The sequence below is a fragment of the Haliotis cracherodii genome, unplaced genomic scaffold (assembly GCF_022045235.1).
Source record: "Haliotis cracherodii isolate W230 unplaced genomic scaffold, xgHalCrac1.p SCAF_9, whole genome shotgun sequence".
NCBI classification, from domain to species: domain Eukaryota; kingdom Metazoa; phylum Mollusca; class Gastropoda; order Lepetellida; family Haliotidae; genus Haliotis; species Haliotis cracherodii.
The window spans coordinates 1,361,398-1,422,345 of record NW_027266343.1 but is presented as its reverse complement, the minus strand read 5'-3'; the positions used below and the strand labels follow the sequence as shown (position 1 = coordinate 1,422,345).

Sequence of the window (60,948 nt, the reverse complement as noted above, 5' to 3'; positions counted from 1 at the left end):
CCGTAATATAACTGGAATGATGTTAAACACAGCGTTAAACTCAACTCACTCACTCACCCATCTGTCTAGTAGCCCTAGGGGCCAGCTGTACATTGATCTGTGTAGTAGCCCTACTAAGCGGCTTGCTGATCTTCTTCTGACTAGTAGCCCTAGTGGACAGCCATACCTTCATCTGTGTAGTAGCCCTAGTGGACAACCATACCTTCTTCTGACTAGTAGCCCTAGTGGACAGCCATACCTTCTTCTGACTAGTAGCCCTAGTGGACAGCCATACCTTCTTCTGACTAGTAGCCCTAGTGGACAGCCATACCTTCATCTGTCTAGTAGCCCTAGTGGACAACCATACCTTCTTCTGACTAGTAGCCCTAGTGGACAGCCATACCTTCTTCTGACTAGTAGCCCTAGTGGACAGCCATACCTTCTTCTGACTAGTAGCCCTAGTGGACAGCCATACCTTCATCTGTCTAGTAGCCCTAGTGGACAGCCATACCTTCATCTGTATAGTAGCCCTAGTGGACAGCCATACCTTCATCTGTCTAGTAGCCCAAGTGGACAGCCATACCTTCATCTGTGTAGTAGCCCTAGTGGACAGCCATACCTTCTTCTGACTAGTAGCCCTATTGGACAGCCATACCTTCATCTGTGTAGAAGCCCTAGTGGACAGCCATACCTTCTTCTGACTAGTAGCCCTAGTGGACAACCATACCTTCTTCTGACTAGTAGCCCTAGTGGACAGCCATACCTTCATCTGTGTAGTAGCCCTAGTGGACAGCCATACCTTCATCTGTCTAGTAGCCCTAGTGGACAGCCATACCTTCATCTGTGTAGTAGCCCTAGTGGACAGCCATACCTTCATCTGTCTAGTAGCCCTAGTGGACAGCCATACCTTCATCTGTGTAGTAGCCCTAGTGGACAGCCATACCTTCATCTGTCTAGTAGCCCTTGTGGACAGTCATACCTTCATCTGTGTAGTAGCCCTAGTGGACAGCCATACCTTCATCTGTCTAGTAGCCCTGGTGGACAGCCATACCTTCATCTGTGTAGTAGCCCTAGTGGACAGCCATACCTTCATCTGTCTAGTAGCCCTTGTGGACAGTCATACCTTCATCTGTGTAGTAGCCCTAGTGGACAGCCATACCTTCTTCTGACTAGTAACCCTAGGTGCTACCTGCACCTTGATCTGTCTAGTAGCCCTACTAAGCAGCGTGCTGCCCTTGTCTAGTATTCCTAGGTACCAGCTGTACCTTCATCTGTCTAGTAGCCCTAGGAGCTAGCTGTACTTTCCATTGTGTCTAGTAGCCGCACTAAGGGGCTAGATGGACCTTCATCTGTCTAGTAGGGGCCAGCTGTGCCTTCATCTGTCTATTAGCTCAAGGGGCTAGTTATAGGTGTCTGTTGGTCAGTCCAAATTTTGGCATTTCAAGTCAAACAATCTCCAAGTAGCTTGTTAAAGTACTCATGGAAATGAAAAAAAAAACTGTTTTGCTGGATTTAATAATCGACACAAAGCATTAGATGTAAATACGAAATAACAAAACAACTGGAAAAGTACTAGTCTGGATTTGCTATTTTTATCTCAGTGCTCAATACAAAATGTACTTCACAGGAGGTAATTTGTAGGCACTTTCAACATTGAAAAATAAAACTAAGTCCAAATTGACATAACAGAAACAGGCTATAGGAATTATAAAAATTAGCCCGGAAAAAAAGTTATCAAAACAACAATAAAAATAACAGCTATGTTTATGTACATAATAATAATGACATGTAAGTTGTTGTTTGAGAAGGGAATATGTTACTTTTACGTTCTGATATTTTGACGATGATTCACTATCCCACAATGCCACTCACAAATCACTAACCACTGACAAATCACATGCACTTGGGTTTCAAGCACCTGTTTTCACCTGTCGTCAAGGTGTCATAGGTCATGGACATTCACCTTGATCTACTAACACCTGGTTATGCTCAGTTTCACAATAGTCTGTTTTGTTCATATTTTTACACACTTTTACGTGTAAAAAGACATAAAAACCTTTGATACACTGTATTTGTGCCAAGGCCCAATTATTACTAATTGAGTTGTTTGAATATTTATATATTTTGTATATCAACTGCATTTATTTAAAATCTGAGATCGAAAAAAGGTTTTTTTTTCATTTCCATGAGTACTTTAGTATGACCCATGAAGTTTGTGACCCCATTTCTTTTGACTTTTTGTAGTTATTTATGGCCAAAAAACCTGTCCAAGTGCAGGTCAGTATATTCTGAAACAGGCCAGCGACAGGTTTGACCAGCTTCTAATTTCCTTAGCAAGAGTATTCATATGTTTTGATAAATGTTTTTGTACATCTACATTCAGATAACAGTGGTAGAAGTCAGAAGAAATAGCCTATCGTCCAGCATTGCCAACTTGTTTAAGAAAGAACTAGCCTGTCACAAAATATAACTAATAAATATTGCCATATTATGAAATAATGCTATATGGCCATTTTATGTGTGAAATAGGTAATTAACTAGCCATCTGGGATAGTGACTTAATTACTGCAGACAGGAGAGCCACTTAAGTGACAAGTTTATTTGCATTTGAGGCCACATCGCCCATACTGCTGCACATACAAAAATGCAAAAAGTGTGCTGTTTCTTAACATATATATATCAATAAGGTGCTTATCTGGGTAGGTTTCTGTTTAGATATGAATATAAACTTTTAGTAACTGCAGGCTTCACTGATGAGAGAAACTGGGATAATGTATGAATGGAAGGATTAGTATAATAACAGGGAGGCACAATCATTTCTCCACTTGACTGAAAATAAGGTTGGTTGGTTGGTTTGTTGTTTAACACCACACTCATCAATATTCCATGATTAATATCATGAGCAATTGGGATCGATGACATGCATCAACCAAGTCAGCGAGCCTAACAACCCGAGTCCGTTAGTTGCCTTTTACGACAAGCATAGTCGCCTTTTAAGGCAAGCATGGGTTGCTGAAGACCTAGTCTACCACGGAATCTTCACAGGTCCGGAAAATAAAGACATTCCAAGAGAAAATGAAACTCATCATTAATAGTAGGTGCATAACAGTTTGTACTAAAACATTTGTGGATCATCATATGCTTTAAACTATTCATACTGCACTTTTAACTTATGTGATGCACAAAGAAATTTACAATATACTCTTAATAACTCCTTAAAGGAAATAATTCAATTGTATACTTTTCAAACATCTATCATAGGTTTGAAGCCACAATACAAATTTAAAAAAGAGGAACCTGATATCTTATCATGCCATTTCTGCAACTCTATATCTTTACATCTCTGTGGAAACATGCTCAAAAAAGCTTTAACATTACCACAATCCTGAGTGATCCAGACAAATGAGAAACCAGTTACAAATAAGAACTTACGAATGTGAGAGATCCAGTTTATTTTACAATTATCCTAAAAAATCTGAACCAATAACCATACATCTACTACAATAATTAACACACATATAACTTCCATCTACTTTATCTATTGAAGCACTGCTTGATGTGCGTCTTGAGACACCCAGACACCTCTTAAAGTAATTACTCTGTACCTTTTCTATTGACTCCCTAAACGTAAATCCCCACATTTCTGAACCATACCATAAGGTTCGTGCAATTTTAGCAACCAATATACTTTGGATGATATCAAATGACAGAGATGTAATAGTTCTCAATAATCTATGGACAGGAAAGCTAGCCTTATAGCCTTGTATAGTTTCACATGCTTTGGACCACACTAACCTTGAAGAAACAAATAATGCCCAGATATTTATATGGCTGTATAAAGTTTATATGTAAGTATCATGGCTGTGTAAGGTTTGTGTGTAAGTATCAGGACTATGTAAGGTTTATGTGTAAGTGTCATGGCTGTGTTGGGTTTATATGTCAGTATCATGGCTGTGTAGAGTTTATATGTCAGTGTCATGGCTGTGTCAGGTTTATATGTCAGTATCATGGCTATGTTAGGTTTATATGTAAGTATCGTGGTTGTGTAGGGTTTATATGTCAGTATCATGGCTGTGTAGGGTTAATATGTAAGTATCATGGTTGTGTAGGGTTTATATGTCAGTATCATGGCTGTGTAGGGTTTATATGTCAGTATCATGGCTGTGTAGGGTTTATATGTAAGTATCATGGCTGTGTAGGGTTTATATGTCAGTATCATGGCTGTGTAGGGTTTATATGTAAGTATCATGGCTGTGTAGGGTTTATATGTCAGTATCATGGCTGTGTAGGGTTTATATGTCAGTATCATGGCTGTGTAGGGTTTATATGTCAGTATCATGGCTGTGTAGGGTTTATATGTCAGTATCATGGCTGTGTAGGGTTTATATGTCAGTATCATGGCTGTGTAGGGTTTATATGTAAGTATCATGGCTGTGTAGGGTTTATATGTCAGTATCATGGCTGTGTAGGGTTTATATGTCAGTATCATGGCTGTGTAGGGTTTATATGTCAGTATCATGGCTGTGTAGGGTTTATATGTCAGTATCATGGCTGTGTAGGGTTTATATGTCAGTATCATGGCTGTGTAGGGTTTATATGTCAGTATCATGGCTGTGTAAGTATCATGGCTGTGTAAGTATCATGGCTATGTGCACATGTGAGGAGCATATTCTACACACTCAAAGTTTCTGCACCATTCACATGTGTACAGATTCTGTAGATGATGGAAACTATAAATAATGATAAAGTACACCAGTAATATCAAGGCCAGTGACACAAACACAGCTGCTACACGAGTCCTCTTGCTCCACAACCGGAGATTAATGTATGGAAGGAATGCAACTGCACTCAGATGTCCTGTAAGGAAGCCAGTGATAATTGCAAAGTTGCTTATCAGGGGCAAAGTTCCTGTGATCAATGCTAAAGCTAGGAGGCCATAGATCTTGACAAGTTCCAGCCATGGTCGCGTGAGAAGGGTCCAAGCCTCGATGAGCTCCATGTGTAATACACCTAGTGAACTCATTACGGCAGCTGTCGTGCAAACCTGGGGGCTGTAGGGGGAGACAACTGATGCACACTGAAAATGGAAATAAACATTTTGCATAAATTTGGATCCTTGGAATCAATTTTAGCAGAAACCATATATCCCGATATGTTATGTATCACCATATTTTGTTCATGATGTGGTATTATAATAATGACACCATTTTTGAGTAAATGTTTGAGTGAGTTATTATCTTGATATAGTCTTTGAAATTAAGCATGAAAGTCAAGGGTCCTTGTCATAACCCTAATGTCCATAGATTCAAATACCATTGGAGAAGGTCATGAACCCCCAGGACCTCCTTAATTTTGAACACTGTTGATATGAGGTAAGAAAACCCAATTTCGTTTTTATGTTCTTGGTACAAAATAATTTTTAAGATGAGAGTCCTCTGCATTAAATGTAAATAATGGCAACAGTAATACTTGCCATACCACCTGCGGCTCCACAGATGAAATATATAATGGCCACCCGCAAACACCCAGCTGACATCTCCACTTGCCGCAGAAGTAGCCACTCAGCCAGCAGCAGCAACAGCAAATGTACTACACCATGGGTGTACACCAGAGACAAGAGTGGGCGCCACCATTGGTAGGAACTGGGAAGCCAGGGTTTATGAATATTCGATGACATTCCACCCATTTGGCAGATTTCACTTGGACAATTTACCTAGTAGAGTGATTAAATGGTGTTAAAAATATAGGATGAATCAAACTTATAAAGTAGATGTAGGTTACTGTGTAGTCAAACTAGAGGTAATACTGTATAATAACTGTTAAGAGAACATTTTGGTGTAGATTTATGTGTACACATTTGTACATGCACAATTGACCCCAAAGTGACCTCAAAATGTTCACAAAAGCATGGAAGTCCACACTATTGCTGAGATCATGCAAGCAAAGTTTTCTAACCCAGATCTTTACAGGGCCTGAAACTTCTGTGAAGATGAACAGACATTGTCTCGCGACAGGATAAGGAATATGAGTGTTTTTACCTGAGAACAGTGTTCCTTTTCCTTTTCATGAAAGATTCCTCCGAGAAAACTGCAGTGTTCATGTGATAAGAGTAAGCAGGTGCCCCGCTCATCAGTACAGCAGGGCTTGAGGACATGCTCCACATAGTTCTCCCCAGGTTGTCTCTGGCCACAGGGTACCTCCTTCCATTGACCTACACCTGCAAGTATTAAAAACAATGTATACAACTGCGCAGTTCACAATAGAAATATTCAAAAGTTACGATAGAGTTGATGACTTGGAGTGGAGGTGCAGGAAGTCAACATTGTTGTCCAGAAGATATTGGGTTTGTCAATACTACGCAGGAATCTGGATTGATTACTCATCTTGGACTAGCAGACTTGCTGTATTGGCTGTATGGTTGTTCTGTTCTAATGTGCCCCCTGACCAAGAACAATCTGTAAGTAATCTCTATGACTGCACCCAAATTATACTGAAACTTTAAATGACAGTCTGTATATTCTTGTGTATATTACAGACCTAAAGAAAGCAGCAGTGTAAGAGTATATAATTGCCTGGGAACTATCGTCAAAAGTAAATTGTTTGAACTAAGTTTCTTCAGGACTGCTTGATCTCCAAAAGATTTAATGTGTTAATTTGGAATCCTGAATGGTGGTAAATTTGTATATCTAATTGAGTGGCTTGTCTAAAATTGATATTGTGGCATACCCACGAGTGAATTATCAATCCTAACCACACCACAAGATGAGAATAAGACTGTATCACAGAGAAGGAATATGCACCCAGATGACATCTGAATTGTCTTAATTTTAAGACAAAGTTTTGTAAAGAAGTTCCAAAGATTAAAGGGAGACCTGGACTAATTGTATGTACATCAAACAACATGCTGTTAATGGAAGAGTGGTTATCTTAATTCTCATTCCAAGGACACTAATAACAAGGATAAAACCTGGGCCTAGACAGGGGTACCAGGGCATGGATACAATACCTAGAGTAAGTGACTGGCACTCCTCCTGGGTGGTAGTTCCTGCAGTGTTTCTGGTCTTCACCTCACAACACCCCAGGGCGTTGTCTGCACTGAAGTTCTGTGCTATTCCCTGCATGTGCAGACTGTAGTCATCCCTCATGCACACACTCAACAACGCACCCATTCCTGCAGGCATATCAGACACTGATTATATTCCACATGTTTTAAAAATGTGTCTGTAAATCTTTTTGAGCCCTGAACGACTTCTTGATTAGAGAGACATTCACAGCAACATAAAATATGCTTACTTTGAACAGTGATCAAAGCAAAATGAAATTGGAAGCATTGGAGTGAAATATGGTCCATGGGTGTAAGCAACTTTCATCAATGGTATGGCTACTTTTGGGGACCTCAACAATTGTCTTAATGTGGGGAATAGAACCAAGATCTTTGTCTTGATAAGCTAATGCTTTGACCATCACCACCACCTTGAAGTGAACTGACAATTCCACACACCAGTAATAAGAACTGGATATGTACTATCGGGATTGCCTGTATGGAATCCAGTCAATGTACACATTTACTCCAGATTACTGATTACCTATGCTTATCAGCACATAAACACCTTAAACTAAACACATTTTTAACCAATGGAAAAAGTTCAAGTACGTCTTGTATCTCAATCTTCCCTTTTTAACCTTACCTATGAAGAAACTGGAAGAAGGCCCGGCCCACATGTTGACTTGCTGCCGGCTGTCCACAGTCTCGACACCCAGGAAGGTCCTGGTGTTACCCTGCAAGAGCAGCCCAGATGCAGCATCTACAGTGGCCATGCCATTGAGGGAGATCATCACAACGAGCGCCAGAACCTGAAGCTGGTGTAACAGGAGCCATGATCATGAAACAGCCCTAGCCCAATTTGTAAAATGAAATTGATTTTCTGATTGGTCCAGAGATATCAGGCACAACTGTCTTCCATAATATGATTTTTGTTCAAAGTTAACATCTTTCATAATCATAGGTTTTGAAACTAATCATATTTTTACAAGGGATAAACTACAGTAATCTAAGAAACTGTAAGTATAGGCCACATAAATTGTGTTTGCAGTGCTCAGCCTCTCCTGTACTATCTACTTCAATACCAACAAGAGTCAAATAAAATAAAATAAAATCGAAAATCAGTAATTTCAGCTTTTGCTCGAAAACGACTATTTGTTTAAGTCCAAAACACTAAATTAATATGAAACAGTCTAAAGTGCATTGGCCTACACATATCTAACCATTGTTTTATACATACCATCATAACAGCGTAAGTGAAGATTGGCATGTAATGAGTCAGGGTTGCCAACTTGGCTCTGGTGTCCGTGATACTGTGTTTGCTGTGCTGGGCAATTTCCCTCCTCAGCTCCTTCCATCTCCTCCTGCCACGCCCAGCAGGGTCATGATAGTAGGCTGAAATTGGCGCATAATCGGGTCATATATCCCCATCATCATACACCTTGTCAGCTAACTCTATTCGTCATGTAACCACTGGTATGACGATAATAAAATATACATTAAACTGTAAACGGAAACATTTCACTGGCGTTCCATACATTGAATGTTTTTTTTGTGGTACTGCTATTTGCCTTGTTTTTCTCTCACAAATGCCTCTATATCATCATTTAAACATGACACTGCACTTAATACAGGTTTCATGACTATGTTGATAGAGAGATACGCCGCATGTTTTGTGACCATGACAAAACCGTTACGTACGTGTTTTGGGGCCATGGCAAAATTCTGGCATGCATGCTTCCTGAATATATCCCCATCTGCATGCATGCTTAAAGCCCATTCATTTCAAAACATGTGAGTAGGATCCAGAATATTTAAGGAGGGGGTCAATAAGATAACAAATACTTTATACTTCATAGTTTTGGCAATAGTTAAAACCGTTATTTTGATATTTTGTCAATCGGAACAAAGACATGTGCATTTACATGTTTATGACACATGCATCCAATGAAAAAAACCCAATAACATTTTGGATGTTTTATAAATTTAAAAAACCCCAAACCTTTTGTAGTAGTTACTTGATTGTAAACTCAGGAACACATGATAATGTTAACTACATTTTGTCACGTCATGTATCATGACCATGGCAGTACACGTCCATGCATGTATCATGACCATGTCAAACAATTCCTTCTTTCGGGAAACAATGTTTACCTTTTGCTACCTCGCCGACTTCCTCAACTGTTCGTATTTTCCACTTGTATTCGGAGACCGTTTGCTTCTTCACTTGCTCAAGACGTTTCAGATCTGTCGCATATTCTATCTGTAGAATATTAGGAGTAGAACCCATATATCATTGTGATACATTTCAATGTTTACCATAGTTTAGGAATATCGAATCCTGATTTGTAGGAATGCATTCAAATTATGGTTCGTTCATCACTGTCAGGAATGAACGATTTGTAGTAACCCTAGGCTGATTTTCTTGTTGTTTCTTGTTTTTGCGAAAGATACTGCGAATCATCTTTCTTTTAATTTCTCTGAGCATTTAACCGAAAATGCAATTAGAGCTTTCACTTATCATAATTATACCTTGATACTAAGACAACCCCTGCTTTCTGGGGTGAAAACTACTGTGGAATTACAACAGCAAAGAAAAAGACTAACCAGATATGGCATATTAATACCTTCATGTGTTCTTATATTTATTTATCTCACCATTGCAAACATTTTGTAGTGTTTGTATCCCTCGACACCCATCAAGGGTGAATCATCTTTCATTACCTCGACGTTCAACTGCAATCACATTTCATGAGTTCTGAAAACTTATACATACATATTAAAAAATCACCTACTGCTTAAGGCATATGTAGTCATATTAATTATTATAGTATTATTGGTATTATTCTTATTCCGATTAATGATAGGCGACAAACACAACAAAACTTCCTTTCATGTTTCGATAGTGTTACACAATGTAGAAACATGTTTATGTAACCAATGGGTAAATGTCATTATCAATGGCTCTATACCTAAACTAAAGAAAATGTAATCGCTGGTTACCTTTTCTGCGCTGTTCGTTAAAACTCCCCTAATCAACCTCTTGGCTGACTCTGCAAAACCTACTGAAAGTCCCGACGTCTGGTACGCCATATTTGTCATTCCAAGTATTTTTTTCCCCCCTGAATTCTTTGAAGGACTATCAGCGGCGTTGTCATTTTGGTTTGATGGAATCGGACCGACTTTGTTTCCAAACCTACTATGCTTGTCACATCCAGAATTGTTAGTGTCCTGTTGGCTGTTCTCACCAACTTGCTCATCAGGCTGGGCAGTCATCACGTCGTTGGGTTGGTTCGAGGGATGCACTCGCCCCCACCACTTCTGTATGTCTTTTGCAAGATGTTCTGGTGAAACAAAACGAGGCATGTCATCAACAGTTTCCTCAATGCTAATCGGCTCAAAACCATCTTCTTTAACATCCGCGTGTGACAACCCTAGGTCCAACTCTTCCAGAAATGTGTCCATATCAGCCACTTGCATCTCCGACTTTACAAACTCTTCCAAACTCAGGGTGGAACGTTTTACGTCAGAAGATGTCTTTGGAGTCTCAAACGAATTCGTCCTGAGATCATGTAAGTGTTGACCAATAAGACCAACAGTGGAGCACCTGAACAGTTCCTCTGAACTTCCTTCTGGTTCAAGGACCGACATATGGGAAAGCACTGTATCCACTTGTTTCACAAGCTTGTCTCTCTGAAATGACGCGGGTGCCAAAATACTTGGCAGCACTGCCTGTAGCGTGATGCCAAAGTCACCGGTCTGAAATGGAGGTATTCCTACTTATCAGTGGTGTCATTATAAGTATCAAGAACGGAGAGGGATACTGAACACGAAGTCAAGGTGTACAAAAACATCTTGACACATGACATATGGATAAACGGAAAAATCAGCATACTTGGTATTAAGATTTTGTTAAAGGCTCATCCTGATTGATCCGAGTCAAACGTTTTACATTCAGCCTACTTCCTAAACAGAGAATGATAACCTGAAGTCAGTAAACTACGTTTATAACGAACACGCTTACAGCGAACTGACGGATATAACGAACTTATTTTTAGTCCCGACGATTTGTTGTTTATATGCTGTATATATGCTTATAACGAACTACGGTTATTACGAACTAAAATTAGTGGTCCCCTCGAGTTCGTTATAACCGTAGTCTACTTCAATCAATCTGTAATTCAATCTCATACCATGCACTCTTCAAACAAAATTTTTTTTTTTTAAAACAGCAGCCACCATCTATGGATAGTTATAAAGTATGCAGCAATCTGTAATTTCTCATTTCATACTAATCTACGCACGATGAATTCATTTTGTGATCATTGTTTAACACAATTACCTGAATTCTCCTCTCAAAATGTCTTTTCCAGGACTTATGCTCCCTATCATCTGCAGCCCAAAAGAATGGTCGAACAGGTTGAAGAAAAAAGGAACCAGCTGATTTTGATTTCTCCCCCATGATTGTTCAACCCTCCTGCTATACTGCTGAAGATAAAGAAAGAAAGAAGTTCAAGAAATTAGGTGCGCGTATGGTATATGTACAGAATATCTGCCGATACTGAAGCAGTAATTGAAAATGCATGGCGGAACTATTGCAGATTCTGTGGCATTGGTTAACGCAAACGTGTATCTAGCTGGGAAAGCCATTCATCGATGATGTCACTGACACCACTGCAGCTGTAAAATTTGATAATGTTGAAGTAAAAGTAGCCAACGTCGGGCCTTCCTGCTCGGATTCCGACAGCTCGTAAACGGTTACTGACAGTCTTTCCAGATGTGAGACGTACTGCTAGAACTTGTGTTGCAGTGTACGTTGCAGCGGGTGTCCTGTTTCGAAGGTGAAGGACTCGGATTTAGCGATCCTCGGTTAAGTTGTGGTGTTGCTGGGTCGCTGGATCTTGTACGATCGGTCACCAGTGGTGCCATGTTGCCAATGTAGTACCCAAAGTCGGGAAAGTGTACTCTTGGCAACGTTGAAATCCCTTACCACTGATGCTTGTGATAAACTAGCTTCGAGCTAACCCATAGCGTTATTTGTCGTACCAATATCGATACCAATGACGATTTTCAAAAATTAACTGAATGAAAACATGTGTCATAAACTTGCATAAGAAATCCGCTATACATTTTTGACTGAAAACGATGCATGTAAATACCATCATATTAACTCCATAAAAAAACCAATAAAACCGTTTTATGACACTTTATCAGCAACATGTAGAACATGTAGACTTCATTAGTGGTCAGCGACAGCGATTGCATGTCTATTTGCAAACACATTAGACCTGGCGGTGAAGGAATGTAGTATGAGGTGTGTGTGTGTGTGCGTGTGCGTGTGCGTGCGTGCGTGCGTGCGTGCCGCACTCAACACGAGTCAACAGTATTCTAGCTTTTAGACGGTGTCCTGCACATAATCGATTCTGGATCAGACAATGTAGTGACCGATATTATGAGCAACGACCCATGTCGTCGTGGTACGTTGACACCCCATCAACCAAGTCACAGAACCGAAGAACACGATCCATTGAGTCCCTCTTACGACCACAATAGGTTGCTAGGGAATTCCCACAGGTCCCCACTTAGTTACCTCTTACGACTAGCAGTGGCGTGCTTGGGATACATTTTAGCCCGTGTACCGGGGAATGAGTGAGTACTAGCGACCAGTTATCGCCGAGGACCAATTATCGCCAATTCCCAGTTATAGAGCGCACGTGATCGCATCTCATGTTACTTTTGCTCGTTTTCATTAGAAGAGGTAAATGTTATTCCAAAATAATGAATAAAACGGACTCTTGATAATATATATTAAAAATCAATCATAATCACTTTGCTCAAATACAACTTCAAAAAAGACACGCGGGCGGTGTGACGCTGGGCGGTGTTACACGATGATGCACTTTCAGTTCTGTCATTGCTTTCTATTTGCCCATCATTTCTTCCCCAAACTACCATTTCTGTAACACCTATTTGAGGTATAATTCAACATGCACAGCCTGTGTGTTAGTGTGTTAGTGTGTGTATTATTATTATATATATATATATATATCGCGAAATACATAGTACAGAGTGCAAGGATAAGCATGTGTCGATCGAATTGGGGGAATACTGGTATTTGTCAGTTTGCAGACGACAAATTTATAGTAGCATTTTATTTTGATCAATTATAAATTGAGTGCCATACCTGAGGTACTAAAAAAATGTATAACTGAGGCGGTGCATGTGATCAACGTGGCACGTGCTCTTAAAACCATGGCGATATTATTACTGGACAGAAAGTCAACGGGAAAATTCTATTTCCACTGTTTTGATTCAACTGAAACCAACTGAATCTTATTCCACGGACAGAAATTTGGGCATTTGCTCATATTTTCACAAAAAATAAAGTTATTGGTACAGTAAACTTTGTACACGGAATATATCAGCAATAAAATGAAAAATATAGCTAAAACAGGTCGGTGACAAGTATGATTTCTACCATGAATTTGGAATTTACTTGATTCTGATTGGTCAATCGGAGGCTATTAAATCACAATAAACCCCCCAAGATTGAAACAGCTGGTTTGACGGCCGCATCACCGCGGAAGCTAAAATTGATAAAGTAGTACTATTTTCGGTCATTGTCGGTAGGCACATTTAAATAATTATATCTACAATTACAGGTTACAAAATCACAGATGCGGTTACTACAATATTCAAAGGATGTGTGGAAATACATTTCGTGCAGAAAAATACGACAGAAATCAACAAAGGGAATGTATTTACGTTTTGGAGACAACAGAGAGCTTGGAATTTTGGCGCTTTTCTATATACGACTGTGACGTCATATCTTTTGCGTCACAATGAGCGATATGACGTCATAATGGTGACACGCGATAGTTAGCTTACCAAGTTGCCGTGATTATATACTTTCAATGCCTGTCATATGTTCGAGCGAAGTATTACGGTGTAAACAAACTGCTTGCGTATGTACAGCACCATATTTTGTTCGGTGATTCCGCAATTCAGATCGATAACCCACTCAAAACACTGAACTCAACCCATGCCGCTTCACTCAGTATATTTGCTAACACCAAAGGGTTCGCGTTTTATTTAGTCATGGTAGAATGGAGATAAACATACTGTGTTTTCAATGTAGAGCTAGGTTACCTGTAGATTTAACCGCGCTAAATTTAACATTTGAAACCTCACGCTGCGCGTTCGGTTCCAAATTCAATTTAGCGGGGTTAAATCCACAGGTAACCCAGCTCTACATTGAAAACACAGTATGTTTATCTCCTAATTATTCAAAATCAGTGTCTTCAAACGTTGATTTCACATTCAGTTCACATTTTCATAATATTCGAGAAGACGTGAGAGGTGAGTCCGAGACAAATTTATCTGTTTTTAGGATTTAACGACAATCATGGTATAATGACTTCAATGCCTTCTTGGGGATAGTTGTACAGTAACCTGTTGGTTAACCGACTTCAATTCGCGCGACAAAATGTTAGGTTTAAGTTGATGTTTTCATATAATCAAGCAGGTGAGATACGATCAAAGGTGATGACTGGCAGGACTCCCACCTGGGTCAAACTTCAACTGGTAGTCTTATTTAAATTCAGATTTGCACACATGCATACATAACAGATGCTATTGGCTAGAAACACATTCGAAATTATACATTATACGGCGGATATTAGGCCCCCTAGCAGTAGATCTATCAAGATCCAAATTCGTGTCAATTTTCAAACTGCAAATCAATGTTTAATGTTTAAAGTTTTATAGAATGTTAAATCAGCGGTAGAAAATAACAGTTTTCGTCCACTAGTCCTTATAATGATGACATATAGCAAAACCGATAAAAAGGGCAAATTTCTACTAGTTCTTATGATACCTTAACTTTTGGGCAGTTTGGCAAAGACTATAGAACTAGTGCCAATTTCTAACGCTGCAAATGCTAATCTATCAAGGGCATATGCGGTTAGAAAAGGGACCCAACTACCTGATTGTCGTACTAGGTGACAATCCAAATAAGTATCGGGTGGACAGACCCAGCGACTTTAATGATTGCGCGTCATCGTGTCCCATTATTTACAGGCCGCTGTCACGTACATAGCTAGAATATTGACGGATGCGATGCCAAACAGAAAACTAAATGTATTACAGTAAATCATAAATAAAGTTTTAAAAGTAAAACTTTCTCTCCAAGCAAGTAGTAGCAATGTTCTATGAGAGAGTTGGAAAATATAAGAGAGAATCTCACCCGAGCTCTCTGTCAGTTATTTCTCCATGGGTGTAGAAATGAGATCGAGAAGACCATTTTTCTTTACTGAAATAACACCGAAAGCAGTCGTAGTCAAACTGTGAAATGGGGCTATTTGAAGGCGAGGTGTTCAATTCAATTTACCAATGATTAAAACTCGTTCACCTTTTCTGTATGCAGGCATTTCAGACACTCTCTAAGTAACACTCCTGTTCGACGATGCATGCAGTCTTCTTTTGTGTAGCAGACGAACCATTCAACCGGAAGTGCACTTGCCTGGTAACTTCTAAAATACGACATCTCTAAAAAAACGGAAAATAGTAACATTGTGTACTAGTTATAAACGTTGTCTTTTTAAACTGCACACATTAAAAATGAAAATTCTTATATAAATAACAAACATAACCACTCAATATAATTCTTTTATTATTTTGTAAAAACAATACAAGAATTGAATATCAGAAATATATATAACAATTAACAAATCATAGAAATGCATGGAAGAAACATTGAGAAATGATATTCAAATGATTAAGTTATGACAATGTCCTAATGAATCTCAAACAAAACACAAAAAATGTTCATACCAGTTATGTAAGTCTCATTAATGATTTTGTGGAAAATGTTCCCAAGAAATATATATTGCCTCGTATGAAATGTTTTAAATGCAAAATAAATGTTACAGGTCGTTATCCAGTACAACATTTGGATTTAAGATAAAATATTCTTGGTTCCTAGGCACTGCCCCAGAGGACCACAGCTCTCACACTACCGTACTTGTTTTAGGGGGGAAATGAGAAATGTCTTTCTCACCAACACAAATAAGAGGGTGCCCACCCCCCCTTGCCTTGTATCCCGGGTACCATCACTCTGAACTGCGAATGTTTCTTAACACCAATCTCAAAGCATTGAGAAAAAGGTGCAATCTGATGTTAAATTACTGGAAAAAGATCAAAAAAGAAAAATATCTGAAGGAAACTTGTACACCATTATCACCATTATGTCCCCCCCCCCCCCCCCCCCCCCCCCCCCAACCCCCACCCCACCCGAATCCCGAAAATTCCAAATGTTTTTGATGTCTTCAGTTATCAAAAGTGAAATATTTCTAAGACTTATCGCACAAACAGAAAATAAAATTGATTAATTGGTCTTTAAAAACATCATAAAATTGATTAATTGACCTTTAAACACATTAACAGGTAAGTATATTGTGAAAGTATTTTTTTTTAATTCCAAGGGAACACGATGACCCCCTCTCCCCCAAAACATGCCAAATTTTTCAACAAACATAAGAGAGAAAACAATTCTATTCCACATCTGTTGTTTTTTCTAAAAGGGAGGTTATACAGAAAGGAGGTACGTTATTCTCATTCTACATCCAATATGGATGCAAGATTCCACGGAATGCAAACATGATAAATTCTCCAAAATCTGTGTCTGTTGATATAAGAAATATGAGAAACAAAATATTAATGTTTTACTTGTTTTGAATCCATTTTCAAATGAGAGGTTATTGACATCCAGACTGCCTAACCCAACATGGCATGCATGATCATATATTTCACTAACCTTTCATGTATCAGTAAAAACTTTGAAATGTCTTTTCTATTCCCTCAACCTACCAAAATTCTCCATCAACAAACTACAGACTAAGAAACGAAAAGTCGGGCCTATGGCATTGGGATGCAGTACAAGAAATGTTTTGTTTGTTTGTTTGTTGTTTAACGCCGCATTCAGCAATATTTCAGCGGTCTGTAACTAATAGAGTCTGGACCAGACAACCCAGTGATTGGCATTAATTCAAATAATATGATACGATGACAGGCATCAACCAAGTCACTAGCCTGACCATCCAATCAAGTTAGTCGGCTGATATGACAAGCATAGGGTGCTGGGAACTAGTATTCTTACCCAGAATTCCCACAGCTGTGTAGACATATATACAAATCTACATATCATGGCTCTAAGTCTGACTGCTTGGTGTTGTCATCTGACGGCTAAATATATGAAGAAAGTGACTTTTGTGTGATGCATTTTAGACAAGAGGTTGTCTATTAAAGGGTGTGTGAGTGCGCATCCTTGTACTAGTCCGGATTAATACACAGTGCTGATTTTATAGTGCTAGCCCTCTGAGATACCATTCCGCAGTTTTACATGGACACTCCGACCAGCCCTCATTTTAGCCCCTAAATCCGAGCACCAGCAGGGTAACAAGTACCATCTATTACCATCTTTTGGTATGACGCAGCCAGGGATCAAACCCCCTCTCAATGCGGACTCTCTACCACTAGACCACAGAGGCAGTTGTTTCTTAAAGGGAAAGTGTCTGACATGCACCAACATTTTCTGCAATGGCAGTCATTTTGAATGATCCATTTTCAAGATGAAAGCCATACGTATAACTGGAAGCCTACAGAATATGTTGAATGAAAAATTTTACTGATATGAGCAGTAGTTTTACAAGAAGATTCAGTGCTAACTCATGAAATGACACATGTTAGATGAAAACCTGTTACATAAACTCACATGGACAATGTCAACGTGAGGCATAGATCACCAACCAAATCACCTCAAGCAAATCCAAATATGTACATTTCATTTATCAACATTTGGTCGAACACTGAAGAGTGAGTGAGTATGGTTTTATGCCGATTTTAGCAATATTCCAGCAATATCACAGCGAGGAACACTAAAAATGGGCTTCACACACTGTACCCATGTTGGGAATCGAACCCGGGTCTTCGGCGTGGCGAGCGAACGTTTTAACCACTAGGCTACCCGACCGCCCCCTAACACTGAAGAAAGACACATATGATTACAGTCTTATGTGTGTAACAAGCATTGAGAACCATCCAATTCCTGACGACAGGAAGATATTGACATAACAGTGAAGCATGTTGCCTCATTGCAACTACACTGTATAATCAACAGACACGACCCACTGATACCGAAATATACTCAAAAGCAAAATTAACTGTTTTTATTCCTGATAGTGGGACTTTGTTCAGAAGACTTACTGGTTTATTTGCATTTAGTTTGTCATAAACCCATTTTTCTTTTAAATTTTAACTTAATAGAATTAAAATTAAAAATTTCAATTTTTTTAAATTTTAATTTTTAAAAATTTCAATTATAAATTTCAAATTCCACCTGACAAATTTGGGGGTGTTTTACAAGAGGTAAGGTGAGATGAATTAATTTCAATCCCTAATAGAAATGTACTGCTGAGAAATATGCATTCAAACAACATCCAACAACCATGATGAATGTTTCCAAGTGATTTGTTGCATGCACTCAAGAACTATCAGTCAGTGACGAAAAACAATTCACATCATCATAAATATTATTTTTTCAGATATCAATAAACATATCAGATCAGTTTATTTTGCCTTTGAGTTAACAGACTAAAAAAATCCTGTTGAGGACACCCAATGAAATTTACTAGCTGAGAGATTTATGGATGAGTGACCATTTTGTTTTGTGTGTTAGTGAGGTGAAAACAAACTCTGTACAAACAGCAAGTGTTTAGGATGTGTGCAAGGGAGTTAACTGATTCAGATTAGACAATAGGTGGGACATAGAAGGGACATAACTCATAATAGCCACTGGTAGCACTACGATCAAGCCCAGAAATTCTAGCCTTATTCGGCAAGGGTGGAAATTGGACTTTTACAGTCCTATAAACTCCCTTGCCTCGGGAAGATGAGATGTGTGCTGGTATGATTTTGTTATGACTGCACAACACAAACTGTGGAGAGTTCTAATGATATGATATAAGTAATCTTATAGCAAATGTGACTCAGGGCTAAAATTCATATTATCGATATGTTATTTATCAAGCTACAAAGAATTTTATTTCAATTTTACAAATCGCTTTTTGCTTATGCAGGGAAGCAAATAAGCACTAGCCTGCTAGCCCGGACCAGTTTTGGTAATGTTAAGGTATCCTAAGGGCTAGTAGAATTTCAATAATTTTGGGGGGTATTGCTATATGTTATCACTGTTCAGACTAGTGGTCTTTCTTGGTTAATTTCTATCCCTGTTATGGTAATTGTGTTTAAGAGTACTGCCACAACATTTTTTCAACTATGACATCATAGCACTGTATGATGTCATCAATGGAATATTGTTTCATGTTAGAAATTGAAAGAAATATGTAAACATGCACATTTTTCTATCCATTTTCTCAATAAGAATCACACTAACTTAGGAAAAGTTAAATATGTATATAAATGAATATAGACAGCCTTAATGCTCAGCAATGTAATGAAACATAATGTGTTTCCCTGACAACAAAATGGTCGCTCCAAGAAATACAAAGACACCTTAGATGCCGATTTATAGTGCTAGCCCATTGAGACACCATGCTGCAGTTTAACATGAATACCCCACTCACACACAGTTTACTGACTCCGAGCTGACCAGCCCCTTAATGTCGAGCACCAGGCAGTGTAACAACAAGTACCATCTATTAACGTCTTACTGTATGACGCTGCCATGGATTGAACCCTGGACATTTCGCTCTCCAGGCGGACACTCTACCACAAGACCAGAGAGGCAGGCTAGCACAATAAAATCGGCATTAGTCTGGACATGAACAAGCAGTCACACACCCACACCCACACCCACACCCACACCCACACCCACACCCACACATATGCATGCAATAAAAGTGCAATCCTCATTTCACCTCACCAACTCAAAGTGTTCGGCCCAAATAATATGAAGTAATATATACCGCAGGTTAAAAGCTTTGTGATGAAATACATGCCACTAATAACAGAAGAAATTCACTGAATCATTACCGGTATAATTACTCCCACTGATTAAAAGATTCAATTTCAAAGAGTACATATAAAGCACCTCTGTCTTTTTCCTCTCGTCTTCAAACAGGCAAAACTGACCCTTCTGTCTTGGAATCGCCATTTTGGGGTATGGAATCTGACAAAGTTAACAAGTTTGGTTTTAGTATGATAAGCATCCTTAGTTTTTGGCACAGCCCAATATCCATTTTTCATATGCTCACGTTACCTCTCTTTTTGAGGAACTATTTTATTCTGTGATACAGCTGATTGTTGTATGGCTGTCAGTGTAAACATGAAGTCACATACTAAATAAAACTGTGTATAGATCTAGGCCTACATAAAAATAGTGACATTAAAAAACTATAAGAACTGACTTTCACTTTGTGTGGGTTCTTTGGGGTATGAACCTTTGCAGAGTGGGGGCCAAACATTGTTCCAACGTTCTTACAGTTTGGCCCATACTGAAGGTTCCTACTCCAATGAACTCACAAAGTTAAAGACAATTCTTATAATTGTTTATATCGGTACTTTACACCTCGAGGGATGTCGTACACAATTTCAATTAGTATGTGTGACTTCATGTTTACACTGACAGCCATACAACAACCAGCTGTAATGTGGAATAAAATAGTTCCTCAAAAGGAGAGGTGATATGAGCATATGTATGTTCAACTTGCTCTGCAGGGAACATCTCTTGTAGTTTGGTTATAACAAATAGATCCAAACAATATCATTACATGATCCCTAAGAACCTCGTCAGTGAGTCACTGTAACAGCGCATCGTAATACATTTACCAGTACATCAAATACAAGATGTCAAAATGGCCGACATGATCAATGACGGGAGAGATTTTTGAAGTTGTTAATGAACCTGTGGAGATTAGAAGTGTTTGTCACCATTGATCAATTGGCCGATCATAGCAAGGTGACTGAAACAATGTGCCAAATAGATACTTAGGTAAATTTATAGATTGCTGTCGGCTTTCACTAGTCAGTGTAGACACAGATCGAGTCCACAGTTTGGATGCGCATTTATTCATTTCATTCACTATAATGGGTCGTAGCGAGGATATTCGTGAACGGACGTTCAGTCAAACTCTCTGACTTATCCCAGTGTATGCTAAAATGCTAAGTTCAATATTAAACTGAGTGAGTGAGTATGGTTTTACGCCGCTTTTAGCAATATTCCAGCAATATCACAGCAGGGGACACCAGAAATGGGCTTCACAAATTGTACCCATCAATATTAAAGGATGTATGAATAGAAATAATGCTTCTGTATGTATTTGTGCTGGGCATGTCCTAGGGGTTGCCCAAGGAATGTGGAAGTAGTCTGTTACTGGTTTGTCATTTCAAGAATACAGTCAAAATGTGTCGTTCATACACTTATGAACATCAGTTTCACTGTCATGTGACCGACCTCTCGTCCAATGGAAAAGCTGTATATCGTGTAAACTTCAAGTTGAACAATTATTAAGTGCTGACGTCACATGTGCTCCTTTTGGAATAAGCATAATAAGTAATCATGTTAAGTATACATTCAACAAACAAACATAAACGTGATCACAATAGTCATGACATTAGCGTGTGTCCCCACAGAGTAACAAGCTCATTGGCCACGGAATGTGAGTAAAGAAAATTGTTTTGTGACTCATGGCCAAGAACAATTATTCGGTGTCCCATGAATTCTAAACAATTGTTTTGAGGACCCATGACTTTGAAGCAATTGTTCTGGTGTCCTATGATTTCGGAACAACTGTTTTGCGTCCCATTACTTTGAAACAATTGTTTAGTTATCTCATGATTTCCAAAGTATTGTTTTGAGGACCCAAGACTTTGGAACAATTGTTTTGTGGTCCCGTGACTCTGGAACAATTGTTTTGTGGTCTCATGACTTCGGAACAATTGTTTAGGTATCCCATGATTTCCAAACTATTGTTTAAAGGACCCATGACTTTGGAACAATTGCTTTAGTGTCCCATGATTTCCAAACAATTGTTTTGAGGGCCCAAGACTTTGGAACAATTGTTTTTAGGACCCGAGACTTTGGAACAATTGTTTTGTGGTCCCATGACTTTGGAACAATTGCTTTAGTGTCCAAAGATTTCCAAACAATTGTTTTGAGGACCCAAGACCTTGGAAAAATTGCTTTGAGGACCCATGACTTTGGAACAAATATTTTGAGGACCTGTGACTTTGGAACAATTCTTTTGTGGTCCCATGACTAGAAACAATTATTCTGAGGTTTCCTTACTCAACTTAATGGTCCTCAATTATCCAGGGTATAATATTTCCATTCTATCATCTTAGCTTTGTTTTCGTCCTAATTCAAAAGGCAGGAAGCTAGAAGCTCTCCAGTCAAATAACTCTCACATGCACAAGACACTGTATGCAAAGTAAGAGAAGGGAGAGATGTCAAAGGTGACGTCACTTATAAAACCATAATATATTTTGCATTTGGTTCCAGGGTATTTATCAAAATAGAATGGAGATGTAATAGACATGACAATTGTGAATGATAGGGTATCTGGAAGTTTGAAATACAATGATTAAGTTCCCTCTAAAACTTAAATGTGTAGCATTAAGACATAAAAGTATGAAACGGTTCATGAAACTTTGACTAGATAATTCTCTCTAGTATATCCCTGTAACTCTCACTGTGCACACATTCAATCAGTCAGAATCTCCATTACTAAATGTTTACTTGACACCATGTTTATCATCCTTTGTCACACTTATATATAGTAATACAATACATAGCACCACTTAATATAGCAATATATAACATATCACTTTATACAGTAATATATAACATGTATTGTGATACTTATACACTTACTATAGAAATATGAAAGAATTAGGTGGTGCTTAACTCCTTTTGTGTAGTATATATCAAAGAGTCAGTGATTTCAGAAATTTGTTGGTATCTACTGTGTACATCACACTTTGGAATGTAGGTTAAAAGATCGAGGCAGGATGATGACCCGTTTTGGCCCCCTTTAAATGTGAATGTTAAACATCAAAGAAAACCTTGAAAAATTGGTGGAATGTAGACTGATTTGGACGCAATATTACTGACTGTGGCATGAAACAATTTGCTCACTGAACGTATTCTTCACAATCACAACACTTCTTATCCAAATAGAACTACCTCTGCTCTCACACTGAAGTCAATCTACCTGTGTCTGATAATGACATGGCATGCATATTAATTCATAAACTTCAATAATATATTAATGATGTTTAATGAATTTTTAAGCCTAAACAGAATACAAAAAAATACATAACGTGATGTCTAAATATTCATGGATAATAAATGTACAATGCATAAAACAAACAAATGAATTTTGACTTTACACGTTTATGAAGAACCTGTCATTTAAAAAAATATTACAACCAGCTCCTTGATTTTGAAATAAAAAAATAATGAAGAATGAATTAATTTGTCATGGCCTAATCATAATCAAACAACAGATTATCACAGCGTCATTGTTGACTACATGAAAAACGTTTCCGTGTGGACGGCAGTCATGGCACACATAGTCTAGTCGTTTGAACCTCCAGTTCAACACATGAACAAAGTGACTATATAATTCTACACTATTGCTACACAGTTTTCATGGCAGAGTCCATTTGGTGTGAAGGTAAGAGAGGTGCAGTAGGGGACCTGAGCGGACCTTGATAGTCGGTGTGCAGATCAAGCGTGGTGGGAATTTCTGTATACGGTAGATGACAGTTCTGTCTTGACAGCGGAGGGTAGTATTGTCTGTATACTAAATACGCTATACTGAGTCCCACCAGCGAACCCACAGTTACATCTGAAACACAAAAATATTTTTGAAAAAAATGAGCATGGTCAAGTAAGGGAGCCGAGACTTAACTCCCTTTGTCTTCAACTGATATCAGTTCTGTGCATAAGTTACCTTCTTTTCATAGTACGTTGCTGCGTTGTGTCATGGACTCCTATTAAATGGGCTTCACACATTGTACCAATGTGGGGAATCAAACTGGGTAACCACTAGCCTACCCCGCTGCCCCAAATGGTAGGTTAAAATATGTGAAAAACCTAAACGACAAAATGTGTGCGTGTTGAGATGTTGCCTCACCCTGCCAGTGGTGGTGATAGTCGGCCGTGCGGGACACGGCGATGAGTGCTGCCCACAGCAGGGGGAGCACCACACAGCACAGCTTCAGCCCACTCCCCCGCCCCTTGCTGCTGAACACGTGGAACTTCCCCGCCACATAGAAGGCGATGAAGGCAAGGCTGGAGAAGGCGACTGCAACATACAGACAGACATGGGGGTAGTGAGTGTTTGTTTGTTGTTTGTTTGTTGTTTAACGCCACACTCGGTAATATTCCAGCTATATGATGGCAGTCTGTCAATAAGCCGTCTGGACCAGACAATCGAGTGATTGACATCAGTAGCATCGATCCACGCAATTGGGATACGATGACATGCATCAACCAAGTCAGTGAGTCTGACCACCCGATCCCGTTAGTCGCGTCTTACGACAAGCGTAAATCTCTTTGTACTACATATATAACTCTGTACATTATTGAATTTGTTTTATGTTATCTTGTTCTGGTAAATCCCCAATTCCATTGAATATCAAATTGAGATCAGTTGGTGAATTTTCACCTATACTGATATGTATCTTAGTAAAAAGTCTCTTTCTTTATTAAACAAGTCACAATCAAAGAATAAACTATATTCATTTTCACATTTACCACTTAAACATTCTGCTGTGTCTTTAATATCATAATTTAACTCACTTACCTTATGTCTTAGCTTAGTGTGTATAATATTATGTCTATGTCCAAAGGAGAAGTTCGATGGGACCTTGGGCTTATTTTGTCTTATAAGAATCTAAAACTGTTCAAGTTCTTTATTTAATGATATGGTGTATCCTTTCCTCAACATTAATCAGGTGAGTCAAATTTTTATCGTACAAGATTAATGAAATATGTCCATAGCAAGCTGCTAAGAGAAAATGAAAACTTTATTGTTGATCATAATCATGGAAATTATTTCTAAATTGTATTAAATTAACTAGACAACAAACCAGACAGTGTTTGATATTTGCAAAACGCTAATTGCAGTAATGAAACGAAAGCATAACCAGATGTAACTCATCTTCTTGAGGCAAGAGCGTCCATTAGCCTTTATATCAAAGTCGTGTTTCCACCCAGGCCCACTTTCCTGTGCTAAATATGACTGGACTATCGCACATATTGATAGTCCAATCGGAGAACGTTCACAAAATCAACATCCACGACTGGTACACCTTTGTATGAAAGTGATTTACCGCTGTCTTTGTTGACACGAATATGTCTTTTTTATCTTTTAAACCCCCCAACGATTGTCTATGTTTTTGTGTCAAGGATGAAATCGCAAATGTTTTCGTTATCTGATCAACTAGGTACTCGCCATCTTTGTGAAGCCAGCCAAGATATAAACAATGATCTGATTGGATATCACTTTTTCATTACAAGGGGCACCACTCGTGATGTACGTGCACCAGGGTTGAGCCAAGAAAAATGGCGTTGATGTGGTGATGGTAGAAACTAGTCTTTAAAGGGCAAGTTCACATGGAAATGAACCTTTTTTTCTTGTACTTTTTCCACATTAAAAGTGTTAACATAGAAGTGTCATAGACAAAAATATAAAAACATCATATTTAATTAACATATTTTTTGCACTAAAACGATTTATATTTTTCACATTTTCCAAGTGTTCTATTTCCATAACAAAAACACCATGGCTTATGTCCCTTGCAATATGACGTCATTGGTGCCAATTGATAAACATTATGACGTCATCATGCTTTGTTAGAGCCGCTTCACGTGGTGTAGGTACAGTTTTGTGATTCTAGCATCTCAGATGCCAGCCAGAATTGTGTTATGCTGAGTCACCACTGCGCCGGAGTGTGTCGTAGACCATGTTTTTTTACCGCAAACTGGTCCTTGATATCTTTTGCGTTGAGAATAGACAGGGACCCAGTTGAATTGGCACCAATTACGTCATAATCTAAGGGGGATAACTCAGGCCTATTTCGCTCGTAAAACGAAGGCCTCATAACGGCATATGACTTTCACACTATTGTGAGCTTCCTATTTTCACTGTGAAAAAAATGAGTGTATATTTTCAAACACAGATACTAACTAATTCTAAAATTGCGTTTTGTTTAGAAAAAGAAAGAAAGTGATTTTTGCGTGTACACTTCCCCTTTAATATAGGCTAGTGGACATGCTGGCCTCGGGGAGAAGGATGCTACCATGTACACAGACTGATGATCTGCATGACATAGAGATGATTTCAAAGTTTAGATTCAACTTGACTGCATTTCATGTTTCTTCTCACTGACTAAAATAATGACTACTAACTGAAGCCCAAAATATTACTTACTTCTGACTATTCTGCCCAGATCCCCATCAAGTCTCCTCCGAACATTACAATTTTGACATGTGAGCTATGGACCTACATGACGAGTGACAGCTGACGACCTATTCTGCCCAGATCCCCATCAAGTCTCCTCTGAACATTATAATACTGACAGGTGAGCTGTGGACCTACATGACGAGTGACAGCTGACGACCTATTCTGCCCAGATCCCCATCAAGTCTCCTCTGAACATTACAATATTGACAGGTGAGCTATGGACCTACATGACGAGTGACAGCTGACGACCTATTCTGCCCAGATCCCCAACCAGTCTCCTCTGAACATTACAATATTGACAGGTGAGCTGTGGACCTACATGACGAGTGACAGCTGACGACCTATTCTGCCCAGATCCCCAACAAGTCTCCTCCAAACATTACAATATTGACAGGTGAGCTGTGGACCTACATGACGAGTGACAGCTGACGACCTATTCTGCCCAGATCCCCAACAAGTCTCCTCTGAACATTACAATATTGACACGGAGCTGTGGACCTACATGACGAGTGACAGCTGACGACCTATTCTGCCCAGATCCCCATCAAGTCTCCTCTGAACATTACAATATTGACAGGTGAGCTGTGGACCTACATGACGAGTGACAGCTGACGACCTATTCTGCCCAGATCCCCATCAAGTCTCCTCTGAACATTACAATATTGACAGGTGAGCTGTGGACCTACGTGACGAGTGACAGCTGACGACCTATTCTGCCCAGATCCCCATCAAGTCTCCTCCAAACATTACAATATTGACAGGTGAGCTGTGGACCTACATGACGAGTGACAGCTGACGACCTATTCTGCCCAGATCCCCATCAAGTCTCCTCTGAACATTACAATATTGACAGATGAGCTGTGGACCTACATGACAAGTGACCGCTGACGACCCATTCTGCCCAGATCCTCAACAAGTCTCCTCTGAACATTACAATATTGATAGGTGAGCTATGGACCTACATGACGAGTGACAGCTGACGACCTATTCTGCCAAGATCCCCATCAAGTCTCCTCTGAACATTACAATATTGACAGGTGAGCTGTGGACCTACATGACGAGTGACCGCTGGGGAAGCTCTTCCTGCCCTCAATGATGGTCTGCATGTTCCCGGTACACACCATGTCGGCACTGACCGCCCCCTCAGGGAAACACCGGTCAATGTAGTCAGGACGAGGCCTGGAAATTAGGTCCTTTATGTCATGACATAGGCAAAGTTAGTTTCATAAAGATCTGTCTCTTCGAAAAACACTCTACAAGGTCGAAACAAAATAAAAACATTTCTCTTACATCAATGTTTTTACATTTATTTGACATACCTTCCAACACCAAGTTTTATACAATTTGTAATGGATCCCGAGAGAAATATAGACAGGAACACAGCTGGAACACATCAGAAGACAGATTTGGTTAGATTAACACATCTTAAATACAGCAGCACATGAATGCAACATCATTATTATAAATACAACACTAAAAACTTGTTGTTAACATGCAATAAGGAAGAAAAGTCTTCAAGAATATTTATTGTTAAAGTTGATTTTCTATATAATCATATCTATATGTATGATACCGATTTTTCGCAACCCAAAATATTTTTTGTTACTTTTGTTTATATCTTTTAAGATTTTTCAAACATGAGACTACTTTTTTAGTCGCAAATACAATGGGTGGTGACCCGAATTTACATTTCAAGGTTTTACATTTGAAATGAAATAATTTTATTTTCCGGGTAGACAACTACACAAAAAGTATATAATAAACAGGATATTCCATGTGTCTCATGAAATATCCTGTTTCTCTCATCTCGTGATAGGGGAAAAGGAGATATCCTCTATATACTTTACCCAGGAGGCCTTGCACTAAGTCTTCAGCATTCCTCCTCACCAGATAAAATACACCCATCACGACCACAGGAGTTGCCAGCACAGTCCACTGAAGAGAGAAGCATAGGTGAGGTGAGGTGAGGTGAGGTGAGGTGAGGTGAGGTGAGGTGAGGTGAGGTGAGGTGAGGTGAGGTGAAATTGGGTTTGACATGCATGAATGCTGCTAGTACTTGACCGGACTGTTGCCGATTTAGAGTGCTAGCTCACTGACATAACATGCGCGAGTTTAGCATTAAAATCATGACTCAGACACAGTATACTGACTCCAGGCCGACCAGTCCTTGTTTAGCCCCTTTATGCCGAGTGCCAGACAGGGTAACAACAAGTTTGTTTGTTTGTTTGCTGTTTAATGCCACACTCAGCAGTATTGCAGCTATATGACGGGGGTCTGTAAATAATCGAGTCAGGACAATCCAGTGATTGACAACATGAACATCAATCAAAGCAATTTGGAAACGATGACATGCATCAACCAAGTCAGCGCCTGACTATCTGATCCCATTAGTCGCCTCTTACAACAAGCATAGTCGCCTTTTATGGCAATCATGGGTTGCTGAAGACCTATTCTACCCCAGATCTTCACGGGTCGGTAACAACAAGTACAAGCTTTTAACATCTGTTGGTAGGACGCGGCCTGGGATCAAATCGGACCCTGGACCTTCAGCACTCCGGGCTGACACTCTACCACTAGACCATGGAGGTGGTCTGCTCTCCGGGCGGACTCTCTACCACTTGACCATAGAGACAGTCCAACCTCCAAACCACCTGACCACCCAACCGCCTGACCACCTGGCCGCTTGACCACCTGACCACCTGACCACCTGACCAATATAGTTCCCAATATAACAGTAATATCACTAAAAAGTGTAAATATTTGTTGTGTTCATTGTAATTCCTGCATGATTAGCTGAATTGGTCACATACGCTTGCATTCATTTCCCAATGAACGTACAAAATTAAGCCACACCCACAGAAGCGCACAGTCAAGGGAATTCCCTTTTGGTTAGCGTGTATAGTCATGACATTTGGGAAAATTCATGCCTATTCATTGTCCAAACTACCCTTTGAAACCAAAGGCAGAGAAGGTATGAAATGCTCTCATAATAGTAGTTTTTTAAGAAATTAGAGCAAACAGGCACCACTAGTGTCAAACAGGCACTGCTAGTGTCAAACAAGCACCACTAGTGTCAAACAGGCACCGCTAGTGTCAAACAGAACTCTACCCATAACAAATATCCCGGGTAGTAGCTGGGAGTTTTGGGGAATCGATACAACCACATCTCCTCCGGCTGAATCTTCCTCTCAAAGGGAACAGCATCATCAGTGATCCTGGAAGTAAAGAAATGCTTCTGTAAACAGTCTCACCTGAGTGTCTTTTGATATGAAATATATCAACATATGTTGATAAAAGTGGAAAAACTCCAAGGCTTTTCCTCACCTGCAAACACCTGCCTCACCTGCACACACCTGCCTCACCTGCATACACCCACCTCACCTGCACACACCCACCTCACCTGCATACACCTGCATACACCCACCTCACCTGCACACACCCACCTCACCTGCATACACCCACCTCACCTGCACACACCTGCCTCACCTGCATACACCCACCTTACCTGCATACACCCGCCTCACCTGCATACACCCGCCTCACCTGCAGACACCCACCTCACATGAATGTATTGTCCCCAAGTACCTACAGATGAAGGAGGTTGCCATGTCCCCTTCTTTACCTGACGCAATACACCATTTACACAGGACTTCCTGTCAACAGTATGTAGATGCTAGGTCTTCGGGAACCCATGCTTGTCATCAGAGGCGACTAATGGTATCGGGTTGTCAGGCTCACTGACTTGGTTGATGCATGTCATCGGTACTTAATTCGTAGCTGCTATCAATCACTGGTTTGTCTGGTCCAGACTTGATCATTTACACACTGCAGTCATATAGCCGGAATATTGCTGAGTGCGACTTTAAACAAAAAACAACAACCAAAAACTGCACACAAATTGAAAATAGATGCGAATAATTTTCTTTGTGAATCTTGTGGGACACAGAACACATGGCTATTTGCATCATAACATTTAACTGTAGACTGGGTGTAGATATTTCTAGTCTGGTTAGAATACACACAAAGTTCAGGACGTCAATGGTTGATTTTCTAATTGAAATCCTCTTCTATAAAATATTTTTTTTATACTGTGATATTTGATTGGCTAACCAGAAAAATTTTAGGCCATGCCCACTAACTGACTGCTGTTTCCTGATTGGGTGAAAATAGCATGAGCGAGGCCTGTGTTGCACATTTCACTGACCTTGTATTATTGTCACAGTTTCTTGTGTTGATGATTAAATAAGCAGTCTAATAATTTATTAGTGTTGACATATTTTTTCAAAACAACTGACTTCATTATGTGTTTGTGTTCATGGAGTTAGAAACGTAAAAACGGTGTGCATTTTGTGTAAATCTGCCACATGAATTTCATTCTTTGCACCAAGGTTTTAATGTTAATATGTTCATAAACACAAAAAATACCGAAGTCAATTTTTAAATGACTTGTGATATAAGATTTATACAATAGTACTTTATAGGAATTCTAGCCTAGTTTGGCAAGTGTGGAAACTGGACTTTTAAAGTCAGTTAACTCCCTTGCCTCAGGGAGATTGGGCTAAATAGGCTAGAGGAATTGTGATGCGAGGATGGACGGGTGGGAATATAGTGTGTGAGATAGGATAAGTATAAAAAATATATAAATTATAGTAAAATTTACAAATATTTAAACTTATCCTATGTCACACTATGCATTTATCCCATGGTTGGAAGGTGGGCGCAACTCCCTGTTACATATTGTTACAGGACTCCTGATATACATCTATTCCAGTTGCCAGTGACCACCATGACATGCAGATGTCACTGCACATAATTGCCAGCTGCTGCTGCAGACATCACAAACACTCAACACAAACTATACTATGCAATTGAAACATAATTATTGCATATAATATAACTATCAGATAAAACTGTTGCATATGTTACAACTGTTAGATAACATGACAGTGTAACAGCCAATTACAAAAGATTCACTTACCGACAGTTACATTCAGGAAAGCTTGTGTGACAAACATACTGATAGATGCCAATTAAAAGCACAATGTGAATACCCTGTAAAAATTGTGGCTACCCAATCAAGATCAAACCCCTGGGTAAAATACCCAAAGAACCAAAAGCTGATCTTGAGCTCTGGTATTATGCATGTTACCAGAGTGAGTCATCTCCCACCTCAAATATTGAAACATCTATTTAATGTAAGACATTTCTTTCGGAATGTCAGGTGAGGTAAAATTGGGTTTAAAGTCGCGTCCAAGATTATTGCACTTATATAGCACGTGTGTGTGTGTGTGTGTGTGTGTGTGTGTGTGTGTGTGTGTGTGTGTGTGTGTCTGTGTGTGTGTGTGTGTGTGTGTGTGTGTGTGTGTGTGTGTGTGTGTGTGTGTGTGTGTGTGTGTGTGTGTGTGTGGCTGCTTGTACTAGTCCGGACTGATGCCGATTTAAAGTGCTAGCTCACTGAGATACCATGCCGCAGTTTAACATGAATACCTCACTCAGACACAGTATACTGACTCTGAGCTGACCAGTCCTTGTTTTAGCCCCTTAATGCTGAGCGCCAGACAGGGTAACAACAAGTACCATCTTTTAACGTCTTTTGGTATGACACGGCAGGGGTCGAACCCCAGACTTTCCACTCTCCGGGAGGACGCTGTACCACTACACCACAGAGGCGGTCTCGGAATGTCAGACTTACTGTACACATAACAGCATATTCAAAGTTTAAACATTGCACACAAAAAGACCCGTTAAAATATGTCACTATCGATGGACTATTTCACAATAATAATGTTGGACATTCAGAGATTCTTATCTGGTGAATTGACTAACATCATTAATCACACTGTTTTCTTTATGAAAATGTTTATATATACTGGGTTTATTTGGTCACATTGTTTGATAAAGTATCAAAGAATGTCATAAAAAAACACTAAAATCATTGTGGTTAATGACGTACATTAATTCACTACAAGATCATGCAGATTCTTGCCTATATGCATGTGAAAAGTACAAAACATTAACATGCTAATTGTTTCTGCACACAGAGGCATCGATTACCGGAACCATAAATATTTAACCATGTTTACTGTGAAATATCCTCAGGCACAAACCATTGATCACAAAGCCATGCATAATGCTAATGACATCCAGTGCACGTCAATGGTTAGTTTCAGGTTTCCACAGCTACACGGAAGAACATAACGAGATGTTTTAATTAGTAAATTTAACAGCTGACATTAGGCAAGAAAACTGATCTTCTGTTTGTTTGCTTGTTTGTTTGTTGTTAAACGCCGCACTCAGCAATATTCCAGCTATGACGGCGGTCTGTAAATATTCAAGTTTGGACCAGACAATATAGTGATTGACATCATGAGCATCGATCCAAGCAATTGGGATATGATGACATGCATCAACCAAGTCAGCGAGTCTGACCACCCAATCCCGTTAGTCGCCTCTCTGATTTACTGACAAGCTATTTATTTGATGTATGTGTACTAATGTTTTTTGGGGCGGTCGGGTAGCCTAGTGGTTAAAGCGTTCGCTCGTCACGCCGAAGACCCAGGTTCGAATCCCGACATGGGTACAATGTGTGAAGCCCATTTCTGGTGTCCCCCGCCGTGATATTGCTGGAATATTGCTAAAAGCAGCGTAAAACCAAACTCACTCACTCACTCACTCTGATGTTTTTACTGACATTGATTCACAAGAATATAATTCCTATTCCTAAGAGGGGTGGTAAAGTCTTAGAAGGATGACTACTGATTGGCTGAGTAAGTGATTGAGTGAGTTGGGTTTAACGCCTCTTTGATCAGTATTCCAGTTATATCACAGTGTAGTCAGCTTAATGTGGGAGGAAAGGTGGAAGTGATGCAGGTCTCAGACGTTTACCACTTCAGTGAAACACACAAGCGTTGGTATGGTGCTGGCAAACCTAGAAACATACAAACCTGGATTTGAACCCACCAACAAATGTTTCTGGCGTGCCCAAGGGATTCTGTACAGCGAATAAAAAAATGAAATGACTGCCACCCGTGCCCCGATTAGCTCAACAACCAACTCATCCTTCATTTAGATTGGGAGGTCAAAGTTCTTTCCATGTTCACCTGACAAGACCTCGGATCTTGAAGCATCAGAGTAAATTTTAATGAAGTTGTAACATCTACAGCCATGATTGAATTTACCTTGGTTTGGAATAATGATCCAATGACAGCCTGCTTCACCTGTCTGTGGGCCAATGGACTACAGGTGCGTATTATTTGTACTTGTATTGCATAGAATATAGTCTTGTAAAACCCTGAGATACTGTAAATCTGGAAATTAATGCATCACTAAATTCATGTGAATGTCTACCCCTGGCCTAAAACGCTTCAGCGAATATTTCAACTTTTGAACTACACCCACAAATCACCTTACAATAACACCACTTGGAATTCCATGATATAGTATGGGGTGATAGCAGTTCAATTGAATTATATCATTTGCTGTCAATATTCGAAAAAAAGCCTGCTCATAGGACCGTGGCAAGGAGATCTTGTGTTTGGCTCGTAGTTTTGGCCTGCAGTAAAGTAGGTGTTGATGTATTTGTCACAATAAGCTGCTGTTGTATAAATGAGTGCCCGGCAAGTGTAGTCAGGGCCTGCAGTAAAGTAGGTGTTGATGTATTTGTCACAATAAGCTGCTGTTGTATAAATGAGTGCCCGGCAAGTGTAGTCAGGGCCTGCAGTAAAGTAGGTGTTGATGTATTTGTCACAATAAGCTGCTGTTGTATAAATGAGTGCCCGGCAAGTGTAGTCAGGGCCTGCAGTAAAGTAGGTGTTGATGTATTTGTCACAATAAGCTGCTGTTGTATAAATGAGGGCCCGACAAGTGTAGTCAGGGCCTGCAGTAAAGTAGGTGTTGATGTATTTGTCACAATAAGCTGCTGTTGTATAAATGAGGGCCCGACAAGTGTAGTCAGGGCCTGCAGTAAAGTAGGTGTTGATGTATTTGTCACAATAAGCTGCTGTTGTATAAATGAGGGCCCGGCAAGTGTAGTCAGGGCCTGCAGTAAAGTAGGTGTTGATGTATTTGTCACAATAAGCTGCTGTTGTATAAATGAGGGCCCGGCAAGTGTAGTCAGGGCCTGTGGTTTCTAAAGTCGGTGGGTCCTGATGGCAGCCTGGGAATTTATTGCACTTCAAACACTGGTTGCTGTCTTCACAAAAGGACATGTTGTTTATTGTGAGCTTTTATACTAAGGTGGATCCAGCATTAAAAGGGTGGGGTCCAGAATATCAAAATCCTCTCTCAGATAATTTTACTGCAGTGTTCCCTGGCTATTGCGCCCTTCAAAATAGCGCTAACTCGGTTACAGGGCGCAGAAATGAAAGGCTCCCAAATTTACCTACAACAACATACTTTCAAATGGGGTTGTGGATCCAGAGCTCCAGATAAGCTTTTGGTGTTGAGGGTATTTTACCCATGCATTTTAAAATCATTGGATATCAGTAATTCTATCTGGGTATTCAAATTTCTGTTACCCACTAGTTTTTACACATGTGGGTATTTAAGTTAAATATTTAAAAACAATACCGCGATACTTCCACAAGAAAGTGTGATGGCAAATGATCATGATGTAACTGTTATCGTGGAGTTTGGCAGGGTTGATGGAATGCCCGTTTTTAATTTCAAAATAAGTTGCTGATTTGCTAATCGAATATGCAGGGTTACTCCACAATATTTTGATGATACGCACAAATTTAATTTTTGTAGTGTATCTGTAATGTTCGTTGCATATGTGACACGCTTGGATTTTATTTTACTGCATATTTCTGCATTTCTGATGCGTATTTTATGCAGATACACAGCTTATCTGGAGCTCTGGAATCCGTACCCCTCTGGCCCCTCCTGATCCGCCTACGTAAATGTCATTGTTTCCGCCCATGTGCAGTGATCCTGACATGACAATATACTCCAATATGTCAGACAAAATGCATCACTTTATCAATGCAAACAAATTTCCCATTATGTTCCTGATTACCACATTACAGAATGTGAAACTAGCTGTGTCATTGAATCCGGGGCAATTACTGCAGGTGTCACAATACTTCTGCTGATCCTGGAGTCAACAAAATTTAACCTAGAAACTTCTGTCAATAGCTGAACACGTGTTAAGTGTGCACAGTGCCAGGTTAATCACTAGTATTTATAACAATAGCAGCATCTGGTACACTGTGTTTGGATGATTGAACCAACTGCATCATAATGTACAACATTTCTCAGAAGATACTTCTAAATGAAGGGAAGTAATTATGTGAGCCTCAAAATGAAGTTAGGTTGCAAATGGGCTCACATTATTTATCATAATAATGGAGATTGTTTCTAGTGTGATGTCATTCCAATACACTGTTGAATCTGACCCTAAGGCCCATGTGGATGTGGAAGTGAGGTGAGGTGGTGAGGTGAGGTGAGGTGAGGTGAGGTGAGGTGAGGCGAGGCGAGGCGAGGCGATATATGATAATTACTCACAGTGTCATTGTATTACAAGTGTCATCATACTTGGTTTTCAAACAACGTGCGCATTTGTATGCAAGCAACTCAAAAATAATTGGGTTATGGTGGTTTTTTGGAAGTATTTTAAACAAATACACAGCTCTGTTGATAAAACTTGTTATAAATCTTAATCTATTTAAATAAAACCCTCTAAAATTCCAATGAGATTGGATTCTATGTGAGCATCTTCACTGTGAAAGCTTAATCATGTTAGGGAGCAGTTCAAAAGTTCAAAACATTAATATGTAAAGTTTTGAGATGTACCCCCATCATGCCCATCCAACCAATTGCGAAAATGCTGACATCCTCGATATGTTCAAAGCGACTCACTGTCAAGCAAATCCTAGAACTACAGGTAGTGAGGCAGAGCGTTCAAGTATGTCAGGTTGACTGCTTTTTTACTCAATTCTTTCGTACTGATGTATGGAGATGTCGATCATTAAAATGATAAGAGCTGTTGCTCTATAAGATTCAGTCATTGATGTGAACTGGAAACAGGTTTGAACTGCTTCCTCTCTGTCTGTAATCACATGTGACACAGGAACTAATGACACGTGGGCAAGGGGATGCAACTCTTCACAGTGCCTTCCTCGCCACTGGGTCATGACATTTTTGGACATCAAACACTGTATCAAATGCAAACTTCAGAACAATGTCAAGTTGCACATAAAACAATATATAAGACAGGATTTAACAGCAATTTTACATCACCCTCATCAAACTGATGAAAGATTTGTAATCTAAGTGAATATGTTCACCTACAAAAGACCACGAATACCATATATGTTGGTTAATACACGAAGAATTACTCATATTCAAGAGATATTAGATTGGTTTGAAGAATAAACAAACAGACTGATATGTTGTGTGAACCGACACTCATGAACGCATCATATGTGACGTCAATGATCCATGACTCGAGATGCATTATTTGTCTTATGCAGGATTAGTGTGAAAGTTTGGAAATCATGTGCAGCATATCGGGATAAGAATATAGACACTGTGGTAACACCTGACTGATTGTTAGTTTTGTCATTAATTGGTACACATTGGAAACATCTCTTCTTAAAGTACACAGAGCTGCAGTTAAGCTGTGTATCTGAATAAAATACCCATCAAATTATTCAAAACCCAGTTACTTTCAATTAACTTGCGTACAGAAACGCATGCATTGAATTGAAAATTGTTTGAAAACAGCACGTGTCAAGCCTATATCAGTTGTGTATATTTAGAATGTTATATAAATCTAAAATATTACTTCATTTTTTTTTAAATCTCAAAATGCTTACTCATTTTGAAAAAAACCCAATAGAGTGATGAATGGATGAGTGAAAAAATATTGGTTACCCAATGAAAAATGTAATAACCCAGGAGGTCTGGTACATACTTCTATATATGTTTACGGTTCGCGTCTCTTCTGGCAGTGAGTATATTATCAAGACACGTCCATGGGGACCTCCACTACCTGCCTGTCATGGCCAAGGAGGACTTCAAGATTCTTTGTTACACAGACACATCTCTTCATTGCAACATCTGACTAATGCTCCAATCATCTCCAAGGGATCAACTCGCCTATATAAAACCATCTTCCCGAGGCAAGTGAGTTAACTGATTATAAAAGTCCAGTTTCCACCCTTGCCAAACTAGGCTGGTATTATGGAGTTACATTTTGGCTGGACTAACGAGTCTATGCAGAGTCCAATCAAAATCGCACACTGAAATAGAAATCCGGTTCGTAATGTGTCTTGCAGATTTCGGTCGACTGCAGGATTTGCAAAGCATGTGCACCGCTAACTCGTTGTCAGCAGATATTTTCTAAATCTTTTCATGCTTTTAATCAAGGTTCTCACGTAATTTGATGCACTTCGCGATGTAAGACTTGTTTTATCACAATATAGATCTTGATTATCAATCAGATCATCTTGACTGGGCGCCCGTTTAGTTTGAAGCAAATGCAAGTGTTACAAGAGGTTGAATCTGATTGGTCAATAGGAGAAGCATAGAAAGGACATAACTCGTAATAGCCACTGGTGGCGCTACGATCGAGCCCAGGAATTCCAGCCTAGTTCGGCAAGGGTGGAAACTTGACTTTTAAAGTCAGTTAACTCTCTTGCCCCAGGAAGATGATATAAAACATGCACCAGTGCAACCTATTATTGCAAAATGCAACCTAATATTTATGTCTCCAAGCACGATGTGCATGAAAAACATTTTCAAAGATTGTGTCTAAGTTCCCCCTACTTGTCCACTAAAGTACCTCTAAAGTAAGCGGGGTAGAATAGGTCTTCAGCAACCCATGCTTGCAGTAATGGGTGACTATGCTTGTCGTAAAAGGCGACTAACGGGATCGGGTGGTCAGGCTCACTGACTTGGTTGATGCATGTCATGGATCCCAATTGCGTGGATTGATGCTCATGACATTAATCCCTGGATTGTCTGGTCCAGACTCGATTATTTACAGACCGCCGTCATATAGCTGGAATATGGCTGACCGCGGCGTTAAAAAACCAAATCAAACCAACCACATTCTTGCCATATGACACTGGTCTGTAAATCCTGACAATACAGTGAACAGGTGAATGATATCATGAACATTGATCTACGCAATTGGGATGCAATGACATGCATCTGTCAAGAAAGCAGGCCTGACAACCCGATCCTGTTAGTTGCCTCTTATGACAAGCACAGTCACCTCTTATGACAAGTATGGGTTGTGGAAAACCTATTCTAACCCGGCTCTTCAAGGGTCGGCATGACAAGCAAATACTTGAACCACAAGACGACACCACCACCCATTTTAATTGTAGAGGAGAAACACTTACCAGTATACAACAAATAAGGCCAACCTCACAGCAAGCTCTACTAGGAAAGACTGGTGTTTGTGTTTTAACATCTTCATTCTGAAAAAAATAAGGAAAAATGTAAGGCCATGTGATAATATATTAATTTCATATCTGCCTCAGTGCCTGTTTCACTACCAAACATTCCATGTCACATCATTTTATTGATCCTACATACAGATGAATAATATAGCTGTGTTCTCATGTTACTGTAGTTGATGAAATACTCCATTCTGTGGTAGTATAACATATATTATCATACCTCCTTGTCAGAAGGATGAGATCTGAGTGGTCCACGTGTCCTTGATAAAATACTGTGTAACCTTCCTTGGAGGGGAAAAAATTACTCATTGGGGGAATAAATCTCTTATACCCCGCCCTGAGCATATTCAGGCTGCATGTGGATTTATGAGACACAGAATAAATCCCTTATACCCCGCTTCAAAGCATAATGCTGTACGCTTCTCCTTAGTCAATGGAAACCAACCCGGACAGCTCAATAGAACAGCTGATTTTTATCAATTTTGAATTTGTTTGAATTCTTCTACAATGTCTTTTTTTAAACATGTTGGTAAGATAAATTCATTGTAGCAGGATCATGAGGGGTACATGGGATTTTATGCATCCCTCGTCAGGTTCCGCCTCTCACATCACTTGCATTTGCATCAAACAAAATGGCAGCTCCCAGTCAAGATGATCTAATCCATATTAAATCAAAATCTATACTGTGATAAAACGGATCTTACGTCAAGATATGCATCAAATCATTTGAGCACCTTGATTAAAAGCATGTCAATATTTGGAAAATATCTGTTGACACTGAGTTGGCATGACACAACAACAACAACAACAACAACAATCATAGAGCTACAGATAAGCATAGTATTTGCGCAAAATACCCCCAAAATATTCAAAACCAAATAACTTTCAAATAACTTATGTACAGAAACACATGCATTAAATGAAAAACTCAAATGTATAAAAACAGCACCTGTAAATACCCAATGAAGCTTTTCAGCATGCGAACAAAGGAGCTAATTTCCAATCACGAGCTCATTCACTTTCCCAGTCAAAGCTGTATATTTAGAACAATTATGTACATCTAAAACATTATTTCTTTTTTTTTAAATCATAAAATGTTCACTAATTTTGGAAAAAAACCAATAGAGTAATGAATAGATGAGTGAAAAATATTGCTTACCCAATGAAAATGTAATAACCCAATTAAAATAGAAACCCTAGAGTAAAAACTCAATTGCTCAAAAAGTTATCTGGAGCTCTGTAATAATAATGTCCATTATTCCAGCTCATATAGGTATTCTCTGGATGCATAATTAATGGCAATTAAGTGACTGAAGAATAGACATAAAGGTAACATAACCTTCTAAAATATGTGTTACACTGCGGCGTGACTGGGCACAGGTTCCCATGAATTGAATACCATGATACATGTATTCTTTTCATCTTTCATGCTTCATCTGAATATCCATCGACAGTTAGTGCTCACATCCTCTGAATAACTGGTTTTAAAAATATTTTTTAAAAATGCCTGCCTCCTCATATGTTTGTAAAATTTGAATGAAGATCTAATAATTAATCTAATTAATATATATATATACATCACATTGTTTGTTTGTAAATTTATTTGTCCTGTTTGTTGTTAAATGCTGCAGTAAGAAATATTCCAGCCTTATTATTGCAACCTGTATGAACGCAGTTAGAGAATTGATGTCATGACAGTCATTAATACTCCAGCAAATATCACTGAAGCCTGTAACTGATTGAGTGAGACAGATGAACAGGTGGTTCATACAATTAGCATCTTCCCATGCTGTCTGTGTACGACGCCATGCTCTCTTCCTGATCATCACTGCAGCTGTTACAGCATAAACATAATATTTAAATATGACCATTTATGATACACGTCATATGGTCAAGAACATCATAATAGATATATAGTGGAAAGAAAAATCAGCTAGTAACCAAAGTAAATTGGTTTGGATAATTTGACACACATCAGCATGATCAAACCTTGCTGCTTACATCCAGGAATACCACAACCACTTTTCCCATTACCATGCACATATTTTCTATGTTACTATCCAGTCACAATATGACAAATTGCACATCTAATCTCTGTTACTTATCTGAAATAGCGTAGTTCTGAAAATGGCGGCATGTTTTACTGTCTGCTAGTATAATGAACGGGCTGATGAAATAAAATTAATGAGCCTGAAAATTGACTTTGATCAGACACATTTCACACACATCATAAACAATCACTAAAGGGGGTTAGATCATTTGAAAGGGGGTTTAAACTTGTCCTTAGATCATTGGACTTAAATAGGGACATGTTTTGGATGACACAGCCGGGGATCAAACCACTGACGTTCTGCTGACCAGGCAGACACTCTATCCACTAGACCTAGACCCTGGAGCCAGTCTCAATCCGACCATGAAGGCCCTCAATGTTTGGAATATCTTCACTATGTAAAACAGTGGATTATTTCAGAGCTGAAGTATAGGATTGGAACCATACTGCTGCAAATCTTGCCTAGGATATAATCCTACACCAATAACGTGATACCTATACTAACTGATCTGTAAAATTATATGAAAAATGTATATTAAAAAAGTAGCATGCATTCATGTTTACAGAGTGACAAAAACGTACCCCAAGGAACGCAACCCCGAGACTGAACACATCTTCTTCTCAGATAGCCAAACTAAAATGCACGCGGCCTATAGTTTGAGCCCGCGATAAATGCAAGCATATGTTATTGTGCAGACAAATGAATTGATAACAAATGTCCTGTAACGAATTAAATTATCGGCTTACAAGAACAGCTGTTCTACCTATCGACATCCATGTAAGACTATGTAGTGACTGACCACTGTCACAATCAGCGATCGGGCCGTATAGTCACGCTAATAACATAACAGAATTTGAATTTTGTGACAAAATGGATTACTTTCTTGTTGAATACGGGGAAAATTGCACAAAAATAATTCTTACTTGTCGGCTAATCTTCAACGCCGAGTATGAATGAGAACTGCAACATAAAGTCTTTCCACGTTGATTGAGTCGGAAACCGGAAGAGGAAATAGCCGTCTGCTAGCATCACTCGGGACCACTCGGCTGTTTTAGCGAGCCGATTGCTTGTTCGGGGAAACAAATCGTGATATGATACATCTTGGCACATGCGTTGAAGTCTAGCAAAACAGACAATTATATACGTAAGCTTGACTTTCTTTGAATCTGAGGTCCTCATTACCAATGGTAGAGTGGTAAGTTATCGACTTGTAAATAATATCAGAGTGTGTTCATTCGGAACATCTGAAACGGTCATTACTTGACTTCAACGTAATCGTGTGTTCGTACTTTTTAACAGGTTCTTTTAAAGGTTAACTTAAAAAAAACAGTGTGTGTGTGGGTGTGTGTGTGTGTGTGTGTGTGTGTGGATGGGGGGAGGGGGAGGCTCAACGTGTTTTTTATTACATCAACTCTAATAAATTTGGAACACTATTCCTGCAGAAGGTTGAAATAGAACATCAGGACCTGATTCTAACAAAAATGGCTATATTGACACATGCTTTCACAACAAATTGAGTGAATAAATTGTAATTGATTTGGCATGATTATTGTCAGCTAAGTTAATTTATGTTTAGCAGCCAATTTGCACTAAATTAATTTATAAAATAAATGTGAAGAACAAAAAACATCAACATCAAATGTCATTAACATAACAGAGATACTTAATACCATATATAGGAAGAAATAGTTCTGAGATTAATTCTTACTAATTAAGGTATATTTTTATTAGTTAATTAGTTATAACTAATCTCAGAATTATTTCTACTGTAGGTTCCAGTCGGGTTATTTAAAGTTTGCTTAAATAGAACCTGACTACATACTCAGTAAATATTTTAAGGGCTCTCCGGGGTGAATGCATAACAAAATATTAACTGTACATGTTTCTAAAGTTGTTTTTATTTTATATAAAATGCATATAGAAATGTGCAAGGAACTTTGCAAGGAGAGAGAGAGAGAGTTGGTGTTTTCACGTGCGTTTTCCGACTTTAAGCGTAGTTCGTACAGGGCCCATCAGGCCATGTAGTGGTTTTACCGAGGAGGGTAAGTCCGAACAGGAAGGGCAACCTGGGGGACTTTAGGGTTGCTTATTTAATTTTGGGAAAATTTGGAATTTTGAAGAATGCGGTACTATAGGTGGGGGAACTAAGGGAGTTTGCGTGGTTGTGTGTTATTTTGGATTCATTATTATTTTTTTCATTATTTTTAAAAGTTTTTTATTGTATTTTTTAAGGGTCTGAGCATGGTATAGAATGATTTTGTAGTATATTAGATGCGGCCTAGTAGAACTGTTTTAATTAGGAAAATGCCCAATGCCTTGTAGTTTTGTAGGTGGTTTAGTAGTGTTGCCAGAGACATTTGTTTGTTACAGTTTATTGTGGGTTTGAGGGTTGTTCTGTGTTGGTGGTGTGTGTTATTGTGGGATTGAGGGTTGTTCTGTGTTGGCGGTGTGTGCAGAGTAATAGTGCGTGTTCAGGTGTTTCTATTGGTTACAGTGAGGGCATTGACCTGTTTGGTGTTATCTGATTCTGTGTAGGTGAGAGTTTAGTTTAGTGGGCCCTGTCTGTAATTTCATTATTGCCCTGTCGATTGTTTTGGATTTATGACGATTTTACTCTTAGTGATACTTTTAATTTCGTTTTTAGATATTGGTAGTTTGATGCTTATTTCTTCTAATTTTAGTGATTCTTTGGCTGCGTCGTTGGCGTGTTCGTTTCCAAACACTCCGACGTGAGCAGGGATCCATACGACTTCTATTTCTTTACCTAGATTGGGGAACTTGTTGGAGCTTTTGAGTATCTGTTGAAATAATTTAGGTTGATTTTTTTGTGTTTTTGTTTTTAATAGCTTGGAGTCCACTTAGTGAGTCAGTAAGGATTAGGTTCTTCTGGTGTTTTTTAATTGGGGGGTTTGTAGAGCTGTGGCCATCCCCAATAATTCGGCGGTGAAAATTGATTTATTATTTGGGAGCCTATAGCATTTAGTTTCTTATGCGGGTTGATATACATGGATGCCGAATCCTGTGTGTTTCGAGGCCTGGTCGGAGGACCCATCTGTATAGATGTGATACCAATTTGGCCATTGTTCGTGTATGTATGACAGTGTGATGGCTTTAGCGGTATTAGGGCCGATTTCCTTATTTAGTTTGGAGGAGAGCATTGTGTCGATATTGGGAATTTGTAGTTTGGGTGTGAATATATTGTTTGGTTTTGTGTTTAGTCTTAAATCGTTTAGGTTTTGTATGTTTAAGTTGTTGAATGTGCGTTGAGAAATTTGGTATTAATAATGGGGTTTTCCGTGCTAGTGTTTGGTGTCTTAGGTTTATATTGTTTTTAAGGATACGTTGGATTAGGGTGTTTTGTTGGGGTGAAGCCCAGACATTTATTGTTAACTGTTCTCGGCGTAAATCCAGGGGGATTTCGCCTGTGAGGGCCTGCCGCGAGGTAAGCGAGGTGCCCTGTTGTGTGCATGCTCTATGCATGGGAAAGCATTTGCCTGATTGGAATGAACTGTTATGCAAGCGTGGTGGAAGAACGGGTGGTAATAAATTACGTACGTATAGAATGTTTAAAGATGGGTATGGGTGTGAAAGTTATGTAAGTATGTATATGCCTCGTTCTTACCGCTCTGCCTTCCCCAAATTTAGATCAGGTGCTGCTCCTCTGAAGTTGGAAACAGGCAGACATACGAATATGAATGTGAATGAAAGAGTGTGTAACACCTGCTTTTTAATTCTCCAACGAAGGAAACATATTTTATATGGCTAGTGACGGGTAGTATATTTTATATACCCTTTTTACACTAACATATTTATGCTGTATATACTGTGATATATTTTATCTTCTGTCGTGTGTATCTATGTAAATATGTTTTTGTGAGGTGAGACTCAAATAAACTGTCTGTCTGCGAGTGATTATCTTAAATGCTTGGTATTTGATTGAGTTAAGTTTATGGTTGTGTTGTGTTTAAGGTATTGTATATTGGGTATCCATTGTCTCTTTTTGATCTAATTAATGATGAGTATAGTGAAAGTAGGGTCTCCTTGGAGGCCCCCCAGCTGGAACCTGTCAGACAGCGTAGTGTGTTTAGGTCTTTACTGCATCTGTTTTATTAGGTTTTCAATGTGAGCACCCCAGGTTAGATTTTCATCAAAGATTAGTCCTAGAAATTTTGTCTGTTTTTAAAAATTTATAGGATTATTGTTTAATTGTAGTTTTGGGGTGTTTGCGCGCGCATATTTTGGTTTAAAAACCATCCGTGTGGTTTTTTCTGCATTTTGAATTCAGTCAAATTGCAACTACTTATATTGTGGAGGGACGCATAGCAATCTCTGATTGGTTAAGTTTTGAAGAAATTACTTTAATTTATTGTCACCATTACCCGGTAGTTCCTTTGTTATTTCATGTGTTGTTCCTGGTTGATGCAATATTGCCATAGGTTACCTAACTTATGTCTACCTATTTAGGATAAAGGTAATTAAAAAAACAATCCTTGCGTTTAGCTGAGCCGGCAGCATTTAATTCAGACTGACCGCCGACTTGTATAGGGTGATGACCGTTATTGGTCAGCGCGTCAATCTCGAAATGACACGCAGTCGGGGACTGTAATGCAAGCAGGCATCCACAGTCGACAATTGGCAGGACTCTCATGATCACCTCCTCCAGAACTTTCTTGTCACGTGACCCCATTCAAATAGTTACCTCCCTTTGTCTGTAAGCCCCAAAAGGCAGTATATGTTGCGGTAATGACAAGTTTTGTAGTGACAAAAAGAATATCTAATAAATATATCGAAAAAAATAACAATGTTACAATTGTTTGTGAAACTTTCGGAAAAAGATCTTCTTGTCCTCATTTGGTGACTCTTTACTGAAGGTATTTTATCTTGATAAGAAAAACTAGAGTTAACGTTAACTTTCAAATTTCCTCAGGGACATGCAAAAACGGACACGCTCCATCATCTTTCAAGAGCAATGTGTTGCAGCTTCATGTTTTTCTTATCAGGGAAATCAGAGTGTTCGCCAAAGACGTTCATGTTAACTGTACCACCCTTTACTGAAGACGTGAAAATTAACAAACTCAAGTCTGCTTGCATGTCAGTGACAGCTTCGAACGAACCGGAATAAGAAAAGACAACCGCTAGAGGTGAGATGAAATTGGGTTTAACGTCGCGTCTAAGATTATTGCACTTATATGCACGTGTGTGTGTGTGGCTGCTTGTACTAGTCCGGACTGATGCCGATTTATAGTGCTAGCCTACTGATATACCATGTCGCAGTTTAACATGAATACCCCACTCAGACACAGTATACTGACTCCGAGCCGACCAGTCCTTGTTTTAGCCCCTTAATGTCGTAAAAGGTGTCTTTGCTTGTCGCAAAAGGCGACTAACGGGATCGGGTGGTCAGGCTCGCTGATTTGGTTGATGCATGTCATCGATCCCAATTGCGTGGATCGATGCTCACGATGTCAATCACTGGATTGTCTAGTCCAGGCTCGATTATTAACAGACCGCCGTCATATTGCTGGAATATTGCTGAGTGCGGCGTTAAACAACAAACCAACCAACCAATCTCAGACGCGACGAAACCCGATTTCACATCACCTCACCTTTCATCACACATCAAACAGACACGTTGTGATATTACTGAAAGTTAACCACTGTTCAAAGCAGCCTTAAATTCCTTCCTTCCCCACTTCCCCACTCCTTCATCCCGTGGACCAGGGTATTCTTTTTCATCCTTGTCCCTCTTACCACATTGAAAAGCGGACAGATCAAGTTTATCAATAACTGAATATCCAGTGCACATAGATTAACAACAGTTTACATAGCCCCTGGCACAACAGGTAGGATTTTATTAACCACACCTGTCATGCCATTAATTGATATCAACAAACGATGCCGATGGCAAACTGTGCGCACGGACACAAGTCATCTGCAATATTACAAAACATTTAGTTCCTACACACAGTGCATGCATGGATGTCGGTAGTTCTGACGACCACTAGTTCCCTCAAAGCCTTCTTTCATTCAGGTAAGATTTCTAATGAATATTTATTGGATTTGTATTGGATTATTATTATTATTATTATTATTATTAGACACCATTGGTCAAATCCAATTAGTCTGCAGCTCAATCAGACTACTGATTTATGTAAATTATACTAACGGAAAAAAGTAACTGTCCTATATCGTTCAATAAAAATATTTTGGTTTGAAATTATATAATGCATCCTTTAATACATATCCATGAAGATATCTTTTCGATTTTAAGGCCGTGATTCACAGTTTTCACGTGCATGTTAATGCACCGCGCACAATTTGGATATTGCGTGTTTGTTGAGAGAATGATACTCACACACGTGACTAAGCTTGTCGTAAAAGGCAACTAACGGGATCGGGTGGTCAGGCTCGCTGACTTGGTTGATGCATGTCATTGATCCCAACTGCGTGGATCGATGCTCACGATGTCAATCACTGGATTGTCTGGTCCAGACGATTATTTACAGAACGCCGTCTTACAGCTGGAATATTGCTGAGTGCGGCGTTAAACAACAAACAAACAAACATGAAAGGGACACAAACAGAAACAGGACCTAGTTAATTTAAACAATCTAAAACAATGGCGATGTTTGTCTGTTCCAACTTATCCGATGTGTGGGAGTATTAGAACACCCAAACGGGACAAATTAAACGTTACCTGACAACAACTACAAAAGCAATAAATAAAATACAAAAATATGAAACTATACAAGTAACTTTCATGTCAAAATAAACGTCACAATTAACTTTCCTCTTATCCATTGAAAGCATAATAGTTCTTCATATCTGAACAAGGCGGTGGGGTAGCCTAGTGGTTAAAGCGTTCGCTCGTCACGCTGAAGGCCCGGGTTCGATTCCCGACGTGGGTACAATGTGTGAAGCCCATTTCTGGTGTCACCCGCCGTGATATTGCTGGAACATTGCTAAAAGCGGCGTACAACCATACTCAATCCACCAATCAAACTGTCCGGGCAGTTGTGCATTGTTTGTTTGTTTGTTTAACGCCGCACTCATGCCCATATCAAGCCCACGCCCACGCCCAAGACAACGTCTACGTCCACGCCCAAGACCACGTCTACGTCCACGTCCAGGCCCAGGCCCATCCAAGATGGCAATTCTCTGCTCTGGGATAATACTTAGTCAAGTTTGGTTTTTGTTTGTTTGTTTGTTGTTTAACTCCTCACTTAGCAATATTCCAGCTATATGACGACAGTCTGCAAATAATCGAGTCTGGACAAGATAATCGAGTGAGCATCGATCCACGCAATTGGAATACGATGACATGCATCAACAAAGTCAGCGAGCCTGACCACCCGATCCCGTTAGTCGCCTCTTATACGAAAGGCAAAGTCGTATTTTAGAAGCATGGGTTACCCAAAAAATAATTCTAACCCGGATCGTTCACGAGATTTCTTATGAATATGGAAAGGGTTTTGTCACAAGACGCTAAAAAACGAGGATTTAGTATTCCGAAGCCAGGTCCCAGTGCTTGTGTAAATTCAGCAGCCATTTTGCCCGTCTAATTCCCTCTTATTACCCCATCTGATGCATGCGGCGACAGGTTACATGCCATTAATGCACCGGGATCGTAGTGTACCTCAGACAAACAACAAGCCCTTGGTAGGTTTTCTCTAAATATTTCTAAACGAATGTAAGAACTTAACTATTTTCTTTTCTCTGTGTTATGTTCCATTTGGTAACAGCTAAGGTTTTGTCAAAGGTGTTTAGCGAAAAAACGCACCGTGTGTGGGAAGTGACACTGCTAGATCTAGCCATAAATCCATCTTGCGTCTCTGGACTGTTTCAGAAAAAAATAATTTCTTATACACTTGTAATAAATGAGATTAGAACCACTTCTTTAAAAAAGTAAATTTGTTTTACTTTTGTGTGTTCTCGGTTTTTATGCACAACAGAATACAGTTTTATATCAGTTTTGTATTTTTATAAAAAACTGAAGATTTAGGAGATAAAGACATACATGTCATTGTGATGTACAGAGTGTAATTGATTGTCACTGTTGCTGGTTTTTATGCTATCGAATCTTGTTTTATGAAACAATATCCAACTCCCCGTGAGATGCCTCGGTGCAATGCCCTGCCATGATCTGGTTGATGGCATCATTCCTCGTTATAACGCTAACGGCCGCCTCAGTGATGTGATTGTAGTTATCCTGCCTTGTGCTCGGTATTAAGGGGATACAACAAAGATTGGTCGGCGCGGAGGCACTGAATGGTGTTTGAGTGGGACACGTTAAATGCGGATTGGTATCTGATCAGTGGGATATAGCACTCCAAACCCCGCATTCGAATAAGTACAAACTGACACAAACACACACACACGCACGCACACACACACACACGCACATCCCGTACACACAAACCACGTGCACTACACATCGAATACACCAAGTGCACTACACATACCACGTGCACAACCACCCACAATTTACACGCACACCACAAACACACATAGCACGTGCACTACACATAAATACACACACCACGTGAACTACACACATCACATACACCACAAACACACACCACGTGCACTACACACATCACATACACCACAAACACACACACCATGTGCACTACACATCACATACACACACCACGTGCACTACACACATCACATACACCACAAACACACACACCACGTGCACTACACATCACATACACACACCACGTGCACTACACACATCACATACACCACAAACACACACACCATGTGCACTACACATCACATACACACACCACGTGCACTACACACATCACATACACCACAAACACACACACCACGTGCACTACACATCACATACACACACCACGTGCACTACACACATCACATACACCACAAACACACACACCATGTGCACTACACATCACATACACACACCACGTGCACTACACACATCACATACACCACAACACACACACCACGTGCACTACACATCACATACACGCACATCACATGCACCCCACACCACGTGCACCCCATACACAGACACACACATCACGTGCACTACACATACACGCGCGCGCGCACACACACACACACACACCTGAAGTTCACATTACCCGTGGTACTTACAAACGTTCATAAGAAATGGGCAAAAATGGCATTTTCAATTGCTGCCAAAGAAAAATTATGTAAGCACAGTTGAGACAAAGGACTTATTGGTTTTGGAGGTGTCGCAAATGTATAGACTACCGACCGTAGGGACTTCACATCAAGGTATAAGCAGTCGATTCTGGTCATCTGAACAATCACTGTTTTATGTCATGCAGGCGTGTGCAATTTAAGCGAAGACGTTCTGATTACATAATAAGCTGATTTCTTCAACCAAATAAAACCGAAGTGTCAACGACTTGGGTCATTCCTAGTATGAAGGCGACGTTTTCATTCTAAGCCAACAGTTTCCGGATATTCAAACGTTTTTCATCGGAAGTGAACATTGAGTAAGGGTCCCATATCGAAAGTACGAGATTTTGCAAAAAGATGCTCCCCTCTGCCGAGTTTATAATCTTGATTTGGAACATAAATTCAGAGTTCACTTCACAAACTAGTACATGAATATGTATTTGGAAGTAAGTGATTAAAGAACAGATTAGTTTATAGAATTAAGTATATGTATGATTTGTAACATTGTTTGTTTGTTTGTTGTTTAACGCCGCACTCAGCAATATTTCAGCTATACGACGGCGGTCTGTAAAAAATCGAGTCTGGACCAGACAATCCAGTGATTGACATCGGGAGGATCGGTCCACGAATACGATGACATGCATCAACCAGTTCAGCGAGCCTGACCACCCAATCCCGTTAATCGCCTTTTACGGCAAGCATGGGTTGCTGCAGACCTATTCTACCCCGGATCTTTACGGGTCGTGATTTGTAACAAATTGGAGAAGTGGAAATGCGCACGTTGTCACGCTTCTTTAAGGGTCTGATCCATTGCCCCCGGTTGCGCCACGTTGTCAGCTGATAACAAACGGAAGCGGGGATACAATAACGTCACCAAGGTATTTTACACAACTTGCATGTAAAGGCAATGTTTACGATTAGTGTAGGCTTACTTGGGGCGCATGGCCGCATGAATCACGTAATTGACATATACAAGGCGATATTGACATGTGAAATGAACCTCACAGGCTGCTAATTTCTCTGATATGCTTTTCAACCACGCATTGATTTTGTGATGGGGCGATTGAAGACACGACCGCCAATAATCGCTGCCATCAGACGTGCTCAGTGAACCGGATGTTTGTGTAGGTCACGTGATCGATACCGGAAATGTCAAACACAGAAGAATGACCACGGCGTTTAGAATGTAGGGCAATGTTGAAAGGCACTTTGATGAACTATGCTTTCATGATATACGTATCTTGACCACAGTTAGTCTTCTTCATCCAATGTTTTCATAACAATTATCGTGAAAAATGGTATTTCTGTCGGATTGGTGATAAACTAAGCTGCCGGGGAAAATATAGTATACACTTTAAAATTGTAATTGAACAAAACATTAGGAACGTTATCAAAACGTTGCTGGCTGAAAAAAGTCACCGAAACACTGCATTCTTACCATCCAGAACACAACTATGATGCACATATTAAATACATCACCTTCGAATAACCTTTTCTGGAATTACGAAAACTCGAACTGTTTTTTTTCAATCTTTCGACGACATCGATTTAACGAGACCCTTCTGTACTTTTAATCTGGAATTTGACGGTCAACACATCTCAACATGTTTAATTCTTACTGGAGGATGGATTTGACATGCGGAAGGGTATGTGTGAGCTGAGGGTGAGGGGGTGATGGTGGAGATTACATACTTATTTTAAACGGGTTATAATATTTATACCAGCACAGCTGCACTGGAAGCATCCTTTGCCTGTTTCTTGCATGCTTCTTGCATGTTTCTTGCATGCTTCTTGCATGCTTCTTTACATGCTTCTTGCATGTTTCTTGCATGCTTCTTTGCATGTTTCTTGCATGCTTCTTTGCATGTTTCTTGCATGCTTCTTTGCATGCTTCTTTGCATGCTTCTTGGCATGTTTCTTGCATGCTTCTTGCATGCTTCTTCACATGCCTCTTGCATGCTTCTTTGCATGTTTCTTGCATGCTTCTTTGCATGCTTCTTTGCATGTTTCTTTGCATGCTTCTTTGCATGTTTCTTGCATGCTTCTTCGCATGTTTCTTGCATGCTTCTTTGCATGTTTCTTGCATGCTTCTTTGCATGTTTCTTGCATGCTTCTTTCCATGCTTCTTGCATGCTTCTTTGCATGCTTCTTTGCATGTTTCTTGCATGCTTCTTTGCATGCTTCTTTGCATGTTTCTTGCATGCTTCTTTGCATGTTTCTTTGCATGCTTCTTGCACACTTCTTTGCATGTTCCTTGCATGCTAATTGTTCGCACTCAAGGCACAACTACTTATAGTTGTAATGATTTGTGGACACAAGCACGGATACAAATTGTTGGAGGGGCGATGGGTAGCCTGGTGGTCAAAGTGTTCGCTCTTCGAACCGAAGAGATTGATTCCCCACATAGCTGGAATATTGCTACAAGCGGCGTAAAACCATACTCACTCACTCACTCACTCATAAATTGTTGGAAATGGAACGAGGCATTTTATGTTAGGTGAGTGCAAATAATATGCATTTTGCGTTTCGTACTTTTTTCGGAACAAAATATGATTGGATGCTCAAAGTTTTGAAATTCGTATACACTTTGTCTACCTGCTCCTGCGCCGCTAAGGCTTTGGCGTTGTGATCATTACCGCAGATGTCGTTCAGATCCCCAGTACAGTTATTTCCCTTTGGGACACGAACAGATCGCCCATTGTCGTTGACGTTGTTGATGTTCTGAGTATTCCATTTTCACCCTATCATCTACAAAGACTAAACCAACGTCCGATAGAATACATGACAGTGATCTTAGATAGTTCAAGCGTGCGGTAGGTCCATATTGCATAGTCAAACAAAGGCACTCAGTGCACAAGTATATTCTTGACATTGCACAACAGGCTGTGTTGGTGGTTATATCCCGAGTCTTGCCTGATAGTTGAAAGCACTAAATAAGATGATAAAACCATTCCCTGAAAAGCATTCTCCTGTTTATGACTTACCTGCGTGTTGGCTGCGACAAGCCAGTCGTAGTTTAGAGAGTTACTGTAATAAAGTGGCATCATTTATATTGCTGCATCAGCACTTTTATAGCTATGCGCGGATATTGTCTCATGTCAAAAAGATTAAACTCACAAAGGCGACACAACTTTCCATAATAATAAGAATTTTAAATCCTTTGAGTGAGGCACGAACAAATAAAAGTGAGTGAATATAGTTTAACGCCGCTTTTAGCAATATTCTAGCAATATCACGAAGGACAGACACTTTGACGAGCGAACACTGGTCCACTAGGCTGCCAACCGCCCAAAACAAATTGCCTCCTCGTTCTTGGTTGCCTCCATAACTCAGCGGACGTACGATTTATGTTTTGTTAAATTGACAAACGTGACTTCCGAGTGCCTCCACACAATGTGTGTATGGACGTTGGATTCCATGCTTTATTTGACCAAGTCTTATCCTAGAACCCAGATGGGTGTGGGCGTAGTCTTGTAGTTGGGCGTCGGCGTGGGTGTGGTCCTGGAGTTGGGCGTGGGCATGGGTAAGGTCTTGGAGCTGGGCGTGGGCGCGGGCGTGGGCGCGGGCGTGGGCATGGGCATGGGCATGGGCATGGGCGTGATATGGGCATGATCGTAGTCATGGACCATGGACGTGGGAAAATGGCGTTACTAAAATGTATAATCATGTCCCTACCTATATTGAATGCCCATATTTGCTTTACCATCTTTAAGGAAATAAACTTGCCTAATATGTGTGTCACAGTTTGCACACATATTATTGATATTTGAACCATAATGCGTCTTTAGCGACTTCAAGAAAACGATATGTTCGTGATTCTACCCTCCCCTGGCTCCCGACGTCGAGGTGAGTCCAGCTGAGCTTGTTGTGGAGGTTGATGGAGCCCGAACACCCCAACAGCATCTATCGCCTCAGTGGTCAGTGGTGTGTGTGTGTGTGTGTGTGTGTGTGTGTTTACCGAGGTTCCAGCAAACACCTTTTGAAATGTTAAAGTGAACTTTCGTATTATTGAAAAACAGTAATCAACACCGAAAAACAGGAAACGCCCAGGAAACAACCAACATACACCTCAGTCCCGCACATGGTTCAATTTGCAGCTTGATGAATCGTCAACGTACAGACAGCCCCCCCCACCCCAGTACATGATACAAGGTGCAAGGGCGTTCACCTCAGCACCGGTGATTCGATACCAAGAGGCAAAGTTCATTTAACGACTTCATAATGTATCAGCGACCAATAAAGCGCCACGTGACGAGCGATAAAGAGGAAGGTGATTAGTTTAAATCTAAACTTAATTATCTCATGAGCGACATCTGGTTGTGGCTCATGCGCAATACCGAATAATGTATTGTAAATGTTTCCCAAGTTTAACAGTCTGTATCAAAGTGCTGCCTATATTGTTTTTTTAATAGAAATATTACAATGATAACTCATATACTTTGTAAGCACAACTTGAAAACTATTTCATACACAATTAAGTAAAGAATATAAAGGGTGTCATTGAGTCATTCTACTTCTCTTCCATTGAGATCATATCTCCATTCTATTTGAAAAATTCACTGGAGCAATTCGTTACCATAGCGTCTTTTTTATGCCAATTCGAAAAATATATTCGTCGCGTAATATAGCAATATGCCGGAATTACCACGGCAGGGGACACCAGTTAATGGGCATCACACATTGTACCCATGTTAGGAATCGAACCCGGACCTTTGTCATGACGCGGAAACTCTTAATCCACTAAGCTACCACACTGCCCCTAAATGGAGATGTTAACGTGAAATTCATATAAATAAAATAAAGATGTTAGTGGATTGTTGACTGTAACGTGTTTACTTATAAACGTTGTCTCTTCCCGCTGTTTGAGTCACTGGCTGGTGCATGCACGCAGGTGATGCAATCTCATTAAAATCAGATCTTAGTTCTCGCTACCGCTAAACAAAGATCTGAGGACATCCCATTACGAGTCACGTCAGACCGACCTTGCGCGAACTTTGACCGACCAATGGAATGACCAATCAGAAGGCAGCTTTCTCGTGCTTTACGGCACTAATTTCAAATTGGCGACTACGCTTCGAAACATATTTTGACAAATTCTCGATTACAAATTTGGAACCTGAACAAAAGAACATTCTGGAATGGCTAATAGATGATCTAGATTATATGGATTTAGTCGTTAAACCCGTAACTATCGTTCGGAGTTAAAGTTTTCGAAGTTGCATGATTAGAAATCACATTCCGACTGTCACTTTCATAATCTGGTAAGCGATGCTCTGATTGGTCGGATGAACGGTCGTTCTGACGTGACCCGTAATGGGATGTCCTCAGATCTTTGTTAAGCGGAAGCGAGCACTGAGGTTTGATTTTAATGAGACTGATGCGTCTATCAACCAATGAGTTTGTTTCAGATGAAGACAGCATGCTGCCTCTACACTGCTGGGCATGTGTGTGTCTCCTGACTGGACCGGGTGAGTCGCACTGCAATGGATGACTAAAACACGGGCATTTTACCTGTTTAACACAATCAGCATTTATCGAGGCAAGGGAGTTCGCTAACAAAAGAAGTCCAGTTTCCACCCTTGCCGAACCAGGTTGGAATTTTCAGGCTCTATCGTAGCGCCTCCAGTAGCCTTTCCGCGATTTTGATTGGACTATGCATAGACTCGTTAGTCCCGGCAAAATGTAATTCCGGAATTCCAGTCTAGTTCGGCAAGGGTGGAAACTGGACTTTGTGTCCCTTGCCTCGGGAAGATGCATTTCAGTCACTTTTGCAATTGGTAATGTCACAACATGTATTGCGATATCAGTTTTCCTATTCCCAATGCAATCAGGTCAAAGGTCAATTGTGAATTAAATGACTAGGAATGAACCGTTACTAGCCGGTTGTGTGTAGTGTGAATACCTCAACCTGGAAATTATGCAGCTGCAGATTCAACGCTGGATAGAGCGTCTGCCCGAAGAGCGGAAGTTCGGTGGTTCAATCCCCGGTACTAAAACACGTTTAAAGATGGTAATTAATCGGCAGAAAGGAATTAAAACAAGGACTGGTCGGCTCGGTGTCAGTATACTGAGTGGGGTATTCATGTTAAACTGCAGCATGGTATCTCAGTGAGCTAGCACTATAAATCGGCACCAGTCCGGACTAGTACAAGCACACACACACACGCACGCACGCACGCTCGCACGCACATACACGTGCCTGTACGTCGCTATATTAGTGCAAAAGTCTTGGACGCGACCCCATTTCATCTCACCTCACCTTTCATCCCACACCAATCATAGTATCGGTATACTGCGGCATGGTATTTCTGCCGGTTAGCACAATAAAAATGGAACAAACAGCCTTACATGCACACGCACGCGCGCGCGCGCACGCACGCACACACGCACGCACACACGCTCATACATATACGTGCAGGCATATCGCTAAGTGCAGTAACCTTGCAAGCAACGTTAGACCCTATTTCACTTCATCTTAAATCAATCAGATGGATGTTTCATTCGTGACCAACTCGTGTTATTCCGGAACAAGCCGAATAGCGACTCGTGCCCCTCTCATGGCCATTTTTGCGACAGGGTTCCGTCTTAGCGCAAACGAGCATACCTAAAACAATTTTCAACTCTTTGCGTAATGGTTCACAAATATTTTCCCATATATTATATATATTTCAGATGCAATTTAAGGCACATCTGCATATGCGTCATTTCACAGTATGATTGAACACATTTAACTGTGTCTTGGGTATAATCTAAGATGCAAGACATAAGTAAATTAAGATTTATTTCTGAGGGAACCTTTGACGAAGAACTTGAAATCATACGCACATTCTGATTGATTTGTCGTATTTTCGCACATAACATTCGTCGATAGGGGGACGAGTCTTCTTGCAGGTTTCGGAAAGGGGCGAGTAGTGATGAATGATGGATGCTTATTTTCAAGTGTTAACGCTGCCGACCTCCCGCACGCTGTTTCTGCTGTACTCCAGTCCACGGTCGTGGAATGATGCCAGTACGGTGTGTAAGAACAACGGACAGTCTCTACTGATGGAGACAGACTACGTCACATGGATGATTATCGCTCAGTTCAAGACCGACCAAGAATGGAAGGCAATTCTGTGAGTATTTAACAAAACCTGAAATTTGAAGAACCATATTTATCAACTTCAGAAACGTGTGTCTGTATCATATCAAACGAGTGAGTAACATGTCACATTTTATCAAATAAATGTAAAATGATTGAAAAAAAAAAAAAAATGAAAAAAAAAAAAAAGAAGAGTGAGTAAATTTTGCTGAACACCACAGTCAGTGATATACCATTTCTTTATATACTTAATTGAAGTGAACATAACACTTCAATTATCAGAACTATTGTCTTACAAGAGTTATCTCCCCGCGCATTGTCTCCCCTTCACAGGTGTCGAGCCTGTACACAAACTGGTGACTTTCTTTTTACGTTAGTTCCACATTGACAGGGCAAATTTATGGCAGATGGTAATTTATGAAGTTAATATCACCTCTTGTCGTTTGTTATTCTCTTGAAAACGTTCCATTATAAACTGTAAATTTCTCATTCAACTAGCCAATCTAGACGATTCGTTTCGCAAAGTGCCATTTTTGTTATTTAACTAGCGTGAATTCTTTCGCATCCAACAGCGGTCTCGTAGATTTCAAAGACTATTTTTCATTGAAGTTGATTTTGTATATAAACTGATGTCCAAAAGAAACTTTACCAACTGAAAGTATTTCAGACAAACTATAATTTTTTTTTCGATGAACACATAAACTAAATACAACAATAGTGTATGCAGAAAATGTTAATCGTCTGTTACATGTTTGCGATATAACACGCAAAAAAGTGAAAAACACGTGCACCACGGACAACTGCAAATGCACGTGCGGGTAAGGGTATAAAACGATTGCAACGGCAAGTCAGACATCCGCAGTGATAAAAAACACAAAAGAAATGCCACGACTCAAAGTCGAACAACGTGAACGAGCCTTGGGTATGGTACAGCTGGGAGCCACCAACGCCAATATTGCACGAACCTTCGTTTGCCGTTACCAACTTGATGCAACGTTACAGACAGACAGGGCGGACAGCTGACGGGTCAAGAACAGGCAGACCCAGGGTGACCTAGCGCCATGATGACCGGTACATGCGTACCTTGCACCTCCGAAATCGCTTCCTGACAGTGACGTCATCGGCGACATATGCCTTAGGTCACAGGGTTAGTCGACAGACAGTGGCCAGGAGACTCAGGGCTCTTGGAATCAGGGCTTTTAGACCATACAGAGGACAGCTATTGACAGCGCAACATCGTCGTCTGCGATTGAGATGGGCCCGGACTGTACGACGTTGGCAACGACGTGACTGGCAGAGGATTGTCTTCACTGACGAAAGTCGATTCTGTATGTTTAGGTCTGATGGAAGACAACGTGTTTACCGCCGAAAGGGTGAACGAACGGCGGCGTGTTGCGTGCATGAGGTCGAACCATATGATGGAGGGAGTGTCATGGTGTGGGGAGGGATCTGTGGGCAGGACAGGACACCGCTGGTCATCGTTGACGGAAACTTGACAGCTCACCGTTACATGGATAACATTCTTCATCCAGTTGTCCTACCATTTTTCCAATAGCAGCCACGTGGTGTCATTTATCAGCATGACAACGCTAGAGCCCATACAGCCAGAATTGTCATTAACTTCCTCGCAGCCAACAACGTCAACGTCCTGCCGTGGCCTGCACGCTCAACCGACATGTCCCCCATAGAACACCTCTGGGACTGGATGAATCGTCGTGTTCGACAACGACCACACTCTTCAGCCAACCGGCAAGAACTGATCTTGGCTCTCCAAGAAGAATGGCGTCAAATCCCACGTGTCCTCATCAGACGACCGACTTTTTCTGTGCGTCGAAGAGTTTTTGCGTGTATTGAGGCATTTGGTGGTCACACACGATACTAATGACTTGTTATTGAACGTGAGAGATTGTTTATGTACTCTGGCTATCGTCCATGAATCTGAAAGCTCGAGTTTTGTACCACACCCAACTTTGGGGGGCTCTGACGTCATTCTCGGTCGCGGTATGATTGTCATTTTCAGTGTTGATTATGTTGATATATTGATCTTCTCAACAGACTTTACTTCATGCATGTATGTTTTGTTGTTTTGCAAGAGTGATTTCAAACTCTGGTAAAGTTTCTTTTGGACGTTAGTTTATAATCATATCCAAATGTATACTCTGCAAAAACAACAACCTCCAAACAACAACGCAAAAGTGATTTTAGATGTATATTTTATACATCCTATAAATAATAAACAGATGGTAATCGATTGTTCAAAATTGTCACACTTCAATGTCATTGACCCAGAATCCATATGGTACATATAGAACTGTACATTTTCAAGGTGAAGGTCATTTGTGCTGAATATCTTGTATGGCCATCTGACTGGCATCGTCGTCGCATTATATCCCAAAATGTGGATAGTCGTTGTTCACCCAGTCTTCCTGCATTGCTTGTGCCAACAGTCGGAGGCTCTGTGGTTGCTGCTAACATCCTGGCAGTCGTTGATCCAGGGCATCCCATAAATGTTCGATTGGGTTTAAATCTGAAGACCTGGACAGGATGTTGTGATGCCTGAATGTCGTTCGCTTTGTTCCTTAACGGGAAGGACGTATGGCAGAAGAATCTCATCCAGGTCTGTTCTACCAGTGTAGGAGATGGCGGCCCACATCACCACGCTACCACCACCTCCAAATCTGTCCACTCTATGTCTGCAGCTTCGTGCATACCGTTCCCCCGCGACGCCTGTAAACAAGTCGTCTGCCATCCGCAGGGCGAAGCATTAAATGTGACTCATCACTAAACCAAACTAGTCTCCATCGCATTGACTTCGCAGCCGAAGATACAGGTGAGTCACAATGACCCCTCGAACTGGTCGTCTGGCGAGTACATTCAGCGGCTCACTGACTGGGCTGATATCGTACGCAATCCTTAGATTGTTGAGGTGGCCGTGGTGGTTCTTCCACGTAAGTGACGCCGCCGTATGAAACCACCCTGTGCTCTAGCAGTGATACGTGGTGGACCGGAACGGGGAAGGTCACGTGTTGTCCAGTGTGTCTGATAACGGTTCTTTGTGCTTGGTGCACGACCGAAGATGATTCGCCTGTATGATTTTTGCGAATTTGCGGGTTTTTTGCGAATTTCCCATCTTTTCCACAAATTTCTGCAGCATCTCATTTTTCCCCACACAAATCCATCCCAATCCATGCAGAAATGTCGAATGCATATTTGGCGTTATTTTTGTATGGATATCGGTAACACTACTATTCTTGCGTTTCTTTATTTGCAGAGTATATAATAAAGATTTTTATTGACCTCAAATATTTTTTGTTACTTTTCTTTGTTTTTTTCACGATTTTTCAAACAGAACTTTCAAAACTACTTTTTATGTCTCAGTTACAAGGGATGGTGAAACGTCCTTGTTTGTTAGGTAGGGAGAATTTATGTCTCAAGGTTTTGCATTCGTAATAAACTAATCTTACTTTCTGGTAGACAACTACATAAGAAGTATATGATAGATAGGATGTTCCATGTGTCTCGTGGAAATATCATGTTCTCTTATCTCGTGACGGGGGAAGGGAGATATTTCACTCGACTCATGGAATATCCGCTATATATCATCACGTCCAAAACCTTCTGCTGCTGGATTACTGGTACAAGCGGCATAAAACATTACTCACTCATTCATTTACGTCTTCTCGAATATATCTCCCTGTCCCCATAGGGACATTTA

General features: G+C 40.1%; 3 protein-coding genes across 4 annotated transcripts; all 3 read right to left on the bottom strand.

Moving 5' to 3' along the window:
* Positions 1-4,624: 4,624 nt before the first annotated feature.
* LOC139453427 (inactive rhomboid protein 1-like) lies at positions 4,625-11,483 on the bottom strand. Its single transcript, XM_071235120.1, has 10 exons — positions 11,364-11,483; positions 10,025-10,780; positions 9,680-9,757; positions 9,176-9,284; positions 8,262-8,416; positions 7,668-7,839; positions 6,986-7,150; positions 6,018-6,196; positions 5,453-5,692; positions 4,625-5,056 (listed from the first exon to the last, which is right to left on the bottom strand). Exons 1-10 carry the CDS (start codon positions 11,481-11,483, stop codon positions 4,625-4,627), a joined length of 2,406 nt encoding a protein of 801 aa, XP_071091221.1.
* Positions 11,484-19,931: 8,448 nt separating this feature from the next.
* On the bottom strand, positions 19,932-41,965 carry LOC139452314 (phospholipid phosphatase 5-like). 2 transcript variants are annotated; one of them, XM_071233745.1, is made up of 9 exons: positions 41,896-41,965; positions 38,862-38,939; positions 29,621-29,726; positions 28,359-28,446; positions 27,831-27,894; positions 27,566-27,690; positions 24,178-24,348; positions 23,749-23,889; positions 19,932-20,207 (listed from the first exon to the last, which is right to left on the bottom strand). In XM_071233745.1, exons 2-9 carry the CDS (start codon positions 38,936-38,938, stop codon positions 20,152-20,154), a joined length of 828 nt encoding a protein of 275 aa, XP_071089846.1. In that variant the 5' UTR covers position 38,939; positions 41,896-41,965; the 3' UTR covers positions 19,932-20,151. The 2 variants fall into 2 exon arrangements, with proteins under 2 accessions (XP_071089846.1, XP_071089845.1); XM_071233744.1 differs by lacking the exon at positions 19,932-20,207 and having other exon boundaries at positions 23,480-23,889.
* Positions 41,966-51,867: 9,902 nt separating this feature from the next.
* On the bottom strand, positions 51,868-52,401 carry LOC139453001 (axoneme-associated protein mst101(2)-like). Its single transcript, XM_071234631.1, has one exon. The coding sequence runs from the start codon at positions 52,399-52,401 to the stop codon at positions 51,868-51,870; it is 534 nt and encodes a 177-aa protein (XP_071090732.1).
* Positions 52,402-60,948: the final 8,547 nt, after the last annotated feature.

What these genes read in the sequence shown, in the direction of transcription:
- LOC139453427 (XM_071235120.1), bottom strand. Translation starts at nt 11,483, where the DNA reads ATGGGGGAGAAATCAAAATCAGCTGGTTCCTTTTTTCTTCAACCTGTT. An exon ending in TAACGAACAGCGCAGAAAAG is followed by an intron (nt 9,758 to 10,024) that starts GTAACCAGCGAT and finishes ATGTGATTGCAG; the next exon opens with TTGAACGTCGAGGTAATGAA. An exon ending in AAAAGGAACACTGTTCTCAG is followed by an intron (nt 5,693 to 6,017) that starts GTAAAAACACTC and finishes TCACTCTACTAG; the next exon opens with GTAAATTGTCCAAGTGAAAT.
- LOC139453001 (XM_071234631.1), bottom strand. Translation starts at nt 52,401, where the DNA reads ATGCAAAGAAGTGTGCAAGAAGCATGCAAAGAAACATGCAAAGAAGCA.
- LOC139452314 (XM_071233744.1), bottom strand. Translation starts at nt 38,938, where the DNA reads ATGAAGATGTTAAAACACAAACACCAGTCTTTCCTAGTAGAGCTTGCT. An exon ending in CTTAGTGCAAGGCCTCCTGG is followed by an intron (nt 27,895 to 28,358) that starts GTAAAGTATATA and finishes GATGTGTTCCAG; the next exon opens with CTGTGTTCCTGTCTATATTT. An exon ending in CCCCAGCGGTCACTCGTCAT is followed by an intron (nt 24,349 to 27,565) that starts GTAGGTCCACAG and finishes TGTATGTTGCAG; the next exon opens with TCGCCTTCTCCAGCCTTGCC.